The following is a 72,089-nucleotide window of genomic DNA, read 5'->3' on the forward strand; positions in this document are numbered from 1 at the left end:
AATTTATTCCCAATTTTCTGTTGTAGTTTAGTTGTCAGAGTGGGCACATATTGAAAAATTTGCGTCTCTTCTATTTGAAATTCCCGAACATTTGTGCTACTCGTAAAGGTGACCAAACTGCAATAATTTTAATCATTTTTGGTCCTGATGAAGTTCAAGCAATTGGTTTATCTGAGCTGAGAACTAGGTTTTGCTAATTGTGTGCAACTGTTAACGTAGCAAAGCAGTGCTGAAGAGCTTTAGCAGCAAATGTACAAAACCTTTTCATCAGCGTAGAGGTTTACAACTGAATGCATATGTCGTCTATGTAAATGGTGAACAGAATAGACCCCAGGATTGAGCCTTGTGGGACACCTTTTGCAACTTGTCACAAATTCTGCCTTAATATTTCTGTTTTGTTTTTTTCCTGGATATTAATTCGTTCTCTAATATTTTTCAGGGTGTTTTTTGAAGTTGCGTCTTTGCCACTGGTCAATATCGACATTCTGGAGGACGCCTTGACCTCCCAGTGAGGCGTCAGGCCTGAAAATGGTAAAAATAAATGTCTAAATTGAGCGAAAATATCAAAATTTCTCTTAGACAAGCCTGTATATAATTTGTTAATATGTTTAATATTTATACGTGTAGTCTAGTGTGTCATTTATATAAACAATTATTCCAGTTTGATGGAAAAGAGTTTTAACATGGGCATTTGTTATTAAGAACTTGTAGTGTTACATTTTCAGTATACGCTTTGACATTTATTTTTATACATTATTATAAGAAGTTAAAAGGGGAAAAAAACTTAATTCATTAGTATTTGTAAGCCTCGTGTGTTTGTGTATGTAGTGCACAATTTAAAGAGTGTGTTATATGTTGGTAGATGCTTATTTTTACTAATGAACTAAGCACTGGCCCACAAGTTTTATAGGTTTTCGTACAATCTTAATATTTTCATACGTTGTACAGTTTTTATCATGTTAATGTCACTATGCTAATTATTTGTATAAAAGACGACCAGATGATGCTACTTTTGAACAGCTGTCATGGGTACTCTAAAAATAAAGACGTGTTTTTTTATGTTAAATGACTCTTTATTTTATTTTTGACTCTGAATTGACCTTTGGAGGGCGACTGAGCACGACAGGAAGCACCATCAGTCTGTTTACAGTCATATTTGACAGAAATGCATGCATTTTTATTTTAATTTTTGACTGTTTCTGACACTGGAGTGTCTTAGGTTTGAGGAAATTAAATGGCAGTTAACAAAACTGTTTTAAAATATGTTTTTCTCTTTTGTAGGGGGTGCAAAAATTCCTCTTATATGGGGGGAAAAAAACGTTTACAGTTGGGATTATGTGGGAGTTTTCATTTCAACTAGATTCCGCAGGATCGTAATTGTTTGGTTTGGCCACTAGAGGTCAGTAGTTTGCCGTGTGTCCCGCTGTGTCCAACAGGTTTGAAGTGTTCCTTAAAAGTCAGATTCTTCTCTGCACGAGCTTCACCTTGAATATTAATGATTTATAAAGACAAATTGCTGTTTTTTTTCTCATGTTTAATTTATCCAATTTGTCACAAATGTCCGGCGTGGCTTTGGAATGCCTGTGGACCAAACGCTTATTCCTGCTCGATTCTGTGGCCCGGTTTTTAAACCCAATCATTAGATCAGCTGTTTTAGTTTATCCCTGGTGTGTTGAAATTAAGTAGAGGTAAGAGTCTTGTCAACATTGATCCGTGCAGTGAGCAGCAGCTGTTTAAAGTCTGTCAGTCTGAGGCACATTAATGATGATAAAGAATACATCCAGACACCCACACTGTCAGACTTCAGCTTGGCTTATTTTCCTCTTAATCTCAGTCACTTCAGACGTATATATTTTCTGTCATAGGTGTTCTAACGACTTCTTTAAGACAACCTACTCAAATGAGTTTGCCTTTGCTCTGACATATTGTGGCTTGCAACTAAAAATTTAACACCTGACATCTAATTTTAGCTCAGAGGTCGTCTTGGTTTGTTGGCCTTTGATTGGAAGAAAACTGAATTGAGTGCAAATCTGTGGAACTCCTGAAAGATTTAAAGGGACATTTCTCAGTGGTTGTGGCAAGATTATAGCAGTGATTTTCTAAACCAACATTCAGTGTTTGGATGTGAGGTGACGTCTGGGGATTGATTGCTGAAATTTAAACCGTTAGCATGTGCCAGAATTACTGTCACATCCTGTGCACAAATGTAGAATAGTTTTTGGTCATCAATCCGAGCCACTGTTGTGTACCAACACTGGATTTTCTTTCCAGATTGGACACAGAGAATTAGAGATGCTTACTTTACCTTTTTGGCATGCAAGCCGCTACTTTTTTTGTTGTTGTTTGTTTTGCACATGATGTGTATTAATGTAAGTGTTTAGTGGAAGCCTTAAGGTGTCGACTGAGACTTGGCCAGACACTCATGCAACAGATGGTTTTAACGCCACAGAGCCTCAACATCTACACATTAAACCTTGGAAATTGATGTAAATTAAAAAAAAAAAAAAAACTGCTCAGACCAACAAATAACTCTGCTTTTACTGCCTGTTACTGTACATGTCGGTACAATTGATTTTAATAAGTTTCAGTCCCAGACTTTGGTCTCAGAGATGCTCATTATCCCCTTGAGTCTTCCTGCCTGAACCTTCAGACCGTGATCATCAGCCGGAGTGGAGATTTGTGCCGATCGATGAGATGACCGCTCTGCTGCTGCAGAGAGTCGTGGTGGTGAAGTGACAGCCTGCAGCAGAGAGGGAAGCTGTGGAAATTGATTCGGTGTCGTTAGATGAAGCTGGGAGAGACTGGCTCAGCTCAAACAGTCACTGTGGACCACGGCGGACCTCACGTTTGAGAACTTTCTCTTGTCAAGCACTTTTCTTGAGTGCTGAAAACCATTTATTAGCTCCAAATCCTCATGTTTGATCTTAAAATACTAGTCACCCACATTCCCCTAAATAACTTCCACATTTTATATCTAAATGATCACAGTGGAGCGAGTCTTTGTTTTTGCTCAAGAACCCATCATTTCATTGCATCGTGGTCATTGATGCTGAACTGCAGCTAAAAGATATTGATTCTAGGAAGAACCTTTTTACTCCACCAAGGAACACAGCAGAGTTGTGTGACAATCGGCATACGTTGGTCCGTCTGTTTGTGTGTTCGTCTGTTGGAGCACAACATTAGTCAAAAACAGATGAACGGATTTGCATGAAATTTTCAGGGAAGGTCAGAAATGACACAAGGACCAAGTGATTAGATTTTGGCAGTGATGCAGCTTAGAGTCTGGATCCACGGATTTGTTTAAAAATTTCGGTATCATTGCAAGATAGTGGCAGGGCATCACAAGTAAACACTACATCAGCTGCCAAACACATGATTGTGATCCTACTACAAATCCATCGCTGTGGACTTACCAGGACTTGTCCATCAGAAATCATACAAGGAGCAATTGATTAAATTGTGGGGGTGTTTCCAAGTCCCATCAATTCCCGCCGCCCACTACATAGCTAGGTCTCACAATTCGGTATTCGTACATAACGTACACATGCATAACACACACCTGTACTCAGCGCAAGGTCATTTTGTTTGTGGGTGCATCTATATTAAATGGCCACATTCTACGTTGCCGTGATTTCTGCCACAAGTTTTTTCACAATTTCATGATACGACTGAGCAGCCTTGGTGGAGTACTGCGCTCTGAGTGCTTTTCTTCTTTCTTTGTTTCTGTTGGCAAACTCCACCTGTACCTCTGCTTGAATTGCAGGTTATTCAAGGTAATAAAAACATTAGAATGCAAAGCAGCACATGGGCCCTGCTGTGTGTTTTCTAGGAGATTTGAAGGACTTGAGGTATTTTTTTTACCGTCTTCTTCAAGGATGAGATGTTTGAGTCCACTTTTGTTACCTGCAGATTTTCGTCAAACCAGCAACCATCTGGACCTCGTGCAGAGCCTTTCGTTTATTTTCCTTGTAGAAATAAGTCTCAAACAGATTGAAAAAGGAGTAATTACAGGAGGCCGGAATAAATTTAGTGACCATGACTCAGTCATAAATGTGCCGTTGTTAGCACATCAAATGCTCACTTATGTGCAGTATGTGGATCCCTGCCAATTCAATTCAGTGACCATCATCTTGTACAAACACACAGCTGCTCCTCCTGAGCCCATTCTTTCCTCTGTTATCCACTCGATCAATTAAAGTGATTGATGGGGCTGCATTGTGTGTGCGTGCATTCATTCCCTCAGCTCGCTCTGAGCCACAGAACCCAATATCTCAGGCTGATTAAAGTGTGCTGGTGCAGATAGTGCCCACTGGGCCGGGCAGATAGGCATCGAAACTGGCACTGCCAAACTGCATATGAACTATTGATCGGCGGAGGGCTGGGAAACGGGCTTCCACTCTGTTAGCGCTGCACAATCACAAGGAGCTGGCTGAGGACTCGCAGCTTTTGCAGCCTTTAGTTCTCACTTCTGAGTTGCAGCTGCTGTTCAAGATTTCTTAACCGAGCGGGAGACTAAAAGGGATACTTGGGCTTTCATGGGATTTTCCTTTTTCCCCACTTCTTATGCACAGTCGCGTGAAGTTGTGAATATGTTTCTGCAGTGCAGTTTGAGGCTTAAAGGAAGGTAACTTGATCCCTCCAGTATCTGAAAATTGAGCTCAGATAAGCAAAGTATTGGTATTCAAACTTCAAACTGCAAGCAGAGTCATAAGTTCGCCTGGCTCCGGATAAATTCCCCCTCAGCTCGCAGTATCCCACTCTCCTTCCAGAGCCATGAGCCAAATAGTCAAACAGATTCAAATAAGCCTGAAGCTGTGCCCACTCAAGGCTGCACATGCCAGCCTGAAAAAAATGACCACGAGATAGTCACCGGCTCAGAGGAGATCAGTGCATCTGTTCAAGTTGCTGTCAGTGAATTCACAGTGACAAACAGGCTTCAAGTGGCACATTTCCACTGGTGTGAAAAGCATGAATTCATGAAGAGAGCTGTCTCAGAATGGGGCCCTGTTCAATTCAATAGAGCATGCATCTTCATGTTTGGATAATTATGTCCCTTAATGTGCTGCTCTTTACTTTTAATGAACCAGTCTGGAGCAGTATTCCTCTACTGACCTGCAGTGTTTAGTGGATAAACACCGTCTTGTTCTTTCACTTTAAGTTTTGATTAGTTCGATCCGAGACCTTTTTTTATCCATATAGAGATGTATTTGGGATAAATCTCGAGCTCAGGCAGGAATTCTAAGAGGTGTTGTGGCTGCAGGTTGGAACCAAATAAATGGTGTTGCCATCTGTTGCAAATCATGATTTCTTACATTCATACATTTTAATTCTGCAGTTTCTGTAGGAGTGACTCAGTCCAATTTGGCATCGGCAACCTTCCTGTTTCTCATTCCGCCTCTACCTCTGTTTCTATTTTCCCTTCTTAGACTGAACATCACGCTTGCGAAACAAAAGCTAGATGCCACCAATTGTCCGTTTTTTTGTGTGCATGTGTTTCAGTGCGTGTTGTCCTGTTGCTCACTGATACACGGTGTGTTTTGGGCCCGCTGACGTTTGCCGGCTTTACGTTTGGCTAATTGTCTTGGCCTCGCCGCCTTGCCATTAGCATTCCCCCCAGCTGGACGGAGTAGAAAGGGCAGCCTCACCCTGTCCGAGGAAAAAAACAAAGAGGGATTGTGAGTGGAAAGACGGCGAGAAAATAGATGAGCCAAAAACAATGGAGCTCCTTGGATTTGGCTGTTGTTGCTCCCAGTGATTGTGTTGGAGAACCAAAACAGGCCGTATGAATATGGATGCAGCAGTCGGAGCTGCAGAGCCAATGAACGTATCATCAGAGACTCTGCTGTGAGTGCGTTTAAAAATTTAACAATATCTTAAAAGGTCACTTTAAGACTTCTTAGTGGGTGAAAAAAGATTACAGAGAGACCAGAAGGGATAATAAATAGAATAAAGACAGTAAAAATGTCTCACTTTCTGACCAATGGTAACCCAGCGATGGTTTTACAGAAGATGCTTCAGTGTATTTCCTGCTTTGCTTTGTGTATTCTCAGGTGTGTTTTATACTTGGGTTTACTGAAGGGGTGTCTTGTTCTTTAAACGCTGCACTTTCATGTTGATCACAGATGGCAGCTGGAACTTCCTGCTGTCTGCTCGTACTACCGTCATTAAATCCCACTGACGCAGCATTACATTGTTGTTTCCAGCTGTGCACGCTTACTATTTTAATATTTCATACAGTACGGAGTGTGTAACAGCAAATTAAAAGCATTAGACATAAGAGATTGTAAAAAGAAAAGTTAGCAGGGCATGGGATAATGAGACAGGAGGAAGGCAGACACTGTAAAACAGGCTTTAAGACACTTCATCTCCTTTCAGAGCTTCTTTTATTGAACCGGTGCTTCATTTTCTATTGCTTCAACAACAGTTCAACTTCTTTTAGAACATTTTTTGGGCCATTCCACTTGGACTGTACCTCTTTTAGCTGCGAATATTTCACTGACACTTCAGCTGCATTGAGTCTGTTTATGACTCATTTTAGTAAATACACCTATTTTGCTGCTGTCTGTCCATGAATCACTGACTTTTCAACTGACTAGTTCCTCAATGTTTAACCTTCAGATGATGCTTCAACTTCTTCAGGAACCTACGCTTCAGCTCTTTTCAGTGCTTGCACAGCAACTGTTATCACTCTGTTTCTTCTTCCTTTTAGTTGATACCCTCCTTCTTCCACTGTAACTCTTGATTGCTGATTTTTCAATTGATTTATTAGTTTCTTTTAGTGTCAAACCTTCAGATGATGCTTTGATTTCTTCAGGAATCGACACTTCGACTCCTTTCAGTTCTTGCACAACAACTTGTATAGCTGTTTCTTTCGTCTTCTAGTTAATACCCTTCTTTTTCCCCCCACTGTAACTCTTGACAGCCTACAGTTCAACTGATTCATAAGGTCTTCTCCATGTTTGACAAGATCTTATAAATCAGGTGACACTGAATACAGATTTCTACAATGTCAGTGACATGATGTAATTTTCATTAATTTTGTATCTTCTATAACTAACTGGCTTCACCATTGTTGAACTACCTCAGTGTCTTTAACAATATGAATACCTGTCTTATCATGTACTTAAATTTTTTTTATGTCTAAATAATTTACATTGTTTTCACTTTGATATAATGGTCTTTGTTTTTTTTTGTAAATTCTTGCCAAAAAAGTCAAACTGAATTACCCATAATTCAATACTGAAAAACTTAAACTCATTGCCGTGCTTTTGCAAAACTGTTTATATCTTGTTTTTGTAAATGCACTTACCTTGCTTTGAGCATTCACATCAGCTATATCCCTGTTTAATGCTTTAAGGCTTAGAAGTCTCTAAGTTGTTGTTTTTTTAAATCAATACCCATCTTCCACTTTTCTGATGGCTTAAACTTCAACTAGTCTGACTCACCAGATGTAGACTACAGGTGTAAACGTACCACTAGACAACATTTCAGGCACTCTTTACATATTACCATTTAAAAAATCCACTTTGCAACAGGAAATAACAACAACCTTGGGGCTAGCAGCCTACCACATTAACAATTTCCAATTTTACTGAGGATTTAGATCTTGCAGAGAGACAGTCCTGCTAGAGTGAATTAGCCATTTTAATTATAGTGCCACCTCCATGCATGCAAATGTTCCACCAAAATAATTCATCATTATTATTGCGAGGGGAGACCATTGCTATCAACTCGTTTCAACTTTATTTATTCCTTACACTTTGACAGTCTAAATTTTTAAGCTGCTCACACTTGACTTCACATTTTAAACTTAGCACTAACGTGTAAAATGACTCTTGCACTGCTATCACTTCCACCTCAAACAGCAGTTCAGCTGGCCTCGTGGACTTCTACAGTTGGTCACTCTTGTTGCTGACATTTAAACTTTCATCCCTGTATGTTTAAGATTTTTTTCAGTGCTTACAGTTGAAGGACTGATATTCTAACTGCAGCTTTACTTGAGAACTTTAATTCATTTTGATGCTGTAACTGAGAAAACATTAGTTCATTTCAAAAGCTCCCAATCTTAACGTTTTTATGGCTTGTTTAAATGTCAGAATTGTACATTTTAAGTAGCAATTCAAGTGTTCCTCAGGCATTTTAACCGTTTGTTGGTGTATATGTTGGTGTCCAACACCAGCTGATAAAGACTGAATACAGAACAGAATACAACATATTTCTGAGCAGACATATGGATGACAGAGCTCGTTGCCATGGCAGCAAAGAGTGTCTGAGGGGTGGGGGGATGGTTTAGCTCTTCATCGGCTTCCGATGATCTCAAGTGGACAATTTGTTCCTCTGACTACTTTTGCATGAGACATTCTGAAATCGTTTCCCTTCCAGCTGGAGATGCACAGAATACGCTGCAAGAATATGTTAATGGCCACTGAATGACCTGATCGAACTCATTGATTAGGGTGCAGAAAAGTACTTAGAACCAAGTTATTTTTCCTTTTGAAGTCACTTGAGGGAGCCGTTGGAGTTGTAGAGTGGAATCTTCTCTGCGTTTCCCCTCCAGTTCTGTAGTCATTTCAGTATTTTACCCAGGTTATTCCATGCACACATTTGTCTGTAAAATGCTTCAATGTGCTGGGGCCTCCTTGGGGAGAAGTATTTCTGAGCTTCACCTGCACTCTGTTCCTTCCTCTGAACTAAATTTAACATGAATCAAGTCTTCTGTTATTGCCGCCTCCCTTTACTGAGCCAGAGTACTTCTGCTCGTTTCCCGCCGCTTCTATTGTAACTGCTTCTGAAAGGTTGTTTCAGCTGTGCAGCCGAACAAATTCTTTTACCGTCATTTCTCACTTTTCTTTGTTGGATCCTGCAGCCTCAGCTCCAGCCGTCTTCAAAGATTTGCACAGGTTTTTACCCCTCTTACTTACTTGACTCTGGGCTTTTTGCACTTCATCATTTGCAGGAAAAGTTGAGCTCCAGTAATTTAAAGGCCATTCACCAGTTTTATCTGCCTTTTTACATTCTTCACTCCAGTCTTCTAACATTTTCCCTCTCAGCAACCAATTCAGAACCACACTGGGTGCAGCGTTTCCAAACAGCCGACCTCCTTATCAATATCTGCTTTTCTCAAGTAACTCTGAGAGGTGGTTCACTTTTCTACGAAGGCAGTTGCTGGTTTCGAATTTCAAACAATTGTTTTGTATTTTGCTCTTCTAGAACCAAGAACCTCTTCCGTCAGGGACTAGTGGCAGGATTATCATGACCAGAAAGACCAATGAAAACTTTGTGACCACCATTTCAGTATATACAGAGTAAACTGACAGACAGCTTGACTGTCTTATTCGTATTATAATGAAACAAACATTTCACTAGGGACTTTAAATTGAAGAAGCAATAAATGGAAAACAGATGGGGACATTATTCATTCTCATAATTCTAAATCATGTCTACAATCTCAGAACACACAGTACTTCAAAAGTTTCGGGCCACTGAGAAATGTCCTTATTTTTGAAAGAAAAACTTTTTTTTCAATGAAGGTAACATTAAATGAATGATGAATCCAGTGTAGACATTGTTAATGTGGTAAATGACTATTCTAGCTGGAAACAGCTGATTTTTAATGGAATATCTCCATAGAGGTACAGAGGAACATTTCCAGCAACCATCACTCCTGTGTTCTAATGCTACATTGTGTTAGCTAATGGTGTTGAAAGGCTCATTGATGATTAGAAAACCCTTGTGCAGTTATGTTAGCACATGGATAAAAGTGTGAGTTTTCATGGAAAACATGAACTTTTGAACGGTAGTGTATATTTAAGAAACTGATGAAATTCAATTGCTGTTACGTCCTACGAACTAGGGGATAAGGAGAGTAACAAAGAAACCAGCAATTTATTAATTAATATATTAATATATTTATTAAAGCAATTTATTGCTTAGAGACGTATTTAGCAAAGCAAATGTGACAATACAAAGAAAACGGGGCTGGTGGATGTTGCTAAATCAAAGAACCAAATAAAACCAAAGGCCAACAGAAACAACTAAACTCCTTTTCCAATCTTAAACACTGTAGCAACACCCACAACCAACAAAAGAAACTCCTCAAACAAGTGCCTTAAAACACATATACGGCCTTCGTTTGGTTTTGTTTGGTTCTTTGATTTAGCAACACCCACCAGCCCTGTTTTCTTTGCATTATCAGCTTTGCTTTGTTAAAAACTTCACGAAGCAATAAATTGCTTCACCGCACCAATAACCGCTGGTTTCTTTGTTACTCCCCTCATCCCCTAGTTCATGAGGACCTAACAACCATGTGAAAATAAACCCCCAATGGTTGACCTAAACATGCAGTTTACATTCGGTAAGGCAGAGTAGTTTGAACATATGTATACAGTGATTTGTAAGTCCCTTTCTCATCTGTGGAATAAAATATCACTTCTTAGAAAGTTTTCAAGTTAAACCAACCCTAAACCTGCTTTTCATTGGTGGAAGATTGCCTTTTCATATCCATTTAGCTGCCTGTTCTCTGTAATTATTCATCATCTTGTATTAGTACCACAGATAGGAGTACCTCCAGTAATTTATCACAAGGAAAGCATGTGCTCGTCTCCTTGTTTTCAATCTTTTTCTCATAAGTTCCACCACAGCCTGCAGGAAACCATCCATATGGTTCCTGTTAAGCTTCTCCCAGAGTTTGGTCACTGTTATTATGCTGCATAAACGCGCTGCTGACAGGCCTGAATTGCATTTTTCAGACTCAACAAAGCACCATATTTCAGAGAGGTCTTCTCTTCCATTACTCCAAGACACGGTGGCCTTCAGTATCTGTCAGGACTGAATATACATCAGGTGGCTGAAAGGAACCAGCGTGTCTTTCAGAGCATGGGATGGATGATGTGATGTTTTCTCTCCGCTTTTCATCTCTATCTGCATCCATGAATGTTTTTCGCTTATCTTCCTTCACCCAACGTTTGCTGCTTTTTGCCTGAAACGTGACGAGATGGTGACATATGGACGGAGGAATGAAAAGCCGGTGGCATCCAGCAGGAAGTCGATTGGGAATGCTGGATGTCAAAGGGAGCGTCGCTGTGAAATCAACAAAAACGGGAAAGTTCATTGAAATGAATAAATCCACAAGTGACTGATCCACAGAGCAGGGATTTTAATTTTTTTTTATCACTGGCTTCTTTTGATTGGGCGATTTGGAACAGGGACGAGTTGAGGAAATGACCGCTGAAAGCAAATGCAGTGGAAGGCTTCTATTGGAACAGAATAACATGGAAACAATAAAGAACCCAACTCATTAGCAATAGATTTTACTGTATTTGCAGACCAATTTTGTCCTCGTCCATCATGTTTACCAGCCTCAAACAGCTTTTCATTGCTACCTGTGCTGTGTTATGAAGTCCTGTCGATGTTTTTGTGCCACTATCCTCAGAATTTTCTGGCGTCTATGCTTGAGACCGGTGTTTTTTTTTTGTTTTGTTTCGGATGCTCATTCAGTGAAGCCGAATGACTGTGGCTGAGTGTGTGATGATCCGAACTGCAAGCCAGTTCCCAAAAATAACCGTCGGAATCGTCTGCTTGCTCTTAGAAGAAGTAAATAATGCGTGGGTGTCACAGCAAAGGCAAAGCAGCCTTTGGGTTAGTAGAGTGGAGAAAACAATCTCACAACGAACACACGGTGAACCTGAGCAGGCGCATGTTTATGGAACAATGCGACGCCCTCAGGTCACCACGACTGAAGTGCGAAACCTCCAGTGAGTAGCAAAGGAACCAGAAAGGAACCTCAGAGCTCCAGTCTGGCTTTAAAACACATCCCATAAATGTTCTGTGATGTGTGTGAAGTGAATGCAGGATGCTTTTTTTTGTCTGCAGTGTTGGAGAAATTGAAAATGTGCTCTTAGATGGACCTCATGCGAGTTTGACAACCATAAACATTGGGTGAGTTCCAGCACTGATACTACCATGTCATACAGCCAGGGTCACATTTTGCAGCTTGCAAGCCATAATGCTGTTATGGCCATTCTTACCCACAATCCTCTGCACAGTTTTTTGGGAAGACATCTTATCTAGCACTGCAGACCACAGAGGATAGCTGCATTATAGTGACGTAGTTGTATGTATACTGGAAGCAACGGTACGTCCTTTATAAAGACAGCTGCACTGGAAGTAAAAAGAAGAAATGTGCAACTTGGAATGCAGTAAGTAGTACGCAGTGTCCTAAAAATAAGTACACAAATGCGTCCTACAAATATAAACGTAGCAGAAAAATATGACCAAAGTTTCTTAAAAACCTGCAGAAGCCATAAGAGCAAACTGTGCAGTAAAACTACTGCATTTTTCATTTTTAATCTCTTTGAACCACAATAAATTTTACTAACAGGAAGTTTACACAGAAAGAAAGAAGAAAGGTGAATAAGATCTTTCTTTGCAAATGATTATGACTGGAGAGGAAAGAGAAAATTGAAATTCAGAGGCAAAAAAAAAGCAAAATTGAAATTTCACTGGAAAGATTTTAGTAGTTTCTTTATAAATGTAAAAAATTCACATTAAAAGCTGACCAGCTTCACTATCAGTTGTTGTGTTTTCATTTTAACTATAATTACTATCAAATAAAATGTTTTCTGTAACAGAAATCTCATGATAAAGTGAATTAATGCTTTTTTTCTTTTTTTTTTTTTTTTTTAAGAAAAATGTGATTCTACATCATACAGAGAAGTCATGGCAGCATTTAAGGTGATCAATGTAATAAAACTCCACTTAAAATATATACTAATGCAAATTTTGCTGTCATTTCTTAAAATTTTCCTGCATCTCATATGTCATTTTCTTATTTTAGGTTTTAAGGAGAATTGAGGCTAAATTAAGATGTTAGAGTGCATATTTTAGAGAATAATCAAAGGATTATAAAGTCAAATCTGCAGTTTTAAGGCTTGAAAATAGAAGAAGGAGGTGAAGGCAGAGACGGGAGTGACAGACAGTTTGGATAAATCGCTAAATTTGGTGGGAAGAACAAGCTTTTCTGCAGAGGAACGGGATGATTTCAGCCGTCTGGTCTTTAAAAGGAGGAGGAGAAGATTACTGGATGAAGACGAGGGATGAATGAAGCAAAGAAAGGACTGAATCCCTAATCCAGAATTTAATTTCCTCACTTAAACCGATATTTAAACAGACAGGTTTCACACTTATCAGCCGCTCGTCGTGGAAATGAGGCAGAAATGTTGATCCTTTGTAATGCAGGGTGATGTAAGCAGCTTGTGATGAGAGAAAAATCTGCCTTCGAGAAGGAATTTTAACATGTCGGACGTGAAAAATCCTGCTGTGACTGAAATTTACAGGGAAACTACAAGTAGAAAGGTCTAATTTATAGTGTCACAAAGTGTTCCTCACAGTTAATATCAATAAATTTAAAGCAGCTAGTCTGCAGTTTAATTCCTGGCTTTCTTTTCTCTTTTTTTCTGTCTCTCCTCAGTGTTATCATATAACATGGCTACATAAATAGAAATAGATCCCAAAAATAATTTGCTTCTTAAACTGAAATGATTGATGCAAATCTATTTGTAGTCTGGGACTTCTTTAGTGCACTGATTTCATTTAATTTTATAGGGCAGAATTATTTTTTTAATCAGATTTTCCCCCTTTGAGTCACTCTCTACGTTTTAAAAAGTGTCTTTAAGACAAATGTTTTTTATTTTTATTATCATCAGAATCAGAAATACTTTACTGATCCTCTTATGTTACGGTTACACTCATTCAAAGTCTTAAAAAAACATAAAAGTATAGTATATATAGATGAGCATCAGTTAAATTAAAAAAAAAAACTGCCCTAAAAATATAAACACGAGTAGAAAAATCTGTCCTAAAAATGCAAACATAAATAGAAAAATAAGCAGAAAATCTGTCCTAAAAATTCAAACATAAATAGAAAAATAAGTAGAAAAATATGTCCTAAAAATATCTAAACAAAAGTAGAAAAATGTCATAAAAATATCTAAATAACAGTAGAAAAATATGTCCTAAAAATATCTAAACAAAAGTAGAAAAATGTCATAAAAATATCTAAATAACAGTAGAAAAATATGTCCTAAAAATATCTAAACAAAAGTAGAAAAATGTCATAAAAATATCTAAATAACAGTAGAAAAATATGTCCTAAAAATATCTAAACAAATGTAGAAAAATGTCATAAAAATATCTAAACAAAAGTAGAAAAATGTCATAAAAATGTCTAAATAAAAGTAGAAAAATATGTCATAAAAATATAAATGGGTAGAAAAATATGTCAAACTATCTAAACAAAAATAGAAAAATATGCCCTGAAAATATAACCATGAGTAGAACAACATTGTCCATGTGGTGCAAGTTTCCCAGCAGCAGTGTAAATCAGATGCTGATTGGACGAGCTGCTGTGTTTGAACAGGTGAGTGTGCAGGTGTGTTAACGAGGAGTTTAATGAGGAGTTCATCAGCTGCAGCTGCTGATTAGCAGCTCAGATGGTGACAGTGAAGCTCCAGCTTCTTCTCCTGGACCAAAGACACTTCCTCCAAGACTGACAACAACCTGTGAGTCCAGAAACATCTGGTTTTTGTTCATTAGCGTTCTGTTTAGTCGAACATTACCTCCCGGTAAAGCGGCCAATTATTGTTCCTGTTAAATAAAAGTAACTCGTAATTGGTAAAGTGAAATTAATTCATCATATCATGCAAACCTGTGTTAGTTTTTCTAATGCTTCTAAGAAATGCAGAGTTTTTCCCCAAATCTGTGGAGAACCTGGTCCTTCAGGAATCTTATTATAATAAAAATTACAGATCTTTTTTTTTTGGCCTTTTTTTTTTTTTTGATTCAGAAACTCCAAACTGCTTTGCGTGACTTTGCTTTTGTAGATGGAAAAGTTCAGATTTGTACTGTCTGAAAATTTGTGTCTTTAGGAGCTTTGTTTAATTCAGATTTTTTTGTGGATAAAGGATAATTGTGGTTGAGTTCCACCTGGCTTTTCCACCATTATTGTGGTTTTATTGGCTAACTGAACACGCTCCACCTGTTTGTCTGAAGAAGAACCAAATACAAAATGCAAAGGCAGCTTTTCCAAAACAGAAGAGGAAGCAGAAAATTGAAAAATATGTCCTAAAAACACAAACAAAAGTAGAAAAATATGACCTAAAAATACAAACAAAAGTAGAAAAATATGACCTAAAAATATAAACAAAAGTAGAAAAATATGACCTAAAAATATAAACAAAAGTAGAAAAATATGACCTAAAAATATAAACATAAGTAGAAAAATATGACCTAAAAATATAAACAAAAGTAGAAAAATATGTCCTAAAAATACAAACAAAAGTAGAAAAATATGACCTAAAAATATAAACAAAAGTAGAAAAATATGACCTAAAAATATAAACAAAAGTAGAAAAATATGACCTAAAAATATAAACAAAAGTAGAAAAATATGACCTAAAAATATAAACATAGGTAGAAAAAAATTCATCTAAAAATACCAACATAAGTAGAAAAATATGACATAAAAATATATACATAACTAGAAAATTATGAGTAAAAATAAAGAACAGTAGAAAAAATTCACCTAAAAATATAAACAAAAGTAGAAAAATATCTCCTGAAAATATAAACTAAAGTAGAAAAACATGTCCTAAAAATATAAACATGAATAAAAAATATTTCCTAAAAAAATTAACATATGTACACATGATATAAGCATAAATATAAAATCTGCAATTTCTGAGAAAATAAATCCTAAGCATACAGTGTAATAAATAGTGTGTTATTGCTCAGAGGTAATAAGGTACCAATATAAAATAAGGTAATAAAATAGGTTGATCTTGCTTTGTAGAATTTTTCCTGCATAGATAAGTTTTTTTGGCACCACAATGACAATAATTAAGGTGAAAAAATGCACATTTTATAGCAGTCCTGTTAATTTACAAAGCATAATAGATATTCTTACCTATCAAACAGTCAAAAATGACAGGAAAATGCACAGATTTCTGCCAAACTATGCAGAACAGACACAGAATGTTTACTATATGCAGACTGATGATGATTAGTATTGTGTTGGGGCTCATTTAAGTCAATAAAACCCTGATCTGGTTTCAATATAGGACACATTTTTAGACAAATGCTATTAAAAGGAGGACAAGTTACAGTACAAAATGTCACGTCTATATTTTACTGCATTAGAAATATTAAAATTAGGGAAGGGAAAAAAATATATTTTGAAAAGATTTTTTTTGTTAATCAGTGAGAGAACCAGGTGGACATCGAATTATTTACCTCCACGACAAACAACAGATCAGATCTGGATCAAATATCTGCATGAATCTGTTTTTATTTATTTATTTTTGTGTCTGTGTTTGATATAATTGCTCATTCTGGAAGTCTTGGCTCTTCTTAAAAGGAAACTCCAGGAACATGAGAGAAATTCCTGAAGCATCTGAAATTAAACGATATCCATCTGGCCTTTGTCGGCTGAGCTAAATTGAATCCGAACCCCTTGGGAGGTTTTTTCCTGTTTTCGCAGCATCGATAATAAAAATTTCAAGCCGACTGACCGGCGTAGTGGAGAGTTGGTTTAAAGTGCAGAGGAATAAGTGGCACCAGAGTGGAGCATTGGAGGGAAGAAAATGAGGAATGTGAGGAAGATTGAAGTGAAATGGGAAGATTAGGCAGAAAAGTAAAGAGACAAATGGGGTAATAAAGCTGTAATCTATATAAAAGGAGTGGAGAATAGGCAATAAGTAGTATTAGAGACAAAAGAGGGGAAGAATAATAAAGGGTTGAAGAAAAATGCTTAAAATAGCTCAAAAAAATATAAATTACTGCAGGAGCACAGAGATTAGAGGATTTATTCTTGTTGTACATTCACTCTAACTTTGTTCAAAGGCACAAAATCTCCTCTTATGAAGAATTTTCTCAGTAACACCTCCTGAGCAACGCCTTTTTTGAATCACTTCAGCTTTTTTCATCCTGGCTACTGCTGCTTCCCACGTTGATGTGAAACTCTCTCAGCATGCACATTTTGTGGACTTTTTATGTTCATATCAGTTAAAACCAGAGCTTTGCCAGCTGCTCTGTGATGCTGCACTTTAGAGCTAAATGCTAACATGCTAATAACGATAAATCAACACATGCAGGATTTCTTTGTGTGAGTCGGCTTGACAAAGGGTCATTCCAGAATTGGAGGACATTTTACTTCAAATTTCAAATAATCCATGTACAAAATACTAAAACATGCAGTTGTTGTGTAAATGTACTTGTCCTGAGATACATTCTGAAAAACTAGGAGAAAAAAATGTTTGAACATATTTTTAAAATACCAAATAAGTCTGGAGTTCCCACTAAAATACCATTTTTCTCTTGTCCCACCCACTGATGACCAAATTGAATCTCAAATAAAACAGTTAAAATGACATTTAAATCTTCTTTTCTTTGGTATTGTTTCTTTTTCCACTGATGTCTCTTGTAATTGTGGGAACATTTTTTTTAAATCAACATAATATTTTAAATAATAATTATGCATTGAACGTGTTTCCCACAACTCTGTTAGCAAAACCTTTTTAGCTGGTAGAAGAAGAAAACAGTGAATCACATGAAACGCTGAAATTAACATCATCCAACAGTTTTCCTAAAGAATAGGTAGAACAAAGCTGTGTCCTCTCTTCTATTTTTCATATTTTCATCCCATTGTCAGCCTTGATTGAATGTCTCACTCTACCTCATATTATCAGGATCAGACTAATTCTTTGGACTGTTTTCCATCAGTCAGTTTGTCCTCTTGGTCAGCAGTAACAGCAGCTAAATATCTAGCTTCTACTGCTGAGAGAAAGATCACATTAGCATGAACCAGTGGTGTTCAGCTGCTTCAGTCAACAGGGTGTTTTAATGGAGAACAATGACGAATATGAAATATATGATGGTAAAAAATGCTGCTACATCTTTAGTTTCTAAGATTAGTAAAATATGCATTTTTTGCACACAAAGCATATGAAGAACTAATGATATATATTTGTAACTGTTTGTACATGTACTCCTGAAATCAGTTGAAAATGTTCCGATAGTTTTTTGAATATTTCTGCCCGTTTTCTGAATTTTTACAAACCAAGCAATCAACAGAATAATCCAAAATGAAGATGATCATTAGTTGCTGTTCAAAATAAATTTCACTTCAACCAACTACAACAGTAAAATCCTGCTTTTACGTGAATGCATGATTCACCATAATCTAATGATAGAAAATCTGATCGTCACCAGTACATTTTTGTGATGATACTTGAGTAATATTTTCAATGCAGGACCTATGATGATTTATAAAAACAAAATAAATGTAGAAAGACTGAAAAGCAGCATTTCCCTAAAAAAAAGGAAACACTGACCAGAAGAAAATCTCACTGCTCAAAGTTTGCTCCTCTATAGCTTGGGAGACAAAATTGTGATTCTCATTTCAGCCATATTTTAACATAAGTCATACTTGGCTCCATTTTCTTTTCCTTAATTGAGCTACATTTATACAAATATAATACTGAGATGTCTTCCTAATATTTTGTCAAATGTTGTGAATTATCTTTTAATTTCAAGTTTGACTCCTGTTACTATGATCGTTCTCCTCCTTTCTCATCTGAATTTCCTGGTGAATTTTAAAAGAAGAATGTGAGAAACACATCAGTGGAAATTGAAAATTAAAGTAAGAATCAGAGCAAACTTAAAGCAGTAAGATTTTCCTCTGGATAAGCAGACGAAGCTGGAGTCATCCACCCTTTATCTAAGAATGTTTTTTTTTTTCCTTCCAAAAACACCAATGATTTTAATGCTGTAAATGAGGGATTTCTTTGAGTTCTAGAAAAGCCAGTGAGTCTGGAAACGTCATGGCTGCTGGGAAGGAAAAAAAATGGTTAAAGGAAAAGGTTAAAAGGTGCCCTGAGCCTTTGAACCAGGAAATAATGATAAACCTCCTGATGTCAAGGCTACTGAGACAATTGGCATATTTAATTAGGAGGTCATGTTTCAGAGTTTCATGTGGGAGGAAAAATGAATTTAAAGCAACGGAGCTGTTGTCAACTCAGAGCGGCAGTGTGGAGCTGTCATCCTTCACTACACTGAGGAAGAGGATTCCTCTGGATGAAGGCAGAGAAAGGAAAAGATCCCAGTCCTGAATACATATGAACGTCTTGCATTGCTAAAAACGTTCATCTCGTTCTTTGTCTGTGCTGACGATGCAGATAGATATGACTTCTAACCACGTGCAGCCTTCATGATGTGAATCTGTAAAGGTGTGAGAGTCCAAACAACAGCCAGCTATAGCTGAGGGAGATTAAAACAATTCACTGCTGCGTCTCTCAAACACAAACCACCTCCTTCTATCTGATGAAAACACTTCAAAATCAACAGGTGCTAACTTGAGTGATTTTTCATTTTGTTTTCAGCCCAGAGCAGGAGAGCAAGGTGGCAGAAAAGATGGGAACCCAGGCAGCGAAACGAAGATGGCAGGAGGGGGAAAAGAAAGAGGTAAGATTCGAGGGAGAAAAGACAGAAGACGCTCAGCTGAATCTCAGTTTTACTCACTTGTGCGTTTACTCAATGCAAACACACACAGTGACTCAGTGCTTAGTCAGATGATGCTCCAAGGATACCGGTTCTTCTGCCCAGAAGAAAGTTCTCTTCAGAGCTGCTCAGACGTCTCTGGAGGAAGAGTTGAGGGAGTAGGAAGTGAAGCACGCCTGCATGATTTAGCTGCTAGTGTTGCCGTCCTGCGAGTTGCAGCTTCCTCTGCTGCTGCTGCGACTCTGGGTTTCCAACAAAAGGAAACTTGGAATCTGCCCTTCAATTTGGGCTTGTAGCCCTGAGACATTAAAGGCCCAATACTTAGCAAACCTTCCAGCAAATTAACCTTACATGTTCAAAAGATGCAAAAATGGTTAATTTTACTGCAGCTATTTTCAGTTTTTGTAGCTTTAACTCTGTTATTTTTCATGGAAAAACTTTGACAAATTTTGTTAACTCGTGTTTGGTGAGTTGTCAGACAAAGTTGAGGTTATGAAATCAGTAGCATTTCAGAAATGACTGTCTACAATGTATTTTTAATCGACTGCATTTCAAGTCACTGTTTCGTTGCATCGTCTGACAAAAGAAAATAGAAAAATGTGCACACGAGAATGACTTCATTAGGAATAATTTGCATTAGAATGCAGCACGTGTGAGCACAGAGAGCAGGAGGGAAGCTGAGTTTAGGTGAAACTGAAGCACATTAGCTGATATCACTGGTGATTTTCGATCAAAAATGAAAGTAATCCACTGGATCTTTATGCTCTCAGATGCTGGGAGTGCATTAAGACTCATGTGTTCACTCTTGCAGCTAAGAGCAGAACTTTTGGTGAGCTTTAGTTTTGACTTTTTTAGCAGAAGCAGCTGCCTAAAGTAAATAAATTAGGTGGACTGAGAATTAGCAGCTCGTTCTGAATGGTCGACCGTACAAGCAGTGAGAATCAGGATTATACCATCTTTTACATCTAGGGGAGGCTAGAGGAACCACAGTAGTGATGTTTTCCCAACTTTGATTTTGCACCTCCTAATTTTTAGACAAACAAAGAACAAAAAGCAAATGGATTTTACCTCATTTTAAGTCGTTTCCACTGTAGTCCATCTTAGAGCCACCCAAACCTTTCTGCACAGTCCGACTGCAAGAACCGTCCTTTTAGAGCCTCTTTTTGGGCTGTTTTGTTGGGAAAATTTACTTTGGGTCAGGATTTGATAGACTTAATGTTCCAGTCAAAGCTACTGAAAGGACCAATTAGAAAGAATATTCCTTAAATCTTGACCCGAGTTCTTCCAGTGCAAAGCTGCCTATTGTTGTGTAAGACTTGAATTGTACCAATTAAAATCAAAAGGCAAAAACCTTCGTGGTTTAAATGTAAATAATCAACTTGGCCTTTATGACTTCAAAATCTGTGTCGTAAAAAGATGTTGCACAAACGGCGTTAAAAGAGAGCAGAATGTGATAAGTGGTAACCATCCTACCACTGTGTCACCGAAGGATGAAAACCTTCAAATATTGACAATGACTCTTTCACATTAAGTTGTGTAACGGTGACAAGGTGGAGAGGTTCCGCAGCAGCTAATAATGACAGCATCTTAACTCTGCCATGAGTCACCACTCATAAACAGTGAGACGGAGCTCTGCAGTGGCTGCTCTTTATCATGCTGTGCTTTAAAAGTAAGCCGTCATTCGTTATGTGTCTTGTTGGTGCACTGATGTTTTAGCACTGACTCAGTGATGATGGTTCAGCTCTGCTTCAGTCTAATGCTGACCAGTGTTTTAGCTCCAGCAATCTGGTGTTTTACTGGTGTTTTAGCTTGTTTTCAGTTTTTAAATCATTATTTGCATGTGTTGTTGTCGACCAGGTTTAAGGCCAGTATTAATTGATATTTTAGCCATGGTTTGGCCCAATGTTCAGTTCAATCTGAATGATTTTTCTTTTTAAAGTGATGATTATTGACCGAGATGACCATGTGTAAAATCTGGGCTCATAGGTGACAGTAGTTTTTGAACTTTTGCATATTTCCAATCTGTGGATCAATGTTTGAAGAGCCATAACTTCAGAAATAATCAAACTAGAGTCTGGAAATTTTGCAGGTTTGTTGATATGTATATCTGGTTTTCAATGGTGCAACCCTGCTTTGATAGAAAAATACAAACCAGTTGGATGATGGTGCAAATTTAATGTTTCTGTGTATTCCAAACAGCTATTTTTCACCATAGGAGACACCAGTAGGAGCTTAAAAAATGAAGAGTATCATGCCAATCAGAAGCAGACTTTGAGAAAAACATCAAAATTGATACTTTTTTTGCATTGATGGCCAATATTTGAAGATACATTGAGCCGATATGATGGTGAAACCACTCCAATAGTATCCCAACTGGAAGAGTTCTATAATATTGTTACTGCGTCAGTCTAGTTTTAGCTCCAGCAATCTGGTGTTTTAGCACTATTTTGGTGGTGCTTTAACTGGATGTTAAACCATTACTTGAATGTGTTGCTGTCAGCCAGGTTTAAGGCTGTTTATTAATTGATATTTTCGCCATGGTTTGGTCCAACATTCAATTCAATTTGTATGATTTTTCTTTTTAAAGTGGTGATTATTGACTGAGATGACCATTTGTAAAATCTGGGGTCTTAGGTGACATTAGTTGTTGAACGCCAACCTGTGGATCATTGTTTGAAGAGCCATAACATGAGAAATAATGACATTAGAGTCTTGAAAATTTACAGGTTTGTTGATATGTACAGCAGATCTTCAGTAGTGCAACCCTTCTTTGATAGAATGATACAAACCAGTTGTGTGATGGTGCAAATCTGGTCAAAAAAAATCCATGTTTCTGATATTCCATAAAACTTTTTTTTTTTCACCCTAAGGGGCCGATTGTTTTTCCTGTGTGATTGGCACCAATAGGAGCTTAAAAATGTTGAGTATGGTTCAGTCCAAGGCCCTTTATGAGAAAAAAATATCTCAATTTTTTTTTATGGCCAGTATTTGAACATGGATTGAGCAGATATGATGGTGAAACCACTCCAATAATGTCCCAACTGGAAGAGTTCTAACTCAAAAACTAATGTTACCTATGACCCAAGATTTTACACGTTTTACTTAATAACATACAGGCAAAATATCAGACAAATATGGTCAAGAGTCCCGTATTCAACTCTGACTAGTCAGATATTCAGTGATGTTTCAGTCTAATACTAGCTGGTATTTTAGCCCTGGTTTGCTCCAGTAGTCACTGGTGTTTGAGTCTGGTATTTTACTGGTGTTTTAGCAGTACTTTAGCAGTGCTCAGTGTCACTTTATTCCATTTTCATACAGGTTGCTTGGCCAGATTTTGCCCCATTCAGTGGAGTTTTTGGAGTGGAGCCACATTTTAGTGTGAATGTTGGCGAGTGTTTTAGTCTTCTTGTATGTCCAGAATACAACAGTGCATTAGCTCTGGTTTGTCCAGTATTCACTGACCTTTTAGCGTTGTTGTAAGTTCATGGATGTTTTAGCTCTGGTTTGGTTCGATATTTGCTGATGTTTTGGTTTAATCTTCGGCTGTTTCAAGCCTCAGTTGGTCTGTAGCTTGCTTGTACTGAAGTCTTGTTGGACCACTTGTTTTCCATATAAAACGCTGGCCTTGATCTGACAGCATTGATTTCCTGCCACTCCGCACTTGTTTTGTTTTTGAAACGCCACCACTCGGACCTCTAGACTAGACTTGTCTGTTATGAACATCTTCTACTAAAGGTTCATTTTTCACATGCCATTATTCCTGACATTCTGCCTGGAGGGATAGAAGCAGAGCGATTTCTATGCTGCACAGGTTAATTGAGTGTTTTTTTCCCCTTCTGGTGTAGTGAGTGTTGGACGGACAGTGTGTCATTATGTGCAGACATTTCTGCTAATTATTGCTTAAATTTTTCATAAAACTTCGATGTGAAGCTTTGATGCAGATAAGATACAAAGCTCTCATACATTAAGAGTTTCTTTCATGCAATAATACCTCGCAATAATGTTTGCATTTCCCCTGCTGATCCTATTGTGAGACAGTATCATGCTTCATTACAAGTGTGTGCACCTCAGCTGCTCAGGCACGAGTCTGGATGGTTGCATTTAGACGGAAAACCAGAGGACCTGGTTCAACAGACGGACTAATGGTAATCATGGCTGTGCTTTGGTTTGATGATTATGGCTGCAGTGCATCAGTTTATAAAGATGCAGCAGTTGTGTATCTGCAGCGGTGACGGTACTTGGAAGTTGGTTGGTGACACTTCTGTGGTAGAGGCGCTGCAGGTTAAAACGGTAACAGCCAGACATCGATTGTATTTCCATTCACAGCTTCACTCCTCACAACTAGCAGCTGGATATTGTTCCAGATCTGCCTCAACTCCATTGCATCACCAAGTGTCACGTGATATGTGCTGTCTGTGGTATCTACAGTCAATCCTTTAACTGGTTGTTTATCATAACGGGACTGGATCAATGATGGCTGTACTATGAAGCAGGTATCCAGGCTTTCTTAGTGAAAATCGGCTCGAGAAAAACTGAAGCCCCACTTTATCAACTTGTGAGCGTTCATATCTTCTTCTGCACAAAATGAAACAATGATGAGCAGCTGATTCAGTCAACAGGTTGTTAAGAGTATGATGGTAAAAAATGCTGCAACTGCAAATGATGCAAGACAGGAATGCTGGTAGAAATGTGTATTAATATATTACTGATCAATGCAGCCGCACAATAAATCTTTTAAACTTCATATATTTAAACATGATATTATATTGAAGTGCATTTAGGTCTGACATTTAGGTCCCATAATGAAGGAAATCAATTTATTTTATTGCCAAATCAAAGTCAAATTAATGTTATTGATTGGATATTCTCTGTAGTAAACGGACCGAACATAGAAGCATATTTATATGATTTCTGTATCACCAGCTGAATACGTTGGTTTCCATGGTAACGCGATGCATACAGTGTGTGATACTGTAACTACATGGCTTCATTCGGTGGTTTTAGTAACATACAGATCAACAGGTTTGCAGATAAAACGTTTTCCCTTCAGCTGAGAATCTGTAGCTCTCATAAATAATAGTCAGGACACGATTTGGTTAAAGGGAGACGTTTCTTACAGTTTTTGTCATCATTTTGGGAGTTTGTCTAGACATTTTGAATCTCTTTATAATAATTATAATAATAATAGTTTTAGTCATTTTGTGGCTTTTTGTAGTCATTTTAGGACTTTTTCTTGTCATTTTGCATCTTTTTGTAGTAATTTCATGGCTTTTGTAGTCATTTTTTAAAATCCTTTTGTACATATTTTGTACATATAGCATCTTTTTGTTGGCATTTTGGGGCTTTTTCTTGACATTTTGCACTTTTTTATAGTAATTTCATAGCTTTGTTGTTTTGTGGCTTTTTGTCATCATTTTGTAGGCCTTTTACATACATTTTGCATCTTTTGTAGCTATTTTCTGACTTTTTGAATCTGTATTGCTCATGAATTCAAATCAATTCAATTTTATTTATATAGCGCCAATTACAGGTCAGATTGTCTCAAGATGCTTTCCAGAACCAATATGCCTGAACCCCCAGAGCAGCCCTAAGGCAACAGTGGCAAGAAAAACATCCTTTTAACAGGGAAGAACCCTCGAGCAGAACTCGAGCAGGCTCTTTATGTGGGGGAACCATCTGCTGCTGGCTGGACGGGTTGAGAGGGACGGAAGAGGCAGAGGGGTTAGAGGGGTAGAAAGGGAGAGGGATGGGGAGAAGACGAGGAAATGATTTTGTTAAAGGCAGACACTTCTCCAGTCTATCTAAATCTGAAACTCTGAACAGAACCTCCTCCACAGGATCAGTTAATGTGGAGATCTAGCAAGACCTTCCTGACACTGAAAACTCTGACTTTAGGCTCATCATACCTGCTAACACACTAATATCACTTCATCGTACAGCTCCCTCTGATCAGTCTCCTGAAAATGACATTCCTATACAAGTAAACTGAACTTATTTCGGAGGGGAACACATTTTTTGCAGGGTTATGCTTGTTTGTTTTTTTTGTTTTTTTTTTGACACATTTGGCATTTATTTTAGTGCTTCACTGTCAGTAATTTTGATGCCTTAACTTGAACAGGCTTCTGACAAGTAGCTATCGTTAAAGAGTCAACTAAAGTGAGATTTTTCTGAAGCCTTGCCATAGTTTTTGTGCTTTTAAAGGAGCAAAACAGCGATTGGAATGATTGCAAACAGGATGCGAACTCAGGTATTCTGCCTCCAGCGTGGGAACGTAGTTTTTGGGAGACAGGCTTAAATCAACACCCCAGCTGTTAATAAGAATCACAGGGAGTGTAAAGTAGTCCTTGAAAACCTTCTCGCTGCGGCCATTCAAGGTAAAGATGTTTACAAAAAACTCTGAATGATGTTGCTCATTAGAAAAAAGGCAAAAGGGAGCGAAACAGAAACAAACTGCTCCCACATCACGGAAATAAATTATTTTCTGGAGCGTGCTTCTTGCCCTGGAGTCAAATTTATTGCGGGGACATTTTTTATTTATTTTTTGGTTCTGTTTTCTGTTGTTCTGCGTGTGAGAATACAGTCAATAAACACACATTTTACACCGCTGAGAATAGAAATAATAAAACACCATCACAGCCTCGGAATAACAATGAGAGCATCGCCGTTGCTTCGGGCTGCTCACCAGTTAGTTTTCTGATCAGCCACGCAGAACATATTGGTGTACGTGTTCGTCTCACGTTATCTGCTGTGGCCTGCTGGGGACAGGAGCTGCATCCTTGTGTGAATATTTGAAAATTAAAATGTGGAAAAAGTGAACGGAAAGCAAACACAAGGTGCATTTGGTCCAATTAGGTGTCATTTCGGAGGGAGTTTTTGGGCCTTGAAGGGCTTTTGAGGACAATATGATGCACAAAGCTGCATACATGTGTGCCTCAAACACACACTCCTGAATGCTTGGAGTGCATGTAATTTTTCACCTGATTGATCCTGCAGGCCAGAGGAGATGAGTCGCACTCCCCTGCCAGGTTAACAGGCCCAAGACCATTTCTAATCCTTTCTGAAGAGCTCCATGGGAAATGACAAGGCAGGAAATCAAACCACAGTTTCCAGCGTTTCACATTTTGTGAGGCAGCCAAACAGGACATTTTCAGATTTCACACGCTTAAGTTTCCTGCACAAAAGTCTTACTGAATTTTCTTGTGATAATACATGAATCCTATTCACCTTTTTTTTTTTTTTTTTTTTTTTTTTTAAAGGAATGGATCAAATTTTTACATGCATTTTGTTGGAGCAAAATCTCATTCTACCAGGAAAACAGACTATGTGAGATAACTCCTGCGCATTCGTTGAATGACGCGATAGGAGAAGGTATTTAGGTCTCATTAAACATGTTTATTTAACAACAGATTGAATGTAGTACAGAGCTCTGGGTCCAAACTTCTATCTCTGACAACAACAGAGTTCGTGTCAGTTCACCAAGTCTGACTCACTGTTCTTCCCCTGACCCCGCCTTATATCTGGTTTCACAGGTGCGTAAGCATTCAGGGTGTGTCTTTCTTCTGGTTGGTTGTCTTCTGTGCATCTCACCCCCTCCTTTGCGTATGAGCAGCCGTCTTATTGTCCTGATCTGGATGCTCCGAACCTCACAGCCATGAAGATGGTTCCCCTCTCTTTGTAGGGGAGGATGAAACCTCAGCAGTTGTTCTTATCTGTGGAACAGAGTCTCCAGCACAACCTTGAAACAGAGTCTCCATCATAACTTTTCACCTAGAATTTTTGCACTCTTGCATACCTCCCTTATTTAGTATTTTTCCATCTTTATAGACAGTGTAAAACATCATCATAAACAGTGTAAAACTTTAGAAATATGATTCTATAAAAGCAAGCAATTAGTATAAAACTGTTAGTATAAGAACTCCATTTAGAAATATCATAAAAAATCCCACAATTTTGATAGTAGAAGCTTGTTATAAGATTACAGAAATGTATCAGTGACTCTATGGAGCTTTTTAGTCTTTGTTTTGTGTTTTACATGCAGTCAAAAAATTCTGAACTTGGGCCAATTTTAGGGGAAATTTAAGTGAGAATATTCTCACAATTCATTGATTTTTGAAAATACACGACCTTTTTCTGTCAGGAAAGCAAAAATGATTAACGCAACTGTATTCATCAGTATGGTAAATTTGAATCTATAGAAAGCAGGTGTTTAGCTTAGCTTAGCTTAGCATCGAGATGAACAAGGAAAAAAAAAGCTAGACTTTCTCAAAATGCAATGAAACCACTTACGATGTAAAAATTACATGTATTTATTGGTACCTTTTTTTCCAAAAATAATGTTATTTTTTTCTCTTCTTAAAAACATTTTGACAGTTTGTGGAGATCAGAAGAAAACACCACTATCCAGACTTCTTTACTCTATATTATGTCAGTAAAAAGATTTAGTACAGTGCTGTAAAAAAAGTATTTGCCCTCTGCAACAGACATCTTCTGTTTTTACAGACTTCTCATACTTAAATGTTACAGGTTGTTGAGATAACCCACAAAATGCAGTTTTGAAATGGTGATTAATTAAAGATTTATTAGAAACCTACATCACCCAAGTTACAAAGTAATTGCCCCCCATAAACCTAATAACTGGTTTGACAGCAACAGTTAAATGTTTGTTTCAGCTTGTGATCAGTCTTTCACATCACTAGGGAGGAATTCTTGTCCACTCTTCTGTGCAGAACAGTTTTAATCCAGTCATCAGTGATCTGTCCTTTTGAGGTCTTTTCACAGCATCTCAGTTAGATTCAAGTCCAAACTTCAATCCAGCCACTCCAGAACCTTCATTTAGTTCTTTCTGAGCCACTCAGAGGTGAACTTCCTTGTGGTCTTTGGGTCTTTGTCTTGCTGCATAAACCATTAGTGTTGAGCTTTAGGTCATGAACAGATGGTGGATGTTCTCCAGGAGGATTTTCTGATAGAGAGCAGAATTCATGTAAACGACTTTTGCTTTTTCAGAGCCTTTAGCTACTTCACAATGAAGACAGGTTCTATCTAGTGATATTTAGGTTCAACAAGCCTGGCAGTAATCATATGTGAGTGTGGATGGTGGAACTGAACCCAACTGATGAATGAATTTGGTCATTTGGCAGATTGGTAGCTAAGGGGGCAATTACTTTTTCACAAAGGACAAGATGGACTGGACAGTATTTTTCTTTTAATAAATGAAATCATCATCTAAAAGCTGCATTTTGTGTTTTCTTTGGTTATCTTTTTCTTATATTGAAATTAGTTTGATGATCGAAAACATTTAAGTGTGACAAATATGCAGAAATAGAAGACATTTGTAAGGGGGAAAATACTTTTTCACAGCACTGTATGTCCTCCAACTTCCACTCAGATTTTGCAGTTTGCATGCCAGCAGACTTATTAGTCATTTTGATGGACAATCGTCAGAGCAGTATTTTTTTTATATCTTTTTAAAAAAATAATTGTTAATGCTGGTCCTTTACTACTGAGTTAGATGTTGAGTTTACCTTAGGTTTGTAAGGTGACAGTCACTCAAACTGTTTCTACAAGTGGCAAAAAAATAGTCAGTTCTGTTTTAAAATAGTTTATTGCACAAAACCAAAACTGCTTCTTGAAATAAGATTTGAGAAAGGACTTGAAAATTAAAGTGCATCAGATTTTGTCTGATATAAATTAGTACATGTGTGATTATAACATCTAATCACTGTAGAATTAAAGGCTTAATATGCTAATGATGATCTCAAACTTTCAAGCACCTTTATAATGCCCACAGCAACAGTCACAACATAATTAAAATAAGACAACAGAGCAAATCGATATATTTAATTCACCTTGAGCCCTACATGGATTGATTGGTAGGCAGTCTGTCTGATGTGGTTAAATTATAGGTAAAATATTACCCCCTTGAATCGCTGTTAAATGCCATGAAAGCAACACAGTCCTGTGAGGTCGATGTGAGCTGAAATTTGTACAAATTTGTGCCAAGTTGCATTCAGCCACTGCCAACGAATGCATGAAGCACCAGGGCAAGAATGGACAGAGCGACGAAGTTAGTGAAGTGGATCAGGTTTTCACTGTTACAAGATAGGCTCGGAGAGTTAGGGTCGCAGGGTCTGGAAGGGAAAGTTGGGAAGGGGGGGAAAGCTGGGAAGGGGGGGAAAGTTGGGAAGGGTGGGAAAGCTGGGAAGGGGGGGAAAGTTGGGAAAGCTGGGAAGGGGGGGAAAGTTGGGAAAGCTGGGAAGGGGGGGAAAGTTGGGAAAGCTGGGAAGGGGGGGAAAGTTGGGAAAGCTGGGAAGGGGGGGAGAAGGTCGAGGAATGGGGGTTCTGAGGGGCAAGTGAAGTTCAAGTCGCTGTCGTTGCCACTGGACACGAAGGAGATGAAACCCGGTGTCATGCCGGTGACGGTGTCGTTGATCCATTCGTGGAAGCTGGACACACGGGTGTAGACGCTAGGGTTACTAGGCTGGGCGCAGCCGATGCCCCAACTCACAACGCCACTCTGGATAAAGGTGGAACCACTCTTGGACATCAGCGGCCCTCCAGAGTCTCCCTGTCACAATGAATTCACAGCGGTTGTCAGTACGTAGGGGTCCTCGAAAACACAAAGTCTGCAGTTTAGGGTGCAAGTTATCCAGAGTTTAAAATGTTGCGGCAATGGTTTTACAGACTCACATCACTCTTCATATGACAGTTGTGATCTTGACCTCAAGTTTGACTTGGTAAAATTATATCACAGGTCAGATCCAACCTGCCGAGGCATGAATCTCCTTTGGTGACTGTGTTATAGTATGACACACTGGAAATAAATATACAAACAACAAACTAACAAGCTATTTGCATGTCTGACTGGGAGGCATCAGAAGACTTCTATCAGATACCTGAACCACCAATCCATCGATGAGTCCCCAGTCTAGTTAGCCTAGCTTAGTATCAGAATGAAGGAAAAGCCTTCCAGTGTCTCTGAAACCATTTTGTTTACTCGCTGTACATCTAACAGTCCTGTTTGTTCCAGACTCATTGACAAGTTTTTGTTGTAGCATGGCTGTGTTTTTAATGCAATCTCACTCAGCGACCTGCAGATATCTGTGCAATGACACACTGTATGCTGTTTAGAAGCCAATCTAGTTGTTTGACCTGTTGCTCCAATAAGCACAGTCTGTTTTAGTGACATGACGGTACTCCCAGAAATTGAGGAATTTAATTTTATGCATCTCTCCAGCTGCGCTAATTATTTTCAGAAGTGATTTGTGCCAAGCTAGTGTTGTTTTGCACATTTCAAGGTGGTGAACTTGAGTCCATTTAATATAAAAGCTGCCAGTAACCTGTTCTGCTGATTTCCCCGCTTTCCTCCATGCAAAGAAGTCAACAAGGCATTACATAACAAATACTCAGGAAGTAGTGGTCACCTGACATAAGTTCCTCCCTCCACCGAGGCGTCCGGCGCAGATCATATTCCCTGTGATGTTTTGAGGCTGGTGGTAGCATTGGCACTCATTGTTTCCCATGATTGGTGCATTTATTCTCTGCAGAGTTCTGGCTGGGGTATCGAAGTAATGTAATCGGAGAGATTTCAAAACAGTTTGTCAGTAATTCAGGAGCAGTACTGAATTAAAACTTTTGCATTTTGTTGCTTACCAGTGGGGTCATTATCTGTGACCCAGCTGCTGATCCCGTTGTAGAAAGTGCTGTCTGCAGCGGCCAAGCAGATGGGCTGAATGTCGGTGGTAAAATTCACTGGAGCCGCCAGCTTCAGCAGACAGATGTCGTTCTCGAACGTCACCGAGTCGTACAACGGATGGCGTACGATGTCGGCAAGTCTCCAAGTGGCTTCATTGTCGAGTCCCAGATGGACCACTGTGGTGTTGAGGTCAGCACTTAAAGACAAAAATGATTGATTGTGCAAATAAGTCGACATTCTTTGCAAGCAAAGTGAATCCGTATCCGTGAACAAATATTTTCTTGTGTTCTTTTTACTATTACTGTGATCTAACATTAATTAATGAGCTTTACAGACACTATCAGTTGGGTTTTCTTACCTTTAAACAGACCAGCTCTTTAGGTTTTTATGCTAAGTTAGGCTAACCAGCTGCTGACTGTTCATATTTAACACACAGAATTCACGATAACACCAGCTGGAAATAGATTATTAACTATGACTGAGATATTTAACATCTTTACCTGCAACACAGCTCGGGGGGAAAAGTCTAATGAAATGACAATTAATTTCGAGTTTCCAGCATTACAACTTCTACAGAGCTCTGGCCGGTGTGGCATCAAGCTACTGCTAGCGTTGGGGCTTCAGTTCCAGAGATGAGTGCACGAAGACTGTTGTGTTCATTTTTGCAGCCAACAACAAATTATTTTGACATTTTGCTTGTGGCTTAGACATTTTAGGGAAAGTAAATAAACCTTCAGAAGCAGTGACGGGGCAGGATTATATGAAGTTTGAGCTAGACGACTACTGTTTTCTCAGATTCTATGCAATTATTGAAGAAAAATTCTTACTTTCCTGTTAAACTGAGAAGGTATCTATTAGAGACTGGCTAGAGGAATGGGCCTGTTAAGCGTCTTTCATTTTTATAGTTTTTAATTTACACTTTGAAGTTTCTGAGATGCACATAACAATTTAATCACTACAGTAGACCTTTAAAATTATGGAGATGGGGAAATGGAGCCGATAGGGGCCTGAAAATGGCACTTTAAAGTTCATCGTTGTAGATTTTGTAATGGTTAATCCTAAAAATGTAAAGAATTTTGGGACATTCCAGAACTGGAGGACATCAATTTTCAAATAGTCCATGTACAAAATCCTAAAACATGCAGTTGCTGTGAAATGTACTTGTACTGAGACCAAAACTAAAAAAAACTAGGGGCAAAGAATGTTTTAACATATTTTTAAAAACACCAAATAAGTCTGGAGTTCCGCCTAAAATGACATTTTTCTCTTGTCCCACCCACCTGATCACCAAATTGAATCTCAAATAAAACAGTCAAAATTACATTTAAATCTTTTTTTGGCCATTATTTTTTATTGATGTGTCTTGTACGGTAGCCGAGAGGTGCAAACCAAAGTTACATAATGCAAAACACTTTTACAACCTCCAAGACAAATTTACAAGCGACAAAACACTTTTACAAGTCCAAAAACACTTTTACAAATCCAAATTTACATAATGCAAAACGCTTTTACAACCTCCAAGACAAATTTACAAGCGACAAAACACTTTTACAAGTCCAAAAACACTTACAAGTCCGAAAACACTTTTACAAATCCAAATTCCAAATTTAAATAATGCAAAACACTTTTACAACCTCCAAGACAAATTTACAAGCGACAAAACACTTTTACAAGTCCAAAAACACTTACAAGTCCGAAAACACTTTTACAAATCCAAATGTAACCGGAAAGGGAATGTCCCAACTCAGGGGTTGAAGCGGAAGTGACGACGAGGAGCGGCTAATGCAACGGACAACGAGCGGGTGATGTTTTGCCCGTTTTGTGGGGAACATATAAACCGATTGACGCGGTTTTGTTTGTCGTGTGGTCGGTCTTTAGAGTGTTTAAATGGCGCAGATCAGACCGACAGAGTACATTAGCCGCTCCTCGTCGTCACTTCCGCTTCAATCCCGGAGTTGGGACATTCCCCTTCCGGTTACATTTGGATTTGTAAAAGTGTTTTGTCGCTTGTAAATTTGTCTTGGAGGTTGTAAAAGTGTTTTGCATTATGTAAATTTGGTTTGCACCTCTCGGCCACCGTACTCTTGTAATTGTGGGAACATTTTTTAGTCATCACAATATTTTAAATAATTATTTTGCGTGGAATGTGTATCCCATACCAACTCTGTTAGCATAACCTTTTTATCTGGTAGAAGAACAAGAAAACAGTGAATCAGATGAAACGCTGGAATTAACGTCATCAAACAGTTTTCCAAAAGAATGGCTAGAGCAACGTTATGACCTTTAAGAACTTGTTGTCAGAGCAAAACAAACGAAGAGGCGAAGTTCATTGCAGCACGTGCAGTTAAAGTTATGTGCAGCATTTTATCGCCACCATCGCTGGACGACTCACGGTGAGATGCAGTGTGCAGCTGTGAGTATCCACTCGTTGCTGATTAGAGAGCCACTACAGGAAACACTGCCGGACACGTTGAGAGCGGCCCGCCACGGCCAGCCTCCCGGAACTGCACTTTCATTTTCCACGATTGTGCCATCGAGTGTAGCCACACCACATGCTGACAAAAGAGAAGAACCCAATGAGCAAATATGGAGAGAACATGTGACAAGTTCTAATATATCAGCTGCACAAAAAGGTACCTGCTCCACCCAGATTTAAGTGTACTGAAGCACTTAGCAAATGCTCCAAGTAAAAATATTAGTCCCTTTATTTAGCTGTTAGATCCAGGAACAATGTTCATGTTTAAAGTGAAATCTAACAGCAAATTCTTGAGCTTTACAGAAGTATGTCCATGCTGTCCGATGAACTTGCAGATGTTTCCATCTACAACCATTGGATTTCAGTAAAAAAAAAAAACAAAAAAACAAAAGCAAACTTATGGAATATCTTATTTGAGATACTTTTAATTACCAGCAGTATTTCCTGGAGCATATTGTTTTAACCAGCCCTGATTTTAACGGATTAGTCACCAGTTACATACACTACCGTCCAAAAGTTTGGGGTCAGTCAGGCAATTTCATGTTTGCCATGAAAACTCACACTTTTATCCATGTGCTAACATAACTGCACAAGGGTTTTCTAATCATCAATGAGCCTTTCAACACCATTAGCTAACACAATGTAGCATTAGAACACAGGAGTGATGGTTGCTGGAAATGTTCCTCTGTACCTCTATGGAGATATTCCATTAAAAATCAGCTGTTTCCAGCTAGAATAGTCATTTACCACATTAGCAATGTCTACACTGGATTTATCATTCATTTAATGTCATTTCCATTGAAACAAATTGATTTTCTTTCAAAAATAAGGACATTTCTAAGGGACTCCAAGCATTTGAACAGTAGTGTACATGAATTAAAGTTGCTCTATATTAATTAAAGTTGCTGCATATTAGTGTATTAGTTAAAGTTGCTCTATATTAGTTTAGGTAGTAGTAATAGTAGTAGTTTTGTATACATTTTGTAATATTTATGATGAGTTAAAGCTGTTTTATCTGATTTGAAATTCTTAAAATGTGAATCTGGATACATTTTAATATATATATATATATATATATATATATATATATATATATATATGTATATATATATATATATATATATATATATATACGCACGCACGCACACTTCATACATGTATATTCTTTTTTTGATTTTGTGCAGTTTACAATCCGTAAATGGGATGTTTGCAGTTTTATAGTGTAGCGTACAGATTGGAAAGTGTTTTAATTCGGTGTTTACAGTGTCTGTTTTATTCACTGTTGTCATTTCACTCTGACAGACGATGACAGACGAACATGGCAGAAATCCAACTTATCCAATTTGATACATTGCCACACCTTGTGTTAATGTAAGAGACACAAGAGTTGAAAGTATCATTGCTGAAACATGAAACCTGTGTGACGGGAGAAAAACAAGCTTTATAATTGCTCTTCAGTGCTTACCAGGTTCCTGCGAATGACAACCTGAAACATAGAACAGAAACAGATCCCAATAACAATCCAGACTGTGCTAATGGTAACTTCTGGTGAAACCTCCTAAGCAAATGTAGGAACTGTCAACAAGTACTTCAAAGTCACCTCTGATACTGATGATGTAGAATCGTAAGAAATTTTCTATAACATGAACTAGTTTAACATTTTAACAGCTGCTTCTGATCGATTCTTGTGATCAGCTGAGATGTAAAGTAAGCAAAATGTGATGTTGGCCTCCCAGAATGTTTTGAGAGCAGGGAGACCTTGTATTTTATGGTTTCAGCTGGTTGCAAATGGATGAACTTTTCAGGTGTTTCAACTGTTGTGCTTAGTTTACAATCGTGTCCCTTCACTGGCATTAAAAATAGGATGAAACTAGTAGAAATGTCATATTTCAACATCTACTTCCATCATTTTGCACTCTTTTCTGTTGTGGACTTCACATGAGAATCTATTGGCATTAATGTCATGGATGTAGCTGCACCAGTTGAAAATGGAGAGCCCCAAAACACTAATTAGAGACAAAAACTTAACAGAAAATGACTGAACAGTCATTATCTGTAGGAGAAAAAATCGTCACTTGAAATTTCATGATCATGACAGCCTTAATTGTAGCTTTGTTATTTAAAAATCACATTATCATAATGTAAAAATACATACTACGGTTCAAAAGTTAGGGGTCACTCAGAGAATTTAATGTTTTCCATGAAAACTCACACTTTTATTCATGTACTAAGAGTTTTCTAATCATCAATTAGCCTTTCAACACCATTAGCTAACACAATGTAGCACTTTGAGATTTTGCCTAAATGAAAAGTGCATTACAAATAAAATGTATTATTATTATTGAAATAATACAATGTAGCATTAGAACACAGGAGTGATGGTTGCTGGAAATGTTCCTCTGTAACCCTATGGAGATATTCCATTAAAAATCAGCTGTTTCCAGCTGGAATAGTCATTGAATTTGAACATTTTTCTGCTGTAAAAATTGTAAAATTGCATGCTGTGATGTATTCAATCCCTATCAATCCCTTTATAGTAACCTAGTGGATAATGGTAAATAAATATTAAATTGTACTTCTAAGTAATCTTCCAACTTCGATTCAAGCTCACAAAAATTAAAAGTTTGCAACGAAAAGCCTTACCTTTGCAGAAGACGTAGATCACCACAGTGACCCCCCAAATGACCTGCTGGAGACCCATTTTTACATGCAGCCCCGTCGCCTCATCTTAAACCTTATATACCAAATTCTACATCCTGAGCCCCTCCTACAGAGTCGTACACCACCTGCAACTCTCGTTACGTCACTCAGCATCGCCCGATGATAAAAAAGATGATCAAACCTGTTGGTTCTGATGCCTGAGGTTTCGAGTCATAAACATTTACAAAAGCAACACGTTCTGATTATAACATGGAGGTGAACGAGGTGAAGCCTGATTTTCCACACAGGTCTAGTGCTTATGTGGGATTTCGATGATATTTCTAAATGGAGTTCTTATACTAACAGTTTTATACTAATTGCTTGCTTTTATAGAATCATATTTCTAATGTTTTACACTGCCTATAAAGATGAAAAAATATTAAATAAGGGAGGTATGCAAGAGTGCAAAAATTCTAGGTGAAAAGTTATGATGGAGACTCTGTTTCAAGGTTGTGCTGGAGACTCTGTTCCACAGATAAGAACAACTGCTGAGGTTTCATCCTCCCCTACAAAGAGAGGGGAACCATCTTCATGGCTCTGAGGTTCGGAGCATCCAGAGCAGGACAACAAGGTGGCTGCTCATACGCAAAGGAGGGGGTGAGATGCACAGAAGACAACCAACCAGAAGAAAGACACACCCTGAATGCTTACGCACCTGTGAAACCAGATATAAGGCGGGGTCAGGGGAAGAACAGTGAGTCAGACTTGGTGAACTGACACGAACTCTGTTGTTGTCAAGGATAGAAGTTTGGACCCAGAGCTCTGTACTACATTTAATCTGCTGTTAAATAAACATGTTTAATGAGACCTAAATACCTTCTCCTATCGCGTCATTCCACGAATGCGCAGGAGTTATCTCACATAGTCTGTTTTCCTGGTAGAATGAGATTTTGCTCCAACACTTAGCAGTGAGGAAATGGAAACTACAAGGTCAATAAGTGGAAAAACAATCATCATCTTCACGGCATGTACAATGCCATGACTTTGTCACATTATCTAGGTTATAAAAGCCACTAATACTCAGATTTTTTTTACATTTTCATCCAATACTTGATTTGTTTTTGTAGTCAGAAAACTGAGTAGCAAATTTACACTATCTACATTCAACATTTGTACATTGTTTACATAGGACATTTTGTATTTTAAGTATTGTTCTTATTGTTCATTTTTATTTCCTGCACATTTTTGCTTATTTATTTGCATTTACAGTGGCGGGAACTTTTACTTTTTCTGCTGTAGCAACCAAATATTCCTATTCTGTTCTGTTTCTTCTTTTAAAACTTTGTCTTGCTTTGCAAAAAGGACTGAGTCAAGTATTTAAAAATGGCTTTTTAAAACTCATTATTAGAGTCTCATCTTACAAATTGAACCTGCTGTTGCAGCTTTACTTGCTTTGAACTCAGTAGGAAAGTTTATGATGGAAGTTTGAGACTCTTGCAAGAAAAGAACCCGCCTGCCGGTTTTCATTACCTGCACTTTCTACGTGATTGACAGTGAGCTATTTTGGAATTGCCCTGTAAAAAGTGATGCACCTTCTGTTCTCAAGTCTGCAGTTTTAGTGGATTGAGGTGTGGCTTCACCTTTAGCATCGTCATGTATTACTCATGCCAGCTCAGATTTTTTCTGATGATATGATTTTTAGGTGTAATTGGTGCACTAAAAGATCAGAATGTACGTAGTTTGGTTGACTGACGTCTCCAAAAACTCAAACTAGAAACATTCAAAGCTCAAAAGCATTCATCATGTCTTCTTGTTAATATTTTATTTTTTGATTCTTTTGTTCAGACATTCGGTGAATAGATAGATTTTAATTACCTTTCTTGGCAGTTTCGCGAACATTCTCGGATTCCTCAGAAGTATCTCACTGACAGCGTGACATGTCAGCTGGCAGGTTTTGACAGCAGGCATTTGAAGCACGCCCAGTAGAGTCGCCAGAGAGGGTGTGGTTAATCCGTATACAGTCTACAAGTTAGTCCGGCGAATCTGGCAACTCTACTGGGCGTGCCGCAAATGCCAACTGTCAAAATCTGCAAAACAGTCATGTCTATTAATGAGTTTAAGAGCATCATAAAGAATGCAGTGCAGGAAGAATATCCGTGTTTTTCTTGAGAGGTCGTGTTCAGTCTATTGGTTGTTTGTGTATCATGTTCTCTAAAACTTGGAACTCTTGTACGGCTACTGCCTTGGCAGGGATGGGACTTCCTGGTTAAATACTGGTAAATAAATAAAGAAGGAAAGCACTCAGAGCGCAGTACTTCACCAAGGCTGTTCATTCCTCCATATTGCATTGTCAGAAATGCAGCATTTTCCTTTTTAGAAATGCAGCATTGGTTTATTAGTTATTGATGATCAGAAATCACAGCACTGTAGAATGTGGTCATTTAATATAGATGTACCCACAAACAAAATGACCTTGCGCTGAACACAGGTGTGTGTTATGCATGTGTACGAGATGTATGGATATTGAATCATGTGACCTAAATATGTAGCAGGCAGCAGGAATTGATGAGACTCAGAAACACCCCCATAATTTAATCAGTCGTTCCTTGTATCATTTCTGATGGATAAGTCCTGATAAATCCTCAGTGGTGGATTTGTAGCAGGATCACAATCATGTGATCATCAGCAGGCAGCTGATGTAGTGTTCACTTGTTGTCATAGTTACAGTGACATCGTGCCGCTATCTCACAATGATACAGAAATCTTTAACAAATCCGTGGATCCAGACTATAAGCTGCATCACTGCTAGAATCTAATCACTTGGTCCTTGTGTCATTTCTGACCTTCCCTGAAAATTTCATCCAAATCTGTTAGTCCATTTTTGACTAATGTTGCTAACAGACGGACAAACCAACGGCGATCGTCACGTAGCTCCACCGTGTTCCTTGGCGGAAAAATAAATCTCAAGTATTTTTGTTCGAGCTTTAGCCTGAGCAATTTTTTAAAAGGACAGCAGCTCAGACTTCCAGATTGAGGCTGTAAGTCCCCTGAGAGATTCCCACAGACTGTCAGACCAGCAAACACACACCGCTTAGTCTCAGACGGGACATTTTAGGATGTTTTTCCGATTACCTGCTTGTAATGTGTCACTTTCCCGTCATGTAAACTGCCGAATAATGCCGCTTATTTTCTGGGTTGCTTTAGGATGCATCTGCCAGATTCATTTCATTTCCAAACCTTAAAAGTTTTGGATCTGCTCGACACTCTTATCATACAAAAAAAAAAAAATCAATAAAATCATAACTCATTTTATTTTGTCTATGCTTTAGATGTTCAACAGGGAATCTTGTGGTTTCAGTGCATAAAGACTATTTTTAAGGTTTTCTATCGTGTCCACTGTCTGATAAATTATATGGAAGGTTTCTGTGTTTGCACACAACATACTGAAGGTGGGTTGTCATCTCTTATTTCATGTGAACTTTTTTCTTTCTCATTGTTTTTATTGCAGTTTTTACATTTTAATACAGAACAATGTCTGCAACAGATGCAAACAAAAACAAAAACAAACAAACAAACAAAAAGTACAGTACAACTCTGACTTGTGGAAATAATGGATACAAAATTTATAGGAGGTGGTGGATTCCACATGATGAAAATTATTTCAGTTGTACAAGATTCCTTTTAGAAGGGTGGAGGAAAGGTCAAGCCCGATATAGTTCAGGTATGGACGCCACACTGAAGAATTAGTCCACACTAGAATGCATGATACTGGTGAGATATTCTAGAGGGATCAGTTCAGAAATAATCTTTTGCCATCCGCTTACAGAGGGGGCCTTGTCACTGATCCACTGCAAAAGAATATTTTTTCTGGCTGCAAATGTTAAAATATTCTAAAGTCTCTTGCTGGTTGATGTTCTTGCATGGTTACTTGGAAGTCCCAGGATCAGAGACACAGGGTCCATGTCTATGTTAATGTGAAGAATACTTTCCCGGATAATTTCAGTCCAGTATTGTTGAAGTTTATGACAAGACCAAAAACAATGAGTCAAGGTTCCCACATTAGTTTTACACTTGAGACACAGAAGGGAGAGAGAGTAATTAAAGAGATGCCTTCGGTGAGGAGATACATGTAATCTATGTATAATTTTAAGCTGTATTGCTCTTGCCCAGGTGCATATTGAAATCTTTTTTGCATTAACCCAGATGGAGTCCCATGTTTCTTCATCTAAGGTGACTGACAACTCTTCTTCCCACACACCCCTCACCCTCCGTGTGTCAGAAGCAGATAGTCCATTAAGCACATGATAAAGTGAGCTCAGAGACACCTTAAGTTTCTGTAGAAACAGCATTCTCTCAATGGCAGATATTTCAGGATGAACAATAAGGGTTGTACTATGGGTAATGTAGTGTCTCATTTGCAAAAAACAAAAAAAATCTTGTTTAGTCAAATTGTATTTGTTAGTGAGTTCAAATGACATAAGGCTATCATTTGAGAACAGATCAATGAGTGACTTAATATCCTTATTACACCATTGTTGAAAACCAGGGTCTGAACAGCCTGGCAGAAAAGCAGGGTTATTTACAATTGTGGTGAACATAGATGTTAGACTTGATCTGCCCTCGAGACGGCATACAAGCCGCCATGCTTTTAGAGTATTAATGGTTACAGGGTTAGTACAATAAGCTTCAATTTCTTTAAAGTTTTTAAGAAATAATAGATCATTCAGTCTGCACCGTGACAATGCTGCCTCAATATCCATCCATATCGAAGCTTTACCCTTAACACAGTCATTTATAAATCTTAAGTGAGCGCAAAGCTGATAGATTTTAATGTTAGGCATGTCTAAACCGCCCAGCGAGGCTGGCAGGTGTAATAGTGCCATCTTAAGCCTGGGTCTACGTTCATTCCAAATAAAAGAGCTGAGCCATCCATTTATGTCCTTCAACACCCTTTTGGAAAACAGAACAGGAATCATTTGAATAGGATATAAAAGCTTAGGTAATACATTCATTTTAACAAGGGCTATACGACCTAACCAAGAGATAGGGAGAGAGACCCACCATTCCAGATCCTCCTTAATATTGTGAAGTAGAGGCACAAAATTAGCTTTGTATAACTGATCAAAAAATGGAGTAATAGAAATACCCAAATATTCGAACCCGTTGGGGGACCATTTGAAGGGAAATGGTGGCATCATAGATGGTATTGTTGAGAGGGCACCAAGGGGCATTGCCTCTGATTTGGCCAAGTTAACTTTGTAACCAGAAAAGCAGCTAAATCTCTTGATCACATCAGTTAGAGCTGGCACTGATGTTTCAGGCTCAGTCAAAAGGATAAGAACATCATCAGCATATAACGTTATTTTATGACACAACTGTCCAACTTGTAAACTGTGTATTGAGGACAATTCCCTTATGGAATTCAGAGTTCCGGCCCTTTATAAAACCTGTCTGATCATCTTTTATTAATATTGGCAGCAGATTTTCTAAGCGAGAGGCTAAGATTTTAGAAAGTAGCTTTCTATCCACATTTATAAGCGCAATGGGCCTATAGGATGCACAAGATTCAGGACATTTCCCTTTTTTTAAATTAAAGATATATTGGCCTCTTTCAGTGTTTGTGGAAATTCTCCTTTTGTGAAAGAATAATTGAACATATTGAGAAGAGGTTCTGCAAGAATATTTTGAAACTGTTTATAAAATTCACAGCAAAAACCATCCGGTCCTGGCAATTTTCCATTTTGCAATGATTTTATAGCTTTAATCACTTCATTTTTAGTTATAGGACTGTTACGCGCAGTCCTCTGCTCTTCTGACAAACTTGGCAGGCTAAATTGAGCAAAAAAATTGCTCATGAGTTGATCTCCATCCGGAACTTGGTCAGAAGCATACAGCTGTTGGTAGAAACTCTTAAAACAGTCATTTATCAGTTTATTCTCATATACTTTGTGGCCTTCTTTATCAGACACAGCTGCAATAGTTAGGGATTCTGCACGTTTTTTAACATAGTAGGCCAAACATTTTCTGGGTTTATCCCCATGCTCATAAAATCTCTGTTTAGTATATTTAATTTTTTTCTCTGCATCCCTTGTAAGAAAGCAATTTAGAGCTGACCTGAGTGTAGTGATTTCTTCCCACAGGTGTGGTGAAGGAGAATCGATATACTTTTTTTCTTTATTATTATTATTCACTTTCTAAGGACTTTTGTTTTTCCTGATTTGACGCTTTTTGGTTGCAGAGTATGAGATAATTAACCCTCTGGCATAAGCCTTACAGGTTTCCCATAGGATAGAAGAATCTTTGGCTGATGGAGTATTGACTGATAAAAATGCTTCAAGTTCAGTATTAAAATGATTTACAAGTCTCATCCTTGAGAATTATGGTATCCAGTGTCTCCAGTGCCGAGACTGTTGCAGTGACGACTTAGGGTTGATGTCCATTATTACTCTGGCATCGTCGGAAATAATTATACTGGAAATTTGACATGATAAAACTGAATAAAGATCAGTATGTGATAAAAAAAAGGTAATCAATTCTAGTTTGACATTTGTGAGGGGCAGAGTAAAATGTATATTGTTTATCTGAGGGGTGAATACATCTCCAAACGTCAACCAACCCGAACTCAGCACATAGAGCATGAAGCACATTGGCGTGGGGCGAAGAAACCATGGTTCTCTGAGGGAACCAGTCTATAAGTGGATTTAGAATCAAGTTAAAATCACCGCCAATGATAACAGCGGAGTTAGAAAGGAGTGGAGCCAAGTCCAGAAATAATTTAGTAAGAAAAGTGACTGGGTGGGCAGGGGGGAAGTATACATTCATTATCACAATATTTTGGCCCTGCAAAATTCCTTTAACTATAACATAACGGCCCCTTTGATCTTTAACACTGTCGAATATTTTGAATGGCAGATTTTTTTTTATCAACAATGCAACTCCCCCACTTCTTGTTGTAAAGGATGAAAAATACACTTTCCAAATGTCCCTTGCTGTAATTTCAAATGCTCTTTGTCATCAAGATGTGTCTCCTGCAGCATCGCAATGTCTATGCCATCTTTCTTTAGACATGTAAATATCTTTCTCTGCTTAATAGGTTGTGGATACCCCTCACATTCCAGGTACATAGTCGTAGCTTATTCATAATTGGTGTTGTTTATGTATTGAACATAATGGTCCACCACACTCCGAATAAAAATAAAACAAAGAGGTAAGAGAAAGCTGTGTGCAAAAAATAGCATAAGAAACATAACGTCAGAGAACTTTTTAATTACAAGTTTGAGTGACATGACGGACAGTTATGACACAGATGTGGCTAAATGTGTTGCGTTGGCCTGCCAAAGGGCAGAAGGACAGTCATGAAGGAATGAAGATTGTTTTGCACATCATGTGATATTTTAAGCATGATTTTTGTGCACAAAATGTAAAGACTGGTGTTAAATTCTCATCCAGAGGCTGTTTACCGAAACGTGCATTTCTTTTGCAGAAACCTGGAGGAGAACCTGCCAAGATGGACAAAGACGAGGATGGTGAAGACAAAGGCAAGAATAAAAGCAGAGGTATGTAAATTTAAGAGCTAAGAATAGACTGACAAGTTAAGAATTAAGCGAGGTTGATTGTAGGATGACGTGCGGCAGCGATGCTCGCATGTAGTGATGCTGATTATTTGATGCAATCACATGAAACCGCCTCACCCCTCTCAATCACATGGGCAGGGACGGAGGAGAAAATTGATTGGAGGTGAGTTCTGATTGGAGGTGAGTTCTGAATGGGGAATGTGTGCCATTCAACCAAGCACCACATCCTTTATTCCCACCTTCCTTTGGCACACGATTATTTTGGTCACACGGCTAAAGGGAGGGAATGAAAAAAAAACCCTCCACTCAGAGTTTAACTGATGATGCAGCTGGATGGAAAGTGATGAGCCATTCAGGGACAATTACAATCCCCACATTGTCACACTCCTTGTTGCTCCGGACAACAACACTTTAAAATCTAAAACCAGTTGAACAGGAAAAAAAAAATCAGCCTGTGTGTGACAATTAATTCAGAAATCACTCTGCCGTGTCTTTGTTTCATGCAGCTCAGTTAAGAAAAGTTTGTTTTACTTGCATGTACTGGCAATATGCCCAGATATGTGATGAATGAAGTTCTTTATCACGTCATCCATCTAATCATCCTTCTAGATTGTGCTCTTCTGAGGGATTTGCTGTGACTTTGCTTCAAAACTTTTATTTAAAATCTCCAGCTCAGCTGCTGAAAGAAAGCCAAGGCACAAACAAAAACCTAAATCTTAAAGGTGCCACTTAACACTCATTAAGACTCATTACATCTTTGACGAAATGTGGGAGGGAATTTTGGGTGGAGTGTACAAGCTGTTAACATGGTAGATTTCCAAAGGAGTAAACCACAGACAACAATAGTCATTTGTCACACAAAGTTTGAGGTTTTGAAATTTTATTTTGGTACAATCAGATTTTTTTGTCTCCCCACTGGTGGCTGTTAAGGAAGGAGGGATTGTATGTTTTCCTGTTGTCATTAACGCAGTATCTCAGGAAGACTTTGAAGGAATTTATTGAAATTTGTTTACCAGGACTCGAGGATCAATTAATGTTTGGTATCTGGATTTTTGTTTGTACTGTGGTTCTTTTTTACACAGTACATTTTATACTTCTCTTTGCTGTAATGCTGCAAAATGTACCCACTGTGGGGACTAATAAGGGCTTATCTTATCATATAGTGACTTATATCATTATATTTTTCTGCTTCTGTTGGTTAAAATGTGCCACAGACATACACTTGACTATTATTTCCAATAGATATTCATGTTTCTGTCAGGAAGAGTTGCAGTAACTTTGGTTTTCCTTTAACTTTAACAATTTAACCTGTTAGCATTGAGTTGCAATCATGCTAACATGCTAATATGCTAACATAATGATTATATTTCTGTGAAGTTGTGAGCATCCACAAATGTGTATAAAATCAACTGTTAAGCTGAAATAAATAATGTTACTAGCAAATCTAATTTTCTACCAACAGACTTTAACAAAACTCTCATCGTAGCGACAGTAATTTTTTCTCATTATCGTCTTGAGTTGTGGATTTGTAACATCTAAGAACTTAAATGACAGATTTTTAATAGTTTCCTTTTAATCCCACCAACACCTGGAGCTGAGCGTCGCCATTGTTTGCTGTAATTCCAACTGTGTTCCCTGAAACGTCCTGGCGAGCCGCCACCTTCCCTTCCGTCACCGTAGCCAAACATGCAGCCAAGTCTCCGACACATACGTCTCCTGTACCTTCAGCAGGCCTTAGTGAATCACATGCACCGCTGATTTGCATATTTCTCTCCCTTCACTTCCTTTCCCGGCAGCAACATCCTGATTGACTTGTTTTTTTAAATGCAAATGAACCCCGTGCTCTTCTGTAAATGAGGAAGTTATAAAGGATCTCGGTAGTGATTGCAAAGCTTTGGTTGCTTTTTATCTGGGTGTTAATTTGTTGAAAAAATAAATAAAAAATGACCAGAGAGCCAAAAACTACAAGATGAGCAGGTGTAGCAGTCATTCAACTAAAGCCTTTACTGTAGCTGTGTTATAAAAATGATCCATCACAACTCAGTTTAATAAAAAATCCAATTAGAAATCATATAAATAAGAGATTGAAAGACTTTTTTCATCTTTGACAGTTGTAGTAGTGACTTTTGTTAATGCAGCGATCGTCATCTGCACATCTATGCCCACATCTGAGCTTTAACTGAGCTTTAATACTGCCATCATAGCTGAAAAACTACTGCTCCAGAGAATATCAGTACCTGCCTGTAGCTCATGTTAAAACCCATTTGTTGAGCTTTTATGGGGTCTTGCTCCCCTTGCGGCTCTAATTTTCAGTATTTTTTCCTGAATGGTTTATGTTTTGGAATGATTTGGATGGATTCTTTTAACTCAGATGTTCATTTTTAATGTCTGAAATTATGTTTTGGCAGAATTGATATCTGGTGTAAGTGGACTCTAATTGACAGATAAATAAATTCCCACTATATCCAAAGAATCCCCAGTTCAGTATAAAATGTGCAAAAATATCTTATATTTAAGATTATTGATGCCACTAATACTTTGATCCCTATGATGGGAGCAAATAATCAGAATCCTGGGAAATCCTAAAAAATACTGAGGGCTGTTTAAGTGGGAACGCCCTTAATTATGCCTAACTTTAAGTCTTAGTACAGTTTAAATGGGTAAGTTTTATAAAAAATTCACTGCCTCTACAGTATCATGAAGATGCAAATTAGCTATAGAGACCAAAACTATTGTATTTTCCAGGTTGTAAACAGGTTTATTAAAGTTGTAAAATTTAACATTTTTTTCAGCTATGGTGGCTTATGTTTTTGTTTCTTCCTCAGACACAGAAAAACTTTAAAGCCTCTAGTACTAAATTACATATATTTTGCATGTATTTTTCATATAATTTTATTTATTCTTCTTATTGGGCTGTACATATAGGAAGATGATCCACATTTTTTTCAGTTAAACTGAACCAAATCTGAAAGACAATTATAAATTTAATGTTTTTTTAATTTCAATATAACAAAAAGAAAATGAGAACAAAAGACAATAAATAACTTGCTCAAAAAGGGATGAGAAGCAGTCGAAACGTATCTAATCCCACCCCTTCTTTACACAAATGATTGTAAATCTGTTCTTCCTGCTTCTTCAAAATGCTCCCATTTCTAAACAATAATAATAAAAACTGTAATAATAATAGTGAACATCATTTAGAATAAATATACACCATGATGTCCATCTATATTTATACAAAAAGGGCCTAACAATAGCAAAACCCAACAGAAACAAAAGACCCAAATAATAATGCGCATTAATAATTATAGAAAACAAATCATCAAAATGTGTCACAAAAAACATAAAAACATCAAGATTTGGAACAAAACAATAACAAAAGGATGCAAAATTATCAACATGTGACAAAAAACATTCACAAAAAGATGCAAAACAACCATAAAGTTACATGTGACCAATCTGTGACACAAAACAACCACAAAAAAGTAGTAAAATTACCCAAATGTGCCACAAAAACACAAAAGCTGTGGCACAAAAGACCACAAAAAGATGGGAAATGACCAAAATGTGTCCCAAAACATCGACAGAAAGATCAAGACGTGACACAAAACGACCACAAAAACAACCATAAAGTGACACATGACCACACTTTGACACAAATAAATGATTGATAACAGTAATGGTGTTGCTGCAGCATCATTTTAAGGAAAGCCAACTTGAATTTTCTACATTTCCCAGCTTTAATTTTTGCTTCAGTCAAACATAAAATGAAAAACATCAAACCTAATTTTTGCACTTGAGCAAAAATCTGAGTTTAAAGGAACAACGTATCATCTGTAGTTGATAGAATCCACTCATACTAAAGTAGAAAGACAAGTGAGATTTGTCCAGGACAGTATTTTACCTCAACTCCAGCTCAAATACACTTTTTACAGATATAACCTGCCATCCTACAGAGTGGGTCCAGCCACCCATTGACCCTCAATTTCTCAATCATTTCGTGCTACTTCACTGAAAGCAAATCCACTGACTGATGGCACGAGTTCGACAATTCCTGCCTCCTTAAAGCACTGATTTTTGTAAAATAGCCTCTTTCAAACTTTTCTCTGCCTTGATGTAACTCTGATAAGTCCGTGGCGCTGCTCCGTGACGCATCCTGCTTCCATTTCAGAGCCGTCTGAGTCATTGTAATGGAGACGGCAGTGCTGCAGCTGTCGGCTCATTTATCTCGGCTTGTACATGTGTCTGGTCAATATATCGACCGTCCCTTTAGCCATGCAAACAGCAGCCCTGCTGATAATCCCCGGGCTGATGTTCAGAGCGTGGGTTTGACTCTGTGAGCGAGGGAATAAGAGGTACATATATGTGTGTTTGTGTTTCATCACTTGGCATCTGATTGCTTTTTTGGTGAAGGAATAGAAGATTATGCATCAAGATCTGACAGTGAAAATCTGCCTTCTATTCGGGCATGAGTCAGACGGCCTGAATTCATTTACATGTTGATGCAGGTGCACTTAAATGCAAATTGAAACTGTCTTCAAGAGGAAAATGCTCCATTTGTTGATCACGGAAAGACTTTAAACTACTCATAGCTACACGTAACTGACAAGGACTTCTTGTGGCCTTATTTTTTAACATTTTAATAGTACAGTAGAAAGAAGAATGTGGGTCACAATACTCTGCATATGGTCTTGATCTTGATTTCTCCTGAAAGTCAGAGTTGTTCTGTTTAATCATGAAAGTGTCCTGAAAAGTGTCTAAATTAACCCAAGCTGGAAGTCTTGAAATGCTTACTACTACTAATTATAATAATAATAAAAAACAAAAATAATAATAAAAAATGATTAATTAATTTTATTCAGCCTTCATTGAACTCTTAAGATCATTCAGGACAAATACCTGAAAACAGTGAAAACAGTTCAGTTTTTTGTACAGATTCTCATGCAATGTCCCACCCACAGCACTATCTGATTGGTTACACAAGAAAGAGCCAATCAACAATGAAGGTTTTGTGGAAAAGTTCTATTTTAATTAAATATATGTACAACATCAATTAATCAAGAGCCTGTAATAAAGTTTTCCATTGACGTTTGTGTTATTGCAAATTTTTAATGCTGATTTTCATCTATATGACAAAAATATCTGTCCATCCATCCATCCATCCATCCATCCATCCATCCATCCATCCATCCATCCATCCATCCATCCATCTATCTTCCGTCCGTCGATCCATCCATCCAATAAACAATAAAACACAGCGTGATTCTGAAACGGTACACAGAGAACCAAGTTGTTGGAAGATAAATTCAACACGGTGAAACATCTTTCAACAGTCGCCTGAAAAACTTTGAGTTTGCAGAGATTTTAAAAATGTCAGTAATAACATATCTATAGTATGTAGAGTCACAATGTTTTCCAGGATCAGTAACAATTTTGGGGGAAAAATACATGTATTCAATCCAGGTTTTCCTAATTTTTGTAAAATTTTTAACTGCGTCTTATTGCACAAAAGACATTTCTGAGTTCTCTGCTGTTTCTGTAGAGGTGCAGGACTTTGTTAGTCACTGACGCCTCATTTTCCACTGCAATACAATGTAATAGAAGCAAGAAATTCAGTGTTGAGCTCCTGTAGACAAGCTCCACAGGGAACATCTGTTTTTTTGTGTTTTAGTTGTTGAATCAGAGGTTTTGTGTTGCCCAGCATGGCACCATTGGTTCTATCACGACTGTGGCCTTTCATGAAATTGACCCAGGATCAGATCCAGGATGAGACTGGTTGTAATGACCTCTGGTCTGATGGGAGGGTAACGTCTGGTCTGGATCAGCCTCCAAGGCGCCCTCTTTGGTTGTGTTTGAGAATCCGGAGAGTTTCTCTTTCTTCCAGTCTCCCCATGCTACTTGAACCTGGTTGTGCCTCTGGGTGTGGGACCCTTGGGTGAGGCTGGGAGTTTGTGCTTCAGGGTTGCTGCAGGGTTCAGCAATGAGGAGATTTCTTTACATTTGCACACAGAAAGCTTCAGGTATCTGAAAGGCTTCGCCAGGAATAGAAAAACAGATACACGGTGCTGTGAAGCCAGCAGAGGATATTTTTGGATCAATTTGTTTTGGCCTTTTGAGGCGAAATGCAATCAGATTAGTAGCTAACAAGCTATTTCATGCTGATTAGAAGAACAAACAGGGAACCTTTGCCTTCTTACTGTACAGTCTGTTTACATAGACGGTGGAAGCGAGAGCGTATGAGTGTGCTGTTTAATTGGAGGTGCGACTGAAGGAGTGTTTGTTCTGGAAGCGAGTACATTTTGATAAAGTGTGAGATCCAAACCCAACGAGGGAATGATGTGTGTGACCAGAGGGTTCCGCAGTTGTTTACCAAGTTTGTCTGTTTTTGGTTCCTGTGTGTTCTCACGCTGAAATGATTCATGTCGGCACATTGTTTCCCCCTGGGACGTGAATGTGTGCATGAATGTGTGTTTACAGGATAACATTATCGCTTAACCAGCAATGAATTCATCCTAGTAAGTACTACCTGTGTATCCTGTGTCTGGACACGTCAAAATTAATCAGAATGTTATCGGTTCAGGTAAAGGGATTTATTGTTTAGTGGCAAATGGAACATAAAAGTGATAAAGAACACAAGACTGGTGGATGTTGCCAAATCAAAGAACGGAATAAGAATGTTGAAGAAGTCAAAAGATCTGAGGCCAACAACAGAAGATATTCTTACACTCCTAAAAGGGTTTGGGAAGAAGGACTGATTCTTATATGGTATGGAACTAAGAATGGCCACTGAAAAGGGATTTCTGACTGTTCACTACAAAAGGTGTTGCAGTTATCCTTTGAGAATCTCCACATATTCTCTATAACGTATTCGATATTAAACCTGCCGACGACCCAGCGAGGTGTTTTGTGTTTTCTTAGTTAGGCAACATAGCAGATTTCCACAACAGTTCACTGCCGCTGTTTGTGAGATTTGTAACTAAAATGTAGAAAATCAGCAAAGTTACCCTTTAAAGTTTAAAATCAAAACATGGAAAATGGAGAATTGGGTTTAATTCTCGGGGCAGATGTTTGAATTTCTCTTTGTCTTGCTGTCTCTAGTCAAACACAACCACAGAAAGCCTTGATATGATTGGAAAAAGCCGAAACGATCGCAACCAATTCTGACTTTCTGCCGCTCTGTGAGTTCCCAGCTAGTGTTGATGTGTTCAGATTTAGACTCAACAGCAGGGAGGCGTTTGGATTTCAGCCTAACGAAGACAGACACACTTTATCACACACAAACACTACATGACATTCAAGTCCTTTCATGGCTAATTAAACATATTCAATAAAATCTTCTTTTAAGGCTGTTCTGCTGGCTCATTTCTGCAAAAAAAAAAAAAAAAGCTCAACAAATTAGCCACACAGGGGAGCCGGCGATGCATGATTGAGAGTTTGTGTTTGTCGCTGCCTATTTCTTTTTTCTTCTTTCTTCACCTCTCAACGGTTTGCCTGCTGTCTCTTCAGGCCTGAAGTGTGAAGGCGCCGCTGACACATTTACAATTTGGAACCACTTTCAGATTGCTCTGCATTGCAGCTTTATAAAAAAAGAGAGAACTAATGAAAATTTGAAACCTGCAATAAGGTTTTGAGCTTACAGTTGAGGAAAAATAACTTCAAATGACTGTCGAATGGAAAGGCGGTAGGCATGTTGGAAGTCAGTGGCTTTCTGCTGCCATTATGAGACGCAAGCCAAAAGTTCTGAGAGTTTGCCGGTGGAAATCAAAAAACGTACTTGATTTAATTCTGGATGGTATCCCACAATACAGAGCACCATTTCCTGTTGAGTAAACAGGTCAAACGCCATCTGCAACAGGTGCTCAAACTTCTAAATCAGGTCAAAATCTGACCTTTCAACTTGAATTTCATTTTAAAGGCAGAGGAAGAAGTCAGTGGGATGCAAATATAGTGAGAAGGTTGGAATAAATTCCATTGCGGCATGATTCAGGTAGTTTTTTTCCTGAAGTTTTTGTCCCTCAGGCACCTGAGGAGGTTACGGTAGAACTCTGCCTTGACAGTCTGACCCTGGGGAATAAACCACAGTCCCGTGAAAAAATTATGCATATTTCTCACATTTCAATGTTCCAGATCATCACACTAATATTTATATTTATTGAAAATTAGACGTACATAACCCACAAAACACGAAATGCTGTTTTTAAATAATGACTGATTGAAGATATGTTGAAAATCTATATGAAAAAATAATAGCTCCCCATATCCTAATAACTGGTTGGTCCTTTGGCAGCAGCAACTGCAGTTAAATGTTTGTTCCAGCTTGTGATCAGTCTTTTCCATCACCATGGAGGAATTCTGCTCCACTCTTCTCTGTAGAATAGTTTTCATTCAGTCACATTAGATGGTTTTAGATCATTAACTTCCCTGTTTAGGTCTTGCCATATCATCACATAGCGTCTGTTCTAGATCATGGCATCATGTGCTGCTTTTTCAGAGCCTTTAGCTACTTCACAATGAAGACAGGTTCTATTTAGTGATGTTTAGGTTCAACAATCGTGGCAGTAATCATATGTGAGTGTGGATGGTGGAACTGAAGCCAACTGATGAATGAATTTGGTCATTTGGTAGATTGGTAGCTAAGGGGGCAATTACTTTTTCACATAGAGCGAGATGGATTGGACAGTATTTTTTCCTTTAATACACGAAATCATCATTTAAAAACTGTATTTTGTTGGGTTATCTTTGTCTTATATGAAAATTAGTTTATGATCTGGAACATTTAAGTGAGACAAATATGCAAAAAACCAGAAGATTTCTATAGCACTGTATGGGGATGTTGAAGAAAATGACAGTCATGCTCCTGATGCTCTTGACTTTGTGCACCTTAACTGGTTTTGGAAACATGAAAACTGCTGTTTCTTCTCTTGATGGTAACTGCGGACCCTCGTCTTACCGGAGATGATCCTCCACATGAAGCTTGGATCATACAGTTTCATACAATTTGGATATCGGAGAAGTAGATTATGCTGCCAGGATTACATGATAAAAAACTGGTTGTGTATCTTAATCGGCCTTGTGTTTAATAGACCTGCAGCTCGTGTTATTTGGCGTAAAACTTCTGTTTTTGTAAAGAGTCTGTTTCCTTTGAAGAGAGCAAGATAATAACTTCTGTTCCTGTTTGAATGCGAGGTAAATTGGGGACAGTACTTTAAATACCGTGCACACTTAAACCTTGCCATTGTCATGGTTAGTTGGGTTGTGTCAGTTCCAGAGATTTACCATGAAAGCAGGTGGGAAGGGGTTAGAAAACAGAAGGGACTACCACAGCCTTAAGGTTAGATTTGTTAAATTTCACATGTTTTAAACCTCAATAAAGTGTGATTTTATTCTCCAAACTAATACTAAAAGAGTTTGTTTGGTATTATCTGCACTCAGGAACAAGATCCATTATGTCTAAATCAGATGCATCAGAAGGAGCGTTTATTGAATCGGCACATCAAACTGTATTTTCTGATGCAAAAGTAGCTGCACAACTGATGAAACTTATAAGATTCTCTTGCACAGCCGAAAGCCGTAATGACACTGAGGAGGCTTTGATTACAAGCAGCAGTTTTCGACTCAGTCTGTTCTGCAGCAGGGGATATTTTAATCAGGAGTAAACTGTTAGGCCGTCACAGCTGTTGTGTATTAAACGTGCTCATATTTGTGTCGTGCTTAATTGTTGTTCTTTTTGGAGCGGAGCAAACTCGATGGCGTCAAGCCGTCTTTGTGCACCTTCGGTATGAGCTCATATACCAAAAAGAAATGTGTGAACATAAGAATATTCCTGCCTCGCTGCTGTGTTGCCTCTCTTACTTTCTATCTTGACGTTTTTGTCGGCTTGTTTGTCGCTCAGTCGCCCTCTTTGTGTTTGCCAAATGTCAACAGAGCCAGACATCAGAGCCGTGAACTTTCTCTGTCTGGTTTCAGACTGAAACTTCTGCTGTGTGTCTCTGTTCATGACTCGGTGTTGCATAAAGGGTGGACTACGGTTACTGTTGTATTTAATAGGAATTTTCTGTGTAGGTTGCAGATTGATTATTGTGTTGTGTGTCTGTTTCAAATCCTTTGGGTCAAATCCATCTCTGTGCAGTAATCAGGTGATGAGTCTCTGGTGGCTTAATCCTTTTTGTAAATGACACACACACACACACACACACACACGCACACATTGCATGTCTGATAAAATACACAAAACACCAGCAGGAATGGAATTTCATTTGCGGTGACAGACCCACTCATTATGCAACATTATGCAAACAAAACACACACGATTTCTCTCGCACGGCGGCCTGAAAATTTTTGGAAAACTCTGACATCGTACATAAATTCACCGCACACCTGTGTAGCCCAGGAAAACGCAAAAGTGAAGCTTGGGATGATATTATGCTGAACATATTCATAAACGCAAAAGCACACACACCCCGCCCGGCAGCTGGCAGGTCCTCTCCTGACCTGCTGAGTCAACGGGTGAAGCACAGCTCTGAATGTCAGCTGCTGTGGTGTCTGCACCAGCCGTGGCTTTGACCCCTGATCTATAGCATCTTAACACGGCTGCTGTCGGCCGCTGTGTATGCGCTCATGAGTGTGTGTGTGTGTTCATGTGTGTGTCACTGCATGCCTGTAAAAACTTACTGCTCCTCTGTCTGTCTGGTTGGTTTTTTTCCACCTGTTGGAGCACAGCAGGAGACATTTTAACATGTAACAGTAGTCCTGGTGCAAAAATAACCAAATTATCCTGGTGTCGTTCATGCTGGCATCAATGGAGAACCTGGACTTTTCCTTACAATGGCAAGTCGAAATGTCTTTTGTGTGTGTGTGTGTGTGTGTGTGTGTGTGTGTGTGGGGGGGGGGGGGGGGGGGATAAACGCCCATTTCAGTTGGTTTTGTTGTGCTTGTTATTGATGCCTGGAAGCTCAGACTGGAATAAAGAGGCGTAGGTGGAGGAAACCACTGGACCAACAATGCAGAGTGGTCCAACATGTAATGTGTCCTTCCTGCGCCACCTTTTCTCCAACTTTGATCAAATTCAACCTGGTAGTTGGTGTGATCTTTGTTTACTTGCATCAGACATTTTAAAGCAGACATCGCACCTCACTGCGCTGTTACGATTTTTAACTTTTTTTTTTGATACTTGTTTTTATAAAGCTGCTTGTTGTTGTTTGTTATACCGTGTTCTTTTTTAAAAGTGCCAACAAAGCTTCGTTGTAGAAATGCAATGACGATAAATATCCTTGATCCTTGTAACAGTACAGCCTGTTAGCCCTGATTACATACATTAACCAGAGGCACGCTAAAAAGCACTCTGTCTTATCGAGGACTATTCATTAAACTGCCAATCCACTAAAGAGAAACACTGATTAGTGCTGAAACAACCAACTGATTAAACCAGGGGTGTCGAACATACAGCCGGTAAAAAATATGGCTGTTTTCAGGAGCAAATTAACCAGTGAGTAAACCGACGTCACGTAAAATGCTGCTTCAGGCACCTTGAAGAATAAAGTTGTGTGAAAATGAATCCTTACTGTGGAAATATTGTCAATCAGCAGCTTCAGTACAACAGAATTTCATTTGATGGAATCCTATTGTTAACGCACCGCCACAACTTTTATGTGTAAATTTAATATATTTACAAAGCAGGAATGAAGACCTTCTTCCTTAATAGTTTAGATTGTGTCATTTCAGGCTGCAGGATTGCTACACAGATGTGGAAATGAATGGAAATTTTGAAAAATCTCTCGATCTTGACAAGTTGTTTTGCTCATAAAGTAAAATACTAGATTGTTCAATTCCAAATAAATTACGATCTGTAAGATGTAATGTGTAAACAAGTGATAAATTGAGGTGTAATATTGTTGAAATTGCACTTGAGAAATTTCAGGCTGTTCATGATGTTTTGTAAGAAAAAAAAAGAAAAAAAAAGATCAGAATGTACTTTTTGCATGAAAACAAAAAGAAAAAATTGTCATTCTTAGGTTAATATGCTGTGACTTTACTGGTCACTTGAGATCAGATTGGGCTGGATGTGGTCCCCTGTTTGACAAAGCCTGGATTAACCCCTTAGAAACGTCCCTTTTTCTTCTCGTATCAAGCAAAACCACAAAACTAGACTTTTCCAGCAATGCTAGCTGCTCATCTGTGAAGTGAAGTGTCAGCAAGACAAATTGAGTTTGCATAAAATTAAATCACAACTGCAAACTTCGTAACATCCGTCATGCTCTGGTTTGATTCAGGAGAGGACTTGTCATTGCAACAATAAAATGTCTTCATCACTGCATAGATCTGTTGATATCTATGCAATTACTCTACTGTTCAAAAGTTTGGGGTCACCCAGATAATTTCATGTTTTCCATGAAAACTCACACTTTTATTCATGTTCTAACATAACTGCACAAGGGTTTTCTAATCATCAATGAGCCTTTCAACACCATTAGCTAACACAATGTAGCATTAGAACACAGGAGTGATGGTTGCTGGAAATGTTCCTCTGTACCTCTATGGAGATATTCCATTAAAAATCAGCTGTTTCCAGCTAGAATAGTCATTTACCACATTAACAATGTCTAGACTGGATTTATCATTCATTTAATGTTATCTTCATTGAAAAAAAAAGTTTTTCTTTCAAAAATAAGGACATTTCTCAGTGTATATGTAATTATCAATATGTTTGTTGCATTTTTGTACATACTGAAACGATTAAAATAGATCAATCTTCTTTTAGCTCGTCTAAACTTTCAATTTCGCCTGCTTCTCTGTTAAATAAGCCTTTATGACTCATTGACTACTAATCACAGCAATTTCTCAAATGTGAGGATCTAGAGATTTTAGGAATTCAGCCACTTCAAATGTAGCTTTGTTCTGTGGCTCTTCTATTTATTTTTTTTTCATATTTTGTAGCAGAAAATGCAGTAAAAACAACAATTTGCATGATTATTAGTGATCTGCAGCCCTATTGTTGCTGTTCTTCTCCCTCTGTACTTTCATTGTTCGTCCGTCATGCTTTTGTTTAATGTTGTTGCGTCACATTAACTCAGAAGTGAGAACACCTGTGTGTGTGTTTGTGCGTGCAGACAAATGCAGGTTTGATTTTTCTGTGTTTTAGACGTGGGAGGCATTAATCAAAGACCCAAACTTCACAATGAAGCAGAATCAAAGATGGGCTGAAACAAAAAAGACTAGAGAAATGAGATGAACAAGACAATGACGTAAAAGAGTTTGAATGGGGAACATGAAATGACAAAACAAAGCAAATAAAGACAAAGTGTAAATCATGAAGGCAGTGCAGTTAATTGTGTGATTGAAGGTTGGGCTGATATCGAAGGTTTTTTATTCATCAGAGAGGTGCAGAACAAAGTTCAAACAAATAGTTTGAGAGGAATCAATGCAGAGACCTGCACACAGAAGCAGAGTGTCTGTGGGAAACAATGAAAGAAGAATAATTACCTCTGAAAGCTGCTGGAGGGAATTAGAGCTGTGAATTGTCTTTTTGTAATTGTCTTTTTGCCGACTCCAAATGGGGCTTTTTTTTTGTTACTATTATTATTTCACAGCAATTAGGAATCAAAGTGGTCAAAGTTATTCTATTGATGCTGGATGATAAATGGTAAAAACTGTAGCTGGACAGATTATGACAGATTTGCATACCGCTAGAAATAATAATGTGATGATTTTATGCTTCATTTAAAAGCCCACTTATTGAAAAACATTAACGGTGCCAAAGGGTGAAAGTATAAAACTCGCCAATATTTTCAATAAATAATCTGCGAGCAGTGTTGAACAGGCCCTCGCAAATGTGCTCTAGTCAAAATGACAGTTACACCAATGATGTTTTGGGCAGATTGGACACTTTATGCGTGAGTTACAACAACTTCCTGTGCCACCACATTTGATGAAACCTTTGATGTCTTACCGTTGTCAATGTCTTTTCTATAATATTATAATCTATAATAGTGTGATGAGGTTTGCAAAGCCAAAATAGTCAAGAACACATGACTTCTGGTGGCTGAAAGTGCTCGTGCTTCTTGTATTCTCTTGTTTTCTTGTCATGAGAAATGCTACACATGTTAAATCTCCGAAAACAATAAGAAGACTTTGTGATAATTGAAAGTAAAATTAGGGAAAATGATTGCAAGTAACACAAAATAGGCTCAGTATTCCCCTGAGCATATGCAAATATTTTCTTTTACTCTACGGCACATTTTACTGCACACATTTGTGCATGCGTGTTGGAATTTACTCCTCTGCAGACGTGTAATATTGGGCATCTATATGTAAATGCATGGCTGTTTATTCGTTCTTCGTGCACACACACTGCAAAATAAATGAATAAATAAATAGAATCACCGGCAAAGTGAAGTAGCATGAAATAGCAAATTCAGAGCTGGCAAAGCGCACACATGGAGAGTGAGTGGAAGTCAGAGTGAATGGATTTGTTAGTGTGTTCACACAGCAGGCTGCTGGCTGTCATACTTCATCCTGGCATTCATAGATGTCACCCATCTGCTGCACAGCAACGCCAGGTGGAGAAAGAGAGTGAGCGTCATGACAGAATGTGTGTCTACAAATGTTCCTCTGAGCCTTTGTGTGTGTGTTTTTTTGTTTGTATGTCTGCCTCTGTGGGTAATAAGTAACCTCAGCAGGGAGTCTGAGGTGGTAATGAGAGAACGCTCGTCAAATTAGCTCGTTTAATTTAAAAGGTTTCTACCAACGCAATGAGAAAGAACCTACTGGTGGTTTGGAGTTTTTGGCAGAAACCTTCCACCTGCAAAATGTTTAGAATTACAGCTTTCTTACTGAGTTGGTCAGACTGCTAGAGATAATAATGAAATGACTTTATGCTTCATTAGAAAGCCCAATAATTGAAAAAACATTAACATTGTCAAAGTGTGAAGGTATAAAACTCACCAATACTTCCAATAACAATTAACAATCTGCGGATTTAAAACAGTGATTTCATTATGCCAATTTATTTTTTTTTAGCACACATTAACCCTCTGAACTCGAATGCATAATATCTTGTCTAAATTATAGTATTTGTCAGACCCAGCGACTGTAAAAACAGAGAGGAGTCGTCTGCTTTTCAATTTCCCAACTCAAAATCGTGATATTTGATCATAACCACTTCATTCCACAGGTATGATTTTTTTAAAAACTACCCAAAATAAAGCACTTGCATTAACCAGATTTTGTTAAAAAAACAAAAAAAACAAAAAAAAAAAAAACAAACAAAATTCTGCCCTAGTTTTGCCACTGAAACACCAGCGCTAACTCAGCTGCAACTATTTGAGTTGCTGACAATAGAAAGCCAGTTTTCATATCGGTAAACACTATAAATTAATCAATCCAGACTCATAGAGCAAAGTTTATCATGTGCAAACTTAATAATGACAAAGGCACGCTTTTAAAACTCCATGTTCATGAGTTTAGTTAAGCTCTTGACCTGTGTAAAAGGATCTAAATGCAACAAAATGGCAAGAAACAGACATAAAAGAGCCAAAATCATACACAAAACTGCCACCAAGAGATTTAAAATGATGCAAATGATTCACAAAACTGCTAACAGATGGAAAAGGACTGATATGTGACATAAAACATTCATAAAGAGATGAAAAATGACCAAAAGGAGAAATAAAACGACCACAAAGGGATGCAAAAAGACCAAAATAAGACAAAATAGCAACAAAGAGATGACCAATATGATATACAAAACAATCGCTGACAGATATAAAAGAACCAATATGTGACACAAAATGACCATGAAAAGACACAAAAGGACCAAAATGAAACAAAAGTCAATAAATCATAAAGAACTTTTGTGACACAAAACAAGCATACAGAGCTTTTACAGCTTTACAGAGATTTTCCTTCAATTCAACAATGTATTTCATAACAAATACCTATATATATTGATATTTCTATTCACCAAATCAGATGTGTTTTGTTGTCCTGTATTACTGACATGTTTGATGGTCTAACCTGAATCCAAACTGCCAAGAAAACACAGCACTTTAAAAAAAATCATGATCATCGTGGTGATTTATGAATGATTTCACCATCAGTTACAGTTTTGTTGCTAAATAGATTCAACTAATTAGAGAATAAAGCTACACAGTGCATCATATGCTGCATGATTTTTTCTACTTTCCACTCAGTAGGGGTGCTCCTGAAGCCTAATTTGTCATGCATAACACGTGACAATTACTAGTTTTCCCTTGTATGAGTGAAAAACACACTTGAATGCGTACTGATATTGGATTTTGTCTTTTTCTGCTCACCTGAGCACAATAAATGATGTTCGTACGGGTAGAAGTGAATTTGTTTTAAGAAGTGTGCTGTGCTTCTTGAAAACTTAGAGGTGCATGGAGGGACCCTGCATTAGCTAAGGCCTTGATGCCGGATATAGCTTCCACCAGGGGAGGTCTGCAGGCATGGACATGGGCGACAAGAGGCCCAGGCAGCTGCAGACTAACCTGGCATGGGTGAAGAATATTATAGACTGCTTATGAACCAGGGAGAGAGTCTTCTTGCCGTTAGTTCATGCAACCAAACTTGGCATTTTCATTGTGTGCTTTCATGGCAATTTGATGCTATCGAAGAATCCTCCTCGGTTCATATGTGTGCTGTTTTATCACCGAGCTCTCACATGGAAAATGCATGTGAAGCGCCTTTAAGTAATGTGCTGGAAGATGCATTTCAGTAGTAGCAGCAGTGGGTAGTTTATGGTCCCGTTATGTCAGAGTCAGAGCGCTGGTTGAAAAGCCATCAGTTCAGCAGATACGTCCGTCGTGTTCTGTTCCACTAAAATCTAATTTCTCCAGATTGCTGATGGTGTGTGTTCACATAAATATTGATTTCAAGCTGTCGTGTTCCTCAGAAATAAGGAGCATGAAGTGCAGCTCAGAAAGTAAAGTCAAATTAAAGCTGCAAGCAGTGTTAAACAGGTCCTCACAAATGTCCTCTGGTCAAAACAGCAGTCAGTCAAACAGTGATGTTTTGGACAGACTGGACACTGTATGTGTGAATTACAACAACTTCCTGTGTCACGGCGAGGCATTGACCATCCACCTTGGATGAAACTTTTGATGTCTTGTAATCGACAATGGCTTTTCTATGATCTGAACAAGTGTGATGAGGATTGAAAGGTTGAAATTGTCAAAATATAACCCCATAAATGGCCTGAAAACCACAAATGTTTCACAGTTTACTTCAAAATAGTGGACATCCTGTGAGGTTTAGGTTATAGCACCAAGGGACTTTTTAAAAAGTCTTGTGATGTTTGTTGCCTGCCAAATTTTATGCATTAAGGTGTTTGTAGAGGGCGATATGGAGCCACATACAGTTGCTTTTGTTTAGCCAATTTTGATGTGTGTGCCAATTCTGGTGAATTTTTGAGCATTCCTAACCTGTCAAAAACTTCCTGTTTCATAACGAAGGAACAGGAAGTTTTAATGAAAAAGGCATCACACTGTACCATTGGGAAGGTGTTGAGACTTGGCTGACCAATTTCAAGGACTGCATCACAAAGTTTCTTGTAAGTGGTATGTGCAAATGTACCTCCTATTACCAGTAGGTGGCACTATGGCTGTGACTGAATTTTTGAAGGTCAGTGTTTTCAGACCGGAAATTTGGGCCAGATTGCATCATGTACAGCTGAGATATAAATGCTTTAGTTGTCATGGTGAGACATCAAAATTGGACACGTCGTTTGATGAAAACTCACAATTTTCACCATGAATCATCATCAGCGTCTTAAGGCTTACGTCACCACATTTGAGGTTAATATGGTCAACCGGCTAACAATAGCACATCAAACGTGTAAAACGTGTCATTTCCTGTTGCCGCTTCAGTGCAGAAGATGTTTTTCCGTCTCTTCTGGCAATCTGAGTGCGTTCCAGACAATTTCAAGTTGTATCAGATATCGTCGTGGCTGCTGTTTGTCGTTTCTCCTGTCAACAACATTTTAGATCCACTGAAGTCCAGCGGCATCGCTCAGGTGACTCAATATCCTTCATCTTCAGGATTTACTGGGTTCACACATGACTGACTCTCTGTTTTGTCTGTTGGAGGGAATGTGGAAAAACTGGGAGAGCGATAAGGATTATCAGAATATTGGAAAATAAGGGAATCCCACAAGGAGCAGTACGAGTGTTCCGTGGCAACCTGGAAATCAGTGGTTTTCATGGCAGAATGCTCTCAGCTATTAAAGATCGAATTTATTAGCAGTTCCCTCAATGTATTCAAACAGCAGCTATGACAGAAGATTGCTTATACAACAATAGTCAGTTTTCATATCAGTAAATGTTCAGAATGAAACAGTCCAAATTCTTTGAACAAAGTTAATCACGTGCAAACTTAATAATGACAAAGTGCATCAGCTTTGCTACATTCATGAACTGGGATATATTAACCTAAACATATAGTTTTCGTCCAAACCTCTAAATTAAACTCTTATGACATCACAGCAGCGGCAACATCAAGACTTGATGACAATTTCTAAAAAAGTTAAAAAACCAATGAGTAAAGTCCGCTAGTATAATTCTGCATTTAAAAGTGACTAGTTAGCAAGACATTAATGGTTAGTAACAATTTACAGTTCAGAATATTATAAAGACATCAACTTTTTATAGTTTTTGCATTTTTTAATCGCAGAAACAACAACCAGAGTTACTCAACTAATGCAGAAGAACTTCAGATCTTGAATTCAGTCCACATGCTCTCTCCCTTATGAGCAGTAAAACGGCTCATAATACAATATTAATCCAACTTTACTGGGCAGCAGCAGTTGGCTTACAACAGTATCACTACCAGACTTAACTCTTTAGTCCAACTCCATCCAAACTGCATCACTCGTCTCTTTGACGGATCCAGAGTTTGTGGATTTTTAATGACATACTGCAACATCATAACCAACAAACAGCACAGGTAACTAGTAGAACAATAATACATTGTTCTTCTTACTATTATTCTTTTGCAACCTGTTTCCACACTTAACACAAACAGTAGAACCAAATAGAACTTCTTCTTCAGAATTAGCATTAATGGTATTCTCTTAGCACCCTGGACTTTATCTTGTTTACTAATTAGTGTAGAAGTAGTAACCCTAATAAGTACATAATTAAATTCTCACATGATACCATGGACTGTATATAAAAGATGGATGAACCCACAATACTGCTTCAAGAGCACTTTTTAAGTCTTAATTTACCGAACTCCAAGCTTTTCCAGAAATCAAAGACGTGAGTTGTGAATGGAGCGGCAGATGTTTCTAAATATCGTTCATGTTTCCAGGTTCATAAAAGGATTCAATTTTAACTCAACTATGGTATTTTCCTCAACCTAACCAGGCCTTTTGTGCATAAACCTAATTGTATTGGCAATACACAGCAGGTATTGTAAGTAAGTTATCTCATTCTGCTCATGAGGAAGCCTGACTGATTTCACTTTGTCTGACAGGGTTTATAACTCAAAGAACTGAGATTTTACTGTACTTTTACCTTTACAACACATGTAAAACTTTGACCTTTGAGGCATCATTACTGCAGCTGTCTTTCTACCTTCTATTACTTGTGAGTTGGGTTCTTGTTGCCTTTGGCCTCCATGTGTAAGAACGAAGAAGACTTTGAGGTGAAAAATTGCTGATGGTCATTTGAATCCAGAGGAAAGATCACTTCACTGAAGTGAAAAAAAAAGTCAGACATTCAGGCATTTTTGTTTTGTTATACTGCATTTCCAATCACAATATTCTGATAATTTATTCACAAAATGCTCTTTGTTCCAAAGCTTTCTTTCTCTGTGTGCTTTAATGATAAAAACCTCATGTAGTGCCACTTATTACAAATGCAAATGAGTCTTTCTGTGAAAAATGAATCAGTGTCTCCCATCTGACCTCCTCATAATTGGTGAATTTTTTTATCCAATACTATTAGTAAGTTTAATGAAGCCTTAATATTAGAGTTACTGGCCCTTGAAGTACATTGGGATGAATCAAAATTTAGTTTTCTAGCATTTTTGAACTTCATAAATACAGAAGATAGACACATGGAATTATCAGGGATTAAAAACACACTTGAACTCTTCATAAAAAGCCTTTACATCCACTCCAGGTGTTACAATTTAAAACCACAATCTTGTTTTTTTTCCAGGCTGATCTTTTCCAGGTCCACCTTGAGTATCAGTATTATGAGATATATCATCACTTCAGCAGCAAAACTGCAGCAGTTACTGGTACCCTGGATGTGTTTCTGTTTTCTCATAATTCACCAGAGAAAACTCTAAAAAGTGCATTCTGGGTAAACTTTCAAGGCTCATACCTGCATGTCTGATAGGTGCTTGGTCAGAACAAGTTATGGATCATTTTCACCAACATTTGGTACCAGGATCATCTTTGGTTCACTCTGTGTCTATACTATTTTTTACATATAGGCGTATTTTCACATTTGTGAATGTAGCTTCTGGCTGTAAAATGAAGAAACAATACTGATGTTCACATGTTTTATATAATAATTTTGGAAAAATCTCATCGATCAAATCAGTTTGCAGCATTCAGATCTTGTTTGAAGTCTTTCAGATTCTTCTCTGATAGTGTTCAGTTCTTGTTTTCTCAGTTTTTTCTGCTGTTCCTGTCCTGAGATTGTGAACAATTGAGTCTTGAAGTTATACTTCCAGACTGACTTTAAGGCACCAGCTTAATTACTAAGGCCAGGAATGTTGGTCATGACATCAGCATAAGGTGGAAATTAAACTTTCAATCCCCACCTTTGTACATGTTGTTTACCTGTTAAGTGCAAACTCCCTCAGCGTTGTCATGATTTCAGTTCCTGCAGAAAGTAAATTTTGTGTTAAAAGATGTTGGAAGGATTCTTGTTTCGATTCCTGGTGTCAAATGTCAATAAAAAAACCATCCTTTCATTGTCTATAACTTGTTCTGACTAACCACCTATCACACATGCTGATATGAGCCTTGAAAGTTTACCCAGAATGCACTCTTTTAAAAAGTTTTCTCTGGTGAATTATCAGAAAACAGAAACACATCTTGATGTCATAGACATTAAACTGCTGTTCAATCTATGATACATCCCATAATAGTCATGCTCAAAGTTAGTAATAGAAAAAAATGGTGCTGAGCAAAAATGAGATTTTGGCTTTAGATTCTGACTCTTGGAGTGGATGTAAAGTTGATTTGGTTGTAGCTTTGAATAAAATTCAACAGAACGTATAGTACATTCCCTGGGCTGATGAAGTTTTGAAGCTCAAATGCTGGACAAAGCAAAATGAATTAAACAGCATGAAATTTCAACCCACACCTATGTACTTCAATGGTCTGTAGCTCTAAAAAATATAACATAAATTTTGTGCAGCCTTCCTTAAATATATGAAAGTTATTATACATTAAAAACCAGCTGATTGTGTGGGTGTTGGGTGGAAACGTTTACCCAATAAATAATGACTGCGTCTATATTCATTCAAACTTTTCATACACAACAGTGTTTACAGCAATATTTCAAGTTGAAACAGCCATTTGACTATTCAGAATAACAGGACAACAAATTCAAAACATGTACTTGATGAACTGTGTTTTAAATAAGAGAAAATTAAGTATTTGGAGACGGAATGATGCACTTCCAGTTGATATCTTGCACAAAAGAACCAAATGTCCCAGGAAGAGGGAGGAAAATCACTAACGCATTCGTACAATGTAAATATTTTACACCGTTCTGTCAGTTCCAGTTCTTGAGCGTCTTCATCTTTGTCACCAACTTCCTGCGATCCTGCCAGAGGGACACTTGGTGCCAATGACAAAATATGACCTGATTAAATAATTGATTTAAACAGGGGCATAAACAGCCAATCATATTCGGTCTGAAACCAACTCTTGCAGAACTAATTGGTTTACGCCGAGGCTGTTCTTTCCCTCTCTGTCTCGTTCCCTCTTGTTCCAAAAGTCAATGAAGGAGAAACAGAACAACAGCCCACTTCCCTGATGAAACAGAAATAATCTAAACAAATGCGTCACCTTGAAACCTCTTTGTCACGACTCGAGCACTTTGGAAATGTGCGAATGGCCTCAGTGATGTGCCAGCTAGTGTGCATGTGCAGTCAGGCTAATTAAGTTTTGTATCTGTGTTTAGTGTGTGTGTCCTCTGCTGCCACCTCTCTATTGCATTTCATTTCCCTCTGAATAAATGATCCTCAACCTTCCCCTTGATTTGGCCCATCCACACACTTCATTTCTGTTTGACCAATGGGGTTGGCCTTGAGACCGAGTGACTTGGAAGTGTCGTACTGGAACAGCTGGTCTGACCAGAATTGAAAATCAGGGAAGTGTGGAACAGAGGTGGCAGACTGGGAATAGGAATAGGAAAGGAATAAGAAAGGTCAGTGGTGGAGTTACCCTTGAACTGGAAACTATGCAAGAGGATTGTTGGAAGAAGAATTCAGATTCTTGTTAGATTTTGTCCAAAAATCCCTATTTTATTTGCTATTTGGGACCTAAAACTAGGTGCTGTCAAATATTTTGGCCAAATGTTGAGAAGGTCACATGATTTCTGACCTGACGAATATTGTATCATTTTTACAATTTTAAGGGTTCAGTGTCTCCAGAATTATGACTCCAACAATCTTGACATTTGGCAACTACACAAACACAAGTATCTCCAGTAGATTGAAAACATTAATTATCTTAAAAATGGGGGAAAACATGCAACACTGTTAAATGAGGAAGATGCTAGGACCTAGAAAGTTCCTCTAAGTACACACTACCATTCAAAAGTTTGGGGTCATCCAGACGATTTCATGTTTTCCATGAAAATTCACACTTTTATTCATGTGCTAACATAATTGCACAAGGGTTTTCTAATCATCAGTGAGCCTTTCAACACCATTAGCTAACACAATGTAGCATTAGAACACAGGAGTGATGGTTGCTGGAAATGTTCCTCTGTACCTCTATGTAGATATTCCATTAAAAATCAGCTGTTTCCAGCTACAATAGTCATTTACCACATTAACAATGTCTAGACTGGATTTATTATTCATTTAATGTTATCTTCATTGAACAAAACTGCTTTTCTTTTAAAAATAAGGATATTTCTAAACTTTTGCACAGTAGCGTATAGGAGGAGAATATTTCCACTTGACATGTAGTGGAGTGGAAGTATGGTGGCCCAAAATATAAATACTCGATACAAGTAACTTAAAATTGTACAGCACTTGAGTAAATATACTGGGCTGCTTTCTTCCACTGATCATGGGCATCTTTGAAAAGTGTTATTGCTGTCTGCTGGGAATAAAGGTGGAATAATCGAAGGAAGCAGGAACCGTGTGGGAGACACTGGGACGTTTCATGTGTTCACCCTGACGGGTCGATACGTTAAAGGGGCATTTTGCACCAAACTGTTTGCCGCCCACTCGGTTCTACGAGCTCTGTTCGGATGAGTCACGCTCTGCCGTGTGCCGCATGCAGAGGGAGTCGAGTCCACTGTTAATATTCTTCCTACGGCTTCCAGAAACGCAGCAGCAGTTCCTAATCTGCAGCTGAGACACACAGCGTATATGTGGGCTCTTGACATTTCAGTTAAGAGGCTGCTTGAGGGTCAAGACTTGAAGGTTGCTATTTAGGACCTACGTTGGGATTTGGCATGCAGATATGATGCAGTGTCCTGCCTAATATATGTTTTCTACAGCGACAGTCACAGGTTGGCCAACAACTCTGCTGTAATTATTCAATAAGTGCATTTGATATGTTTGTAAACTTAATCCACTTGCATCTACTACCACAGACAGAGGCTAGATTGTGTCAACACATGCAAGTAAATTTCCATCTGCGGTAGCCTTGTAGAAAACTGTTTTCCAGACCGAAGGGGATGTTTCCTGTTGTGTGTTTAATGCTCACCTGACATGTTTTTGTTCTTGCTACCAATGAGAAGTTTTGGTCTTGGTAAACATTATTGTAAAACATGGAAATAATTAAGTACAACTAAAACATCCCTCATTGGAACACGTGGTTGTGAAAGACGGACTCCATTATATCAGATTATACGTGTAAATGTTTTAGCCAAACCACACAACTGGTTTAGCACCATGGATGACAATTCTAATCTGTCTGTCTGTCTGTCATGCTGGCAGTAAAGCATTGAGAGCTTTTAATTTGTAATTGTTAGTTGTTCTGGAAACTACTGGATCAGTTGTACTTTCATTTCATGCAGACATTCATGGTCTCTGGAGGATGAAGCCGACACACTTTGGTGATCTCCAGCCTTCTGTTGCAACAACTTGAAGTTACATTTTTGTCTTTCAGGAACATCTTTCAACAACTGATGAATTCCCATGAAATTTGGCACAGATATTCATAGTTGCAAGACAATCAAAACTTGCACCTGCAGCAGGTTAAATTTTTACTTATTCATCGAGATTTAGGGGATAATTTCGCAAAAAAAACCCCTCAAGTACGGATATTCATAGTGCCCAGAAAATGTGTCCTAGTAATGTTGGCCTCCATGATGTTGACATTTGAGGTTTTGGGGTTTTGGGTGATAGATCTGGTCAACTGTTTGATGACGGAGCAGACATGAATGATGTCGCGTTCCTTGGCGAAGTAATAATCTGAGCCCAACATCAAGTCAGATCAAGATCTCAGATAAACTGCTGGGAGTCCTGAAACGGGGATAAACTAACTTCCTGTAGTCTAAGCCGGACATAAATCTGGTTTAAAGCAGTTTAACAGAACACATTTTAACTTTTGTCTCATGCTAATTAAGACAAAAATGCCCCCCAAAGTAATGAGATATTTCAAGATGGGGTTAAAAAAAACATGTTTTGACAGTGAAATACAGACACATAATCATGTTAATGTCTACACTTGCAATGTGGTCTTCTTTACTGAATGCTAGGGTTGTCTGGCTGGAGCAGCCATGTTGGTGAAGTACTAGAAGCAACCACAGCAGGTAGTCAACGGGTCAAAAAGTTGCATTTACCTGGAAACATTGCTTTGACCTTTGACTGATTGTGACAAACACCAGAACAAGAAGTAAGAGGGCTAAGACAGGGCCACAGAAAGGATTATTTCTTCCCCTCATAAGAGCTTATTAGAGCAGCTGGATGAGGACGGTTATGGCAGAGAGGATGTGACTCATACAGGAGAGAATATAACGTGAGGATTTTCTCAAACAGATGAGTTTCCAGCCTGCAGTAGAAACGCAGTGAGGATGGAAAACTGTTTAACCAGCCGACAAACAGGTGGAATGACCAGTTTTAGATCCAGTGTAATTAGGGTAGTAATACCTCTTACAACACAGCGTCTCTGCACGTAAATAAGCTCAGTTTCTATTTTATGTCTCAGCTCAGTGGTTTGACCTATATTTATTTATTATATATTTCACCCCCCAGATTGTAGAATAAACACCCAAGGCTGGTAGCTTTTCTCTAAAGGGCAAGTTCACTCCAATTCCCAAAGCAGCCGTCCCTATTTTCTATCTCACTGACTTCCCAAGGTTGTGGTTTCTTTAGAGGTGTTGTCAGATTTTACTGGAATTAATCCACCCACTCAGTTTGGTTTGTAATTAAATATGAGGTGGTAAAGAGGCCACACAGTTAGGATCCCTAGAGCAGTTTAAAGACCTTGTGTAATATTTAAAAATGTCTGGCAATGGCGCCACCCAGTGGTCCATCCAGCACACATTGCTTTTTTGAAAAAACTAATGTCGTAATCGTATTCAGTTCTACATTTTGTGGCTTTGAGACATTAATTAGGAGGTTTGGGAGTTGACTTTTCATTTAAATGACTCCCATAACTGGCCAACTGGTTCAGGAAGTTTCCCAGATGCAGATCTTGGAGCAGAAGTTGAGCATATAAAGTTTAGCCTTTAAATGACTTTAGCTGCAAACTTAAAAATGCACGTACTGTAGTTACATTGTGGGAAAAATAACAGGAAGTCACCGGAACTCTAAGTTATAAGTGATTGCAGTAACATTAAAACCATTTGTCTGATATTGTTTAACCACCAAAACAGCTCTAACCTGTTGGGGCATGAACACAAAGTAAGATATGTACTAAGAAGATGATTCATGGTTTCCACCTCACCTGTCGGTGGTTTTATTGTTGTGGCTTGCTCGGGCTTCCATATATACTTGTAAACTTTGTAAAAAGCAATAATCTCAGCCTTAAAGTGGTCAGAACAACATCTCTGCATTGCTTCTTTGCTGCCTGTTCCACTCAGCATGATGAGAGCTACGATGACTCACCTGTTTAAAGGTGCAGCAATAAATAGCCTCCCTCTGTCGGTTGGTTCTCTGGCTCTGTGTTTTCCCTCCTCCTGGTCGGCGCATTTGTCTCGAGATGGTCCAGGTGATAAGGAGCTTTATTTTTAGCAGCACAACCGGCGTAGAGAGAGTTTCACCACCTTGATTAGCGACGTCTGCCTCGGCATCTGCAGCGATTGATAGCAGTGAAGCCTCCTCAGTTGTAGTCGTGTTCTGCAGCCGGGATCCTCTGCAGTGGGACACAGGAGATATGACCTGCTTGTGTCTGATCTGTTCACATATTCACCTTTTAACAACTAAATAGCATTTAACTTTTGGACGTTTTTTAAAATCTAAGTTGAGATTACAGTCCTTTCTTATGTAAATACATGTTATACGTGTGACAAAGCAGCTTCATGACTCGGTTTTCTTTCTTCCAGCACACATTAATGAATGAGGCTCAATCAGATCATTGTTTAAAACAGTAAATTTGATAGTTTGATAGTTGCAGGACGAAGCAAATCTGCACAAATGTTCCACAACTTTCTGAGACTTTACCGCTCAGATTTGCAGCACCGACCACTAACATGGTCTTGACAGTCCTGACCTTTCATAGGAACACAGAGCCAGAGCTGCTCAAGTTGTTGTGCAAAAGAGTTATTGTTTGCTGAGGCATGAGTTGATGCATTGCACATTTAACTGTGTGAATTTCATTTCATTCATTTTTCAGTCTGGTATTGAGCTCTTTTATTTGCTAATTCATGTTTTGCACAGCTGGGATATGAGTGCTCTGTTTTAGCGTATTCTCATGAGTGTGAAGAACAAAAACATACCATAAATGCACTATACATTTGTGACTTTTTCTTATTTTTTCACCAAACAAATGAGCTCTACCTGGTGTCACAAGGCGGCTATCTTGTTTTCTGGTGCACATGTGCAGCTATAGTGTCTGTAAAAGTGTTGAAAGTGTGAATCCACACCTCCTAGTTCATGTTCTGGATGTTCATGAACAAAAATGTGAATAAAAAGTATGTTAAGCGAATTAGATCTGGCAAAATCCTCAAGCTCAACTCCAAATACTTCTATGAAGGTTTAAAGTTTGGTTTTCAGAGCTAAACTTCACTCCCTTCAAGCTTCACCAGCTGCTTATTTTTCACAGAATTAAGCTCAAATTTGTACTGAAAATCCACCAAAACCCAGAGGAATTTGAGCCAACCATTTAACCCGACCACATATTCTTCAATAATTAATGTTTTATATTAGTTTTCACTTTGTTGCAACCAAATGTTTAATACTGTGCAGTGTTAATATAGTCCTGTCTTATCTAGAAGTTAATTCTCAGAGCATAAAAAAAATTAAAGCCTTTCAGTTAAATAATAACGATTTAAAAAATGTGAAGCTAAAATTCCAATTAGCTCATACAGCATTCATGTGTGCTTCCTTGTTTGTTTAACATCAGAGGACGACAAAATGTAAGAGTTTATCACTGTGCATTAGTTTACTTATTAATATTTGACAAAAAGACATTTTCTGATAGCTTTGTACTGTCCTTGGGGAAAAAAAGACATTTGTAGTTTTTCCCACGACTTTGGTGACCCCAGACGCTCCAATGATAAATCCTTCAGATTAGCTGTTTATCATCCCGATTTACTGCACATTCAAGGCTCCATCTTAATGAAAGGCATCAAATGGAGATGCACACACACCGAGGCTTAATACCAGATGCAGAAGGAAGCTATTAGGAGACGACAACATGCAGCAAAACCCTCTAAGAGCTGCTACGTGTCCATCTTAAATGAACACACACCATAGATAAGCAGTTGTGTCAATCTATTCCATGAACTCACACACATATATTCCACTGGACAGTCTTTTTTTTTTTTTT

At 38.2% G+C, this 72,089-nt stretch overlaps 2 protein-coding genes and 1 long non-coding RNA gene across 3 annotated transcripts in view; 2 read left to right on the top strand and 1 right to left on the bottom strand.

Annotated features, from left to right (window-relative positions):
• The window catches only part of ccnb3 (cyclin B3), a 12,444-nt gene extending 11,378 nt beyond the window's left edge, over nt 1-1,066 (top strand). Inside the window, exon 12 of the mRNA XM_023261619.3 lies at nt 440-1,066. Coding sequence (XP_023117387.2) covers nt 440-512 — 73 coding nt within the window. The 3' untranslated portion in view covers nt 513-1,066. The remainder of the gene's footprint in view (nt 1-439) is intronic.
• A 13,418-nt stretch (nt 1,067-14,484) lies between these two features.
• LOC129348210 (uncharacterized) lies at nt 14,485-43,917 on the top strand. The gene is made up of 3 exons (XR_008600684.1): nt 14,485-14,558; nt 19,434-19,515; nt 43,843-43,917. It is a non-coding gene; the product is annotated as an uncharacterized LOC129348210 (long non-coding RNA).
• On the bottom strand, nt 29,134-36,481 carry LOC111562680 (trypsin II-P29-like). Its single transcript, XM_023261352.3, has 6 exons — nt 36,363-36,481; nt 35,185-35,205; nt 33,636-33,798; nt 31,201-31,439; nt 30,972-31,102; nt 29,134-30,115 (listed from the first exon to the last, which is right to left on the bottom strand). Exons 1-6 carry the CDS (start codon nt 36,418-36,420, stop codon nt 29,558-29,560), a joined length of 1,170 nt encoding a protein of 389 aa, XP_023117120.2. The 5' UTR covers nt 36,421-36,481; the 3' UTR covers nt 29,134-29,557.
• Nucleotides 43,918-72,089: the final 28,172 nt, after the last annotated feature.

This window comes from Amphiprion ocellaris, chromosome 23, assembly GCF_022539595.1.
Source record: "Amphiprion ocellaris isolate individual 3 ecotype Okinawa chromosome 23, ASM2253959v1, whole genome shotgun sequence".
NCBI classification, from domain to species: domain Eukaryota; kingdom Metazoa; phylum Chordata; class Actinopteri; family Pomacentridae; genus Amphiprion; species Amphiprion ocellaris.

What these genes read in the sequence shown, in the direction of transcription:
- LOC111562680 (XM_023261352.3), bottom strand. Translation starts at nt 36,420, where the DNA reads ATGGGTCTCCAGCAGGTCATTTGGGGGGTCACTGTGGTGATCTACGTC. An exon ending in TTGTCATTCGCAGGAACCTG is followed by an intron (nt 33,799 to 35,184) that starts GTAAGCACTGAA and finishes CTCTTTTGTCAG; the next exon opens with CATGTGGTGTGGCTACACTC. An exon ending in GCTGCACACTGCATCTCACC is followed by an intron (nt 31,440 to 33,635) that starts GTGAGTCGTCCA and finishes TTTGTCTTTAAG; the next exon opens with TGCTGACCTCAACACCACAG.